This window comes from Loxodonta africana, chromosome 18, assembly GCF_030014295.1.
Source record: "Loxodonta africana isolate mLoxAfr1 chromosome 18, mLoxAfr1.hap2, whole genome shotgun sequence".
Classification (NCBI taxonomy): domain Eukaryota; kingdom Metazoa; phylum Chordata; class Mammalia; order Proboscidea; family Elephantidae; genus Loxodonta; species Loxodonta africana.
In genome coordinates, this window is record NC_087359.1 from 6,558,704 (window position 1) to 6,630,792 (window position 72,089).

Below are 72,089 nucleotides of genomic sequence, written 5' to 3' on the forward strand. Positions count from 1 at the left end.
TGCTTTGCTACTGCAAAACGTAACTTAGCTCAGAAAACTGGGAAGAGTAGACCTCGTTTGCCTGAAGTCTTAAAACAAAATGGTCTTCAAGATGCTTACCCAGGGTTTTTTTTGTTATAGCCGCTGTTCTTAGACAGGAAAAGCTGACATACCCTAAAATTAAGGGCAGGACTTGGGTTAGGAACTTACGCAATGAACACTCCTAGGCCGTGAAAATCTGGTTGCAGGGAGCTGCTTAAGAAATGTCCTCAGGTGTGTGTGAATACCGACAGATCAATTACACATTTTTAGAAACAGCTGTTTACCAACATCATTTCAATGAGACTACCAACTGCACTGGCAACACTCTGAAAGGGTCCTCAAAAAAAAAAAAAGATTAACAGAGAATAAACCAGAAGAAAAACTCTTTCCAAAAATTCTAATATCCTAAAACAAAAAACTTCCAGGTCTTATGTGAGGAGCTAGTACATCTCTCTTATTCTCAAGGACCTTCACTGAGGTAGTAGTATAAACAGACTACCTGCCTGATTTAAAAAAGGATTCAATTTAAAAGTCTCCACTGTGCATTCATAATAAACATTACTCTATATTTCAAGTATGCATCTGCTGAGTAAAAAGCAAGGTTAACCTGTTTACATTTTTTTTAAAGAGAAAACTTGTTCATTAGGAGAAAACCATTTTCATCTGTAATAATGGCAGCTAAAGATAACTCTGGTGGCACAGTGATTAAGAGCTATGGCTGCTAACAAAAAAGGTTGGCAGTTCAAATCCACTAGGTGCTCTTTGGAAACCCTGTGGGGCAGTTCTGCTTGTCCTATAGGGTGCTACAAGTCGGAATCTACTCGACAGCAATGGGTTTGGTCTTTTTTTAAAGATAACAGTATAGAAAGAGATTCCAAAATTTCCCTAATGGATATGATCTCCATTAAGCACTATGCTGTTTTTCCATTTCTAAAGCAGTCAGAATCTGGGAATTTATGTTCTCTGCATAGCAGTGCTCCTTGAAGGGGTATTTCTGCTTCCTGCAAGGTAAAACTGGGTCCTCTAAACAACGACAGCTGAAACAAGCCCAGAGTCAAAATCTTCAGTGTGGAAAGATTTTTACTACTACCTCTTTGGGGAACAGAATGTAGTTGCAATCAAGGCGCTGTGTGTTTTGTTGTTTTAGGCTGTAATTGCCAATATTTGACTGTTTTTGATTATAAAAAAGGGTAGCTTCCCACATATGGCTCAGCGCAATATTTAGGCTTCCCCGTGCAGTTACAGAGACCCTACCATCTCCACTCCCATGCTTGACCAGAAACAAACTCCTCTTTTCTGTGAAATTGATTTCTTTAGAACACCCCTAGGGCTTAGCACAAAGCTGTGACCTTTTGGTTAAGAAATGTTTGTTGGATAAATGTTCAATTAAAGAAAAGTGACAGGAAAACTCAAGCTTTCTATAGCCAGACTGAATTTTTCCTCTCTATGGCAAACCATCAGCGTGAACTTCTAATTTAACGATAACACTATGAAAAAGTCTCTTGGCCCCATTAGGTCTAGGATACAATGAGCAAACTGTGTTTCTAATTAATTTTCTAAATAAAGGGATTACACCTTAAATGAAGGAGCCCTGGTGGTGCAGTGGTTAAGTGCTCAGCTACTAACCAAAAGGTCCACGGTTTGAGCCCATTGGCCGCTTCACAGGAGAAAGATGTAGCAGTCTGCATCCCTAAAGATTTACAGCCTTGGAAACCCCTATGGGAACAGTTCTACTCTGTCCTATGGGGTCACAATGAGTCAGAATTGACTCGATGGCAACGGGATACCTTAAATGAATAAATCCCAAACATACTTTTTCAGAGTATTCTACTTTTGGGCACTGTACTAACCAAAGCATTTTTCTTCTGTAAACGGTCCTTGAAATACTTTATATGCATGAATTTAAAGAAAAGTGTCTGGTGTTAACACTAACATCATCCTAGATTTGCTAGAATGAAACGTGACAACAGTAAGGAAGTGCCAACAGTGGCATCACTATTGGAACCCTTGACCCCTCTCACGGTAGGAGAGCCTCGTAGCAGGAGAACCAAAGGTAAGGGGAGGCTGCTTCCAGCTTCCTTCAAGAGGACTACAGGATACACTGAAAATTATTTCTACAACTGGTTACTGGACAGATTATGAACTGAGTTTTCAGAAATCACATCTCTGTTTCAGAAGCGGAATTACTGTTTAACCGATGGGTTGTAGGTGAAATGATGTGTGTGTGTGCTCGCTGTCTGGGTTCAGATGCCTTGTCAGGGGAGCTTTTAAAAGGATACTTCACAGTACCGACAGTGTTAAAGGGGTGCTGACTGCCACGTTTACCTCACACTATCAAAAGGGACCATCAGTCTATACGTTCCAACAGCCTTTGAGTTCTCCACTCGCCTGGATTAAAGTTTGGATGCATCATCTTTTGACTAACTTCTTTTATTTACAATTTCTATCTTTCCTTTAAAAGTACAAGAGTCTTGAGAGAAACCTAGAACTTTACATTTGTTTCAACAACAAAGTATTGTCCTAGAGCCAGCTATTAGAATCTTATCTTTACCAAATGAGAAAATATTTAAAATCTGAAGTGAAGAAGAAAATGTTATCCCAAATAGAAAATTATTATCTTTTAAAATTTCAGGAAGATCTACATTATCTAAAGCCATTCTATAATTTTATTAATATATTTTGTGGAATTCACATATTTTTTTTCTTACAGCAAACATAACACTGTAGGCCACAAGAAGCTGCAGTACTATCGTTTAATTAGCAGCAAATTAATATTTTATATCTGGGTATCTGGACAATAAATAGCCGGCTCCTTTGGGATGTGAATGGTTAAAATGTAGTATCGCTGCAGCTTCATAATGTGATCGCTATTTTACAGAGCTTATACACACAAAAATATGATCTTTGTCTATATTTTATACAAATACAACAGTAGTTTGTGAATACATTTTAAGTACATGATATACATCATAAGCCACTTGATTTCCCAATATCACAGAATAGCTATTTTAAATGCAATAAAAATATACAAAATTCAGCCTGGAATGCACTGTTTTTTTCTTTTCTATTTTGACTCAAAACTTTATCATTAGAATATTTTTAGAGTACTAGTCCAAACACTTTTTCATTAGCTAAAAATACAATTTCAGCAGTCCAGCTTATGCTCAGGCATGTTGCAATCCGCTTCCTGATGGACTCCCAGTTTTTATTAAATCAAAGGGCTGTTCGTGACACAGAGCATGTTCTTCCCTCCACACCAGCTCATAAAGCCCATTTTTCATTTTCAGTTACAGTCACCTTGTGGACAAAAGCTGGGTTTGTTCTGGTAACATTTGCATGTCCAAGATTTCCTTTTGCAAGTGCACATGAATACATTGTGGTGGTGCAAAAGTTGGTTAATGACAAAATAAGTCACAGTATAAAAATATATTGTACACTTTTACACCTAATGCAGTCCTTTTTCTATGGATTAAAAAAAAACACACACACACACACAACTGAACAAGACAGAGAAGTTTGTAGCACCATGAAGAGTTGTATCCCAAGTTACATTAGCAGCATGATGCAACATAATATTGAAGGAGTGTTTCTGAGAAGATAAACATTCATTCTGGTTCATCTGTACCACTGAAGCTTATACGACAAAGTGTTTTATACATCAGCAATAGTTCTGTGTCATTTCTAGAGCTAGATAACTTATCAAAAGACACTGCCTTCCACCCTGGGAGGACTGAGAATGTAGAAGGGCCGATGGGTAAGCCAAGTGTGCCTTCACCAACGTAGGTAGTAGTATCTTGTTTCAGATGATCAAAAAAGAGCTCTGCATGGATCGCATGTGTAGTGCAAAACCACACAACACAATTTTATGTAGATCTATGTAATCACGACAGATAATCTGTGTTGTGGACATGCTGCCGACGGTGAGAAAAAAACAAGACAAACTCAGCTTTAGGCACTCACCTGTCAGAGACAGCAGTGTGCCATTGCTAATGAGGAATACACAACACTTAAAAGATCTCCTCCAACTTCACACGGACCTCAGTAGGCTAGAAGCAACTTGGGTGAACTGGTATATTTTAACTTACGTACTGGGAAGACAGTGTGTTTCGAGACGCGTAAACCTTGTAAAAAAATAAACCATTGAAAAACCTTATGAAAAGACACACACTGATTCTGTGCAATATAGCAAATTGATAAGAAAACACTGTAAAAATGTACCTGTTTAAAATACCATCTGCCGTTTTTGTACACAAAGCGTTATATATCAAAGGCCTACATATGTATCACCTAATGGCACTTGAAACAAATTATAAATCTTTAAAGGCATAACCTACAAGAAAAGTTTCTGTAAAGGTTTAGATTCATTTTGAAAGTGCTATATCTTGTAATATATGTAATATAGAGTTTGACCAAGCTCTATTAAAAAAAAAATATTGGCCTATAATATGTGTATTGCTCACTAGATGAATGATCCTGAAAATATGTACTCTTTAACATTCATTATTAGCTTAATAAAGCAATCAGCTCTGGCTCATGTTTCAGTCAGTATATGGTTTTTAAAAACCGCTACTGCCCAAATTAACACAATATATCACTATATCCCACAGATGCCTAGGAGTAATAAAGCACAGGCAACAAAAAGGCAAAAAATACACAGCTTGAGAGAAACAGTCAATAAAATTTAAAAGTTGCTCAAAGAGTGGTGCACAATCAGCCAGGTAAACTGAAGTTTAAAAAACTGAACTTGGTAATAGGATTTTAAAATAGAGTTTTAACAGTGACCAGTAACTATGAAGCTATTTGTATACATGAGCTGTTAACGTTGGTTACAGTGCTGACAGCCTCCCACACTCACACTTCCACGTCTGGTGACCTAATGTGGACACACCAGCGGAAGTGCAAACTGAATGAGGTCCAATATCTTGTCTGAGGTCCAAATTCTAAACTATTTTTTATCTAATGATAATCCCTTTTTTACCAAGCTAAGGCACTACCAACAATTTCAAGGATGATGACTCCGGCCACTGGAGCGGGAAAACGGCATTGGCAATAATCGTTTCTAGTCACACCTAGCTGACATAACAACACATGACAAGTTTTTCAGGGGAGGGAGGAGCCAATTCTGTGTTACATCCTTGTTAAAACATTGTGCAATTCAAATAAAATGAGTCTGCCTCATCTTTGATAGAAATTCTTTCAAAAAGTGTTGAGTTTAGTGACCACTAGAGTCAGTTTTAAAAAACAAATTAGCTAAATTCGTTCTTATTTTGAAGTGTTTTTTCAAGGCTGTGGGGCAGCAACAGGCAAAGAGGTGTACGCGTGAAAATTAAAGACTCCACACTTTTAACACTGATACCCTGAAAGATGTGCCTCCAAGTATTTAATTCCATTCAGGGCGAGAATTAGGCTTTAAAAAATTATATATATATACACATACGTGTGTGTGTGTGTGTGTATACATATACACACACACACACACACTACATACATACTTTCTTTTTTTCTTCACCATTCCCCATTTCCAAAATGCTTTATTTAATAAATCCTGGTACTTAAAAAAAAATTAGCAGTGAAATACAGCCTACTAAGGCCAATGTCTCAGTTCATTTATTTGACTTCTGTTTAAGCAAATTTTAGACAGAATAAAGCAGTGCCTTCCACACTTGCTATTTTTTTTATATTTTAAAGTAAGTTTTCTATATATTTGTGCTCTGTCACCAAACTTCTTTTATCTTTTTTTTTTTTTTTAATGGTGATTAAAGCAATATTGAACACTAATCATTCAACTAAAGATTCAGGTAAGCAATCTGTTTCACAGAAACTAAAGGAAGCTGTAATGAAGCAGAGCTAAACGTCTACTTTCAGAGCAAATATTCTCCTAACCAAAAGCTTAGGAGCAGTTTGAAAAATTTAAAAACGCATTTCCTTATTAATATATATAATTTTAATGCCTTTGGAACACGATTTTCATTATAAAATGTAATTTTTCATAATAAAATTTAAATACTTAAGTATAAAAACTACTGCTCCTAGGATTAAAAAAAAAAACAGGAGCATGATAAAGTATCAGGAGCCAAAACTCCTTGAGAGCAATTTTGATTCTATGAAGTGCGATACATATGTGTGTGTATATATATAGTGAAACCCCCATTTACATTATTACAATTTACATTTCTCCACAAATTATACTATCCCCAAATCTTTTAAATAATGTTTTATATTCAGTAATATGCACTCATTTTTAGAAATTCTTGGTAAACATCTCAATCTGCAGTGATAATTGGCCCTATAAAAGGAAAAAAAAAAAAAAAGCTTCCATATAGGGCTAATGAGTGCTCAGAAATATTTTTCTTTCATGTTTTCTTTTTTAAAGAGATATATACTCTTCAATAAACCTCCTCCCCTGCCCACCCCCCGACAGACAAGGTCCTAAAATAAGGTGTTAATAAGTGCTTAATATGTTTCTTAGGTTGATGTACATACTGAAACTTAGAAAGGCTATAATAATTTGACCTTGGAGAAGATTATGGCAGTTGTCTAACATGAGGAAAGCCCATAATAACCATTTTACTCAGTGAACAAAATATTCTTGAGTGTTATTTTTACATTAACTAAGACACTGCATGTTTTACTTCATCTCCCCTCTACAAATTCAACTGATTTGCAACATTCCCACCATTTCCCAGAGATGTGTAAAAGTGGGGTCTTACTGTATGTATTTTTAGTCATTTAAAACTTTGTGGTATTTCCTCAAATAGTCTCCTAATGCATTTCACTTTAAATTTTCCATCCGAAAACTGCAAGGGCAGATGAATTAACACTGAATAAGAAAGATACCCTGCATGTGGCAGGGCTGTTTTTGTTTTCTGCTTTTGGCTGTTAAGGCGACGAAAGCATAGTAGTGGATTCAGCAGGAAGCGATGTAAGCAATGTGCTTTTACTTTTTCTCTAAAGAACCCGGCTTTCAGTCCTACCGACAAGGAGATGTAATTCCTAGCAGGTCTCCAAGTTTAACGGTGGAACTCACATCTATGTTACTGCTCAGGTGTCTATCACATGATACAGGCAGAGACAAACACACCCAAGCCTTGTAGTTCCACCCTGGCTCTCAGATTCCTGACTAACTGTGGACTGACAACCGAATACAAAATTTCTATCCGCACTTGACCAATCCTTTGGCTGTGGAAGGTGGAAACGATTAGAGAGCGCTACACATTGACTCTGAAGACTCCAATGCCATACACTGTTAATCTTATTAAATGGAAAGACAGCAAGTTAGGAAGGTTGAAACATGGCAAAACATACTGTGTACTAATTGAAGGTCAACTATTAGGTAGCATGCAATGCCGTGTCTCCCTTATTAGAAGTCTCATTTTTTTTTTTCCTATAAATACTGATGCTTTGTGTTTAGGTTTGTTTTTTCCTCATGTGCTCGTAATAAGGACAGCAAATATTTTAGCCAGACAATAGCAAGTCTTCAAAATATACTGACCTGAAATTATGATACACCTAGGAAAAGGTGTTATCTCCCAAACTGGATTCTTACTTCACCTGAAACACTTGATTACAAATCAATTTAGAGACTAGTAAAAAATTTTTAAACTCTCTGGTTATTCATATAAATTTTATAAAATTTACATTCTTTGTAAAATCTTTAAATGAGCCAAATGTCAAAAGCTGGAGCCATTGTTCCTGGACAAAAATTAAAATGTTAAGGTCTAAATGTAATCTGAACATGGGATTTATCAAACTTTACTAATAACAATGGCTTTCCTATATGAAAAAAAATAAAATGACTTTAAAATATGACAATTGGCAGTGAATTAGGACAAAATACCCAGGTAAACATAACTGAACACAAATGGTTCTGAAGCTCATTCAAAAAGCTAATTTCTCTTTTATACTGGCTTAATGGAAACCGTGCTATACAAAAGCGGAACCTTTGATGTTGTCTTAAAGTAGGCACTAAAATAAAAACGGTCATCTAAGGCAGGACTGCACGTATACTTCTGAGATAAATCCACATCCAGGATCCTACTGGAAAGCCTGATGGAAACGTGGCAGGGTGGTGCTTGTGCTTAAGCTACTGGTAAAGGCTGCGGACAGAGAGTGCAGAGACCCGAGGCCTATAGTGCTGGCCGGGTCCTGCAGATCCTGTGTCTGTGGGGGCAGCTGAGACACAGAAGAATGTGCTTCTTCCTGGGAATAGCTCATTCCAAGGCTCCCCACTGATATAGGATTATAGGGTGGACCATTTAATGGTATGAAATTAAACAACTGAGAAAAATCCAACGCTGGTGTGTTGAGGGGATCACTAATAGAAATAGAGCTTTTTGACAGGGAGAGCTCCCCTGCGCCATCATCTAGGGGCCCAATTTGAGGATCCAACCCAAGTTTAGATGACGATGCTTGGGAATCCTGGGATGAGGAGGGCACGCCGCCTTGTAACTCCATCAGGTAACTCTCAATTTCCCCCTTTAATGGCTGTTCTTTTTCAGGAATAGAAATTGCATATGAGGTAGAACTGAAGGGATATTTGAAAGAAAGGTGGTGAGAAGGATGAACAGCATCCATGTCTATTGGGCATGTCATTCCTAAAGGTAAAGTTGTGATCATTTGGTGGGCAGATCCTGAACTCTGCATGGACTGAAACGGAGTGTTGTAGAGGTTTAACTGCAAAGTGTTTGCGAATGGCTTTGACAACAGTTCGCTGGAAGGTAAGGACATCACTGGAAGTAGCTCATCTTTTATAGGCACAGAAACATTGCAGGTAAATGGATCCAGAAAATCCACGGGTTCTGTTTTGACTTTCAGAAGTTCTTGATTGTGACTCTTTTTCATATGTCGAGTCAGGTGGTCCTTCCGTCCGAATCTCTGTGCACAGTACTGACAGAGGAAGTCCTTCCTTCCAGTGTGCACTACCATGTGCCGGCGGACATCCTTCCGGGTGTAGAACCGGCGGTCACAATGCTCGCACTGGTGCTTCTTCTCTTTCACCCCTCCAGACGACTTGCCCGCGTGAGACTTAAGGTGCTCCAGAAGCACTCCTGTACTTTCAAAAGTCTGCAAACACACCTTGCAGGTGAGGTCACCACTGGTTGCTGCATGCAAGGCCAAGTGACGCTTAAACCCGAGCTTGGTATTGTAGTTTTTGCCGCATTCTTCACACTTAAACGTCTCTTTGTTAGGGTCATGTGTATGTAGGTGATTCTTCAGATGATCTTTTCGGTGAAACATTTTCTCACAATAATTACACTTGTGCGTTTTCTCAGGAGAATGAGTGGCCATGTGCCTTTAAACACAGATACATTCTGTAAGTAATTATTACGACAAAAATGGCAATGTATGCACTTCTCAAATGGAAGCTAAACTACTATGCTACAACAGAATTCCCTTAACAATGGAAACTTTTTAACTTACAGTACACCACAAGGATGGTTAACATACCTAAACATTGCAAAACCTGAGTCATTTAAGTTGCCACTTTAGTTTTCGCTGGTTTTTATCTATCATTACAAAAGCAAGTGTGCAAGACTGAATATACTCACGCAAATGTCCATAACCACAAATTCTCAGCTCCTACCCTTTCCTTGTAGTCATGTCTTTGTACAAATGGAAATTCTACTCTCATTAAGCATTTTATTTAAAAAAAAATTCAAAGCAACTAACACAGAAAAGCAGGTGGTTTAGAATACTAAACACGAGCCAATGTCTATCTACTTAACATTTCTTCTCTGCAAATCAACTAAAAAATGTGTATACAAATACATACGTTTACAATGGCTTAAAATGGCCAACATAATAGAAAATATAATCTGAAAGACAAATAGAGTTGAATACCTTTGTAATTTGTACTTAGAAACAAAGGCCTTGGTGCAGTCTTGTTGTATGCACTTGTAGGGCCTCTCTCCTGTGTGAGAGTAGGAGTGGACCTTTAATTTCTCAACACTGTTAAAGGCCTTGTCACACAGTTGGCAAGGGAAGTTTTTTCTTGGTTTGGTTTCACCACGCTTACGTTTCCCTGAAGGGACTTTCTGGGTATCTCTCACTTCTGACAAGTCACCAGGAATGACAGTGGCCATCGCAGCCTAAACCAGGCCTTCTTGTTGGACACTTGGGAACTGCCCAACTCCACTAAATGATTTAGCTTTAGGTGGCTTCTCAAGTCTCATGTGGTCGTAAAAGAAAGCAAAAAGGGACTGGAAAAAAAAATAAGAAACAACTAGTTTGTAACTAAACTTAATTTTTAAAAATTTTATTTGCTTTGTGATGCTTTTGAATTAAAAAAGAAACCATAAAACTGATTCAGCTGGTCTAATGTAATATCTGTAGGTTTCTTTAAACTTGTCAAAATACACATAAATGCATTGCTCAGGATGAACAGTTCACACATACCCCAGAATTTCACCTGAAAGGTGTTGTACTTCATGATAGCAGTAGTGACTTAGGCAACACTCAGGAAACATGAAAACTCAACACTAGAAGTGGCATCGTTAAGCTTCAACTTTCACAAGAGATTAGAAAACATGAATCTGACTAAAACCAAAAAATATTTCAGCAAATATCTTAATGTCTAAAATGATTTTAATTAGTGTACATCAGTTCTAGTCATATTCTGCGCCATGGGAAAATACAGATAACTGACAACTCTTTTAGGCACCTTGTGGACTGACGAGCCCAAGGAAGGAGTTCTTAACGCACTGACACGAGAGGCCTGAAAGAGTTGAACACACCACCCAGAGTGAAAATTTACCCTTTATACAGCATCACCACACCCAGAGGGCCCTGTGAATGCAAGTGTAGAAAGGGTTTATCTTCCTAAGAGATATGCACCCTTGAATGGCAAAACCTTCTGATGTTTTATTAGGTGAGGATCATGGCTCCTTGTCATGCTGAGGGAGGGATTTGCTTGAAGTAATTTTCTTCAGCATTTTTCATGTTACAGAAGACCATTATGTTCACCAGGCATGCTAAGGTTACTTGATAAACCAGAGAGAGCCTTGAGGCCTCCCCAAGAGCTGCGGGGGTCGGGGTTCTGACACACCTGCAACGCCCATGCTGCACTCGAGGTGGGAGTTTTGGCTTAAAGCACAATATCTAGGCAAGAACACAATACTACAGAGGTGTTTCGGATTGGTCAAAAGGGTTTTAATTCATTATCAGTGTTTGTGAGAAAGAATGAACTGTACAGTAAATGGAATGCTTTTTTAAACAAAAATTTTAAGGTCAAATTGAACCCTCTGAAAATTCTTAGACAAGAGATAGTTTTATCGACGTTATTTCTCAGAAGAAGAAAACCAACTCCCCAAAGATCCAACTGAGAGAAGAGTTAAGACTCTTCAAGCCTTGTAAATGTTAGTCCAGTAGTGCACTTCTAAGAGGCCACAGAAATGATAATACCTGCAACCTCTTCAAAAATATCTGATTTTTAAATTGAAAACTACTATAAAATCAATTGGATTTTTCATCATATTACATATTTAGAAAAAAATAAAAACCAACTTCTTTATATCACTTGCGGTTTGCATTAGATTGATACTTGCCTTCACAAGGTAGGTCTGTTATACGGACTTTCTTTCACAGATTCCATTTAAACTTTTGCAGGGGTCTAAAAGTGCTGGGCTACTACCCAAGAGGCTGGCCAATTAAAGCCACCCAGGGCCCTCAGAAGACAGGTCTGGTGATCTGCTTCTTAAAGGTCACAGCCTTGAAAACCCAATGGAGCGGTTCTAGTCTGCACACATGGGGTCGTCCTGAGTCAGAGCTTTCTCGATGGCAACTAACAACAAACCAGCCCTTTAAATTATCCACATTTTTGTAAAATTAAGTGTATATTACAATAAATCCTCCTATAGTGTTTTGATGCAGAGGTTGTCACTAAACAGGCAAAAGAGAGCAATTATCTGCTCATTAGACTGAAGTAGTAAATAAGACATATGGATAAGTTAATCAGTATTTATTTCAACTGTGGTTTCTTCCTCAGTAGGCAGATAACGGCATGGCCTTTGTACTGTCAAAATTATCTAAACACTCCCCACTTCTAGTTTAAAAGTGACATTAATACAATTAATCCAACTCCCTGCCTCCCTCAGAAATATCTACACAGCTAGCTATTCTGCTATTGCCTAATGACATTAAACTGGTAGAAAGCATTCTGCCAAGGCAGGAAAAAAAATTAATGTTGATGATTTGATTTCCTAATATGATCCTTTTATTCACCTATTTAGAACATTGTGGGAAACAAGCTGATAAAATTTCTCAATTGCAAAATCAACACAAAACACAGTTTCTAAATTCCTATATATAGGTAATATCTGAAAATATTTCAAAGACTGGTCATATCTGTTATTATTGTGTTACAAGATCCAACCATACTGGGCAGAGAATTCCAGTTGAAAAAAATGATGATTTCTAAGTTACTGAAAAAGATGTACTAAAAGCGCACCATGAAACAATATGCAAACACCTGATTACATTAAACTTGATGACACTCAATATGAAGTAACAAATGAATTCTGTTACCTTTGGATGTACATACTGAGCAATGAAGAACGGCACTGATTTCAAATATTACACTTTTCTGAGACCAGCTGAAATTTTTTCATGGCTAATGATATGTCTTTATCTTTACATATTACAAAACTCAAATTAGTTATCATAGGTGCTTTTAAAACTGTAGGATAAACATAAGGTTGAGAGTTCAACATCTAATAAGAGACTACATTCATAATATGTATATCCCTCAAACACTTTAAAGGCATACACACAGAACAGCAGTGATTTCTCTTCAATGCATACCTGATGGCAGGTGGAAAAAGTCTCAGACTTTGATCTTAGCCAGTCCCACTGACTCTTTGTGGAAGAGAGCAGAATCCAGTCCTTCCCATTTTGGCCAATCTGGGAAACAAAAAATAAGAATGGACTATACTCTAAATGGAACCAGTGTGTAAACGATGGAAAATAAAGGATAAAAGAATTGCAATTTCATGGCACATGCTTACATTCCAGATTCTGCTGATGAGTCATGCATTAATTTTCACCAACTGCATATTCTTATTAGTTCTAAGCACATTTATATGACCAAACAAATGCAGAAATAAAAAGTAAAATAGTATTACCTAGATTAATGGCAATCTGTGATGCTGAATGACTCCCCACTTCTTTCCCAAATTTTATTTATTCATTTTTTTTAAATCTAACTTGCCTACTATGAGAAATGAGTGTTAGGATTACTGCTTGTAAACCTCATCAAAACATCATTTAGCTGAATAATGTTAAGGAAGAGACACAGAAAGTTCTCTGAGAGTTCATCTGAAAGCTCACCAGAAAACAACAGAGTCCTGATGGAAGTACTCACTCCCACACTGCACATGCTTGTGCAACTCGGGCTCCTCTGAGCCTCACTTTTGTTACCTGCAATACCTGCCAATTTACTTTTCAGAATGCTGCAAGGACTGTTGAGATGTAGCAACAACTCAGTACTCTTCTGGTTTCAAAAACATGCAAGGGAAGTTAAGTATAGGTTTGTGATAGGAGAAGGGGGTGTTATTAGGAAGAAACCATCACTTGGTTTAAGAGATCACTGTTGCAAAATGTTAAACTACCTTAAAAATGCCTGTTAACAGCATGATCTTTAGTAGACTAAAACACGCATAGAAACAACTTATTAATAATTCTTTTAAAAAATAATTCTTGATTCTAGAAGTAAACATGAAAACAATACTGGTTAAAAGGCAGAACAACCTAGAATTATCTGTTACAGAGATGACAGGGCATGAGAGATAAATAACCTCTGAATATCTTAATGATGAACTATTCAGAAATCATGATTATAAGAACTTGAAATATATATAATTTTAATATGTTGTAATAAGAATCATATACATATACACGTACATTACATGCATACATATATATATCGCAAAGCCACCGAGTCGATTATATCTCAAAGCCACCGAGTCGATTTCAACTCACAGGGCCCCTAAAGGACAGAGTAGAACTGCTCCACAGGATTTCCACGGCTGTAAATCTTTAGGGAAGCAGACTGCCACATCTTTCTCCTGTGGAGAGGCTGGAAGTTGGTGGATTGGAACTACTGCCCTTTCAGTTAGCAGCTAAGCAGTAACTTAACCACTGCACCACTAGGGCTCTTACGTGTACACACACACACCCCGAATAGTTAAAATAACAAAAGAATTAAAAATGACGGTTAAATAAAAATAATTTTAAAGTTCTAAACAGAAATCTAATAACTTCCCCTGAAATCTAATCTTCACATACTTTAAGAATTTGATGATGCATAAATATTTAATAGAGGACATTCAAGCATCATTAAAAAATACTAATGGGTATATTTGAAAGCAGCAGCATTATTCTCGTATTTCAAAGGAGAAGAAAAATGAAAATTTAGAGCAATAAAAGATACTTAAAAAGTTACAGCCAAAGCTCTATTCTTCTGTAAAGCACAGGGCATGCATAAAAATGGAAGAACTGGATTCTGCACATTAAAGTTGCAAAACAATAAAATTAACTTGGTAAATACTTACTTGCCCAGGGCACATAATGAGTTTTGGGTAGGGTTAATTAAGAATGGGAAGTTTGTGTATTATGTTATTTTAATCACATAAATACCTGACAAATGTAGAGTGTTTTCATCGCTATTTCCTCCCTGGAAGTCAAGGAGCCCGAGAGGTGGAGGGCAGTTACCATCATTGCCATTTTAGAGGTGAGAAGTTCGGGGAAGCTGAACAACTTGACAGCACATATGATACAGTCAAGAAAAAGCCTATGCCTGAATGCTCCTACTTCACTCCTTCGTCTACCATACTCTGTGAGAAGTGCAGGTTAGCCAACCAGCTTGCAAGGGGATGAATTTTTATTATACTTAAAAGACAAGACTAGTGGACAGTGGCTATTTTCTCTATTAGAGCTGCAATCCCCCAAAAGGAAACAAATATAAGACTTCTTAAAAAGTTTCTTCTACTCAGTTTATAAAACAGATTTTAAATAATTCAAATAATAGTTAAAATAATAACTAGTATGTCTGCGTGAATAATTAGAAAAAAAAATCTAAAACCAAACTTGACTAATAATAAATTGATATTTTTTCTTTCTTACTGACAAATATAAATACATAAATATAAATTTTACTGCATCTCAAATATATTCACAAAATTTCTCTTTGTTTACTGTTAAATGGCATTTTATAATAAAATACTTTAGAGTCTAGGTATTTCAATGTAGTTTAAAATTGCGTATCTTGCTTTGAGATAGCCCAATAATCTACAAATTACCCCTGCTATATATTTTATTTTACAGCCTGAAATAAGATAATAAATAAAACCATCCTTTTCATTCATTTTACCAAAAACCTAATTCCAAAGTCATGGTGACTTTTCCCTAAACGCAACCTAGTGATTGTGAGTTCTGATGAGTTAACGAATATTTTAAAGGACTGCTAATTTTTTACCAAAACAAAGGAAACCAGGGGATGGTTAGAGTTAATTATTATTTGGCTTAATATAATACACACAGAAAAACATGCAGAGTTTTTATTTATGTAATCCTAACTAAAATGTTAAAATTATTTGTATACTCTTTTATAGGATTAAGGAAAAACTTTTTAAAAGTACCAAGACTACTATTCTGAAAAGTTTGCAGCACACCTTTTTTCTTAAATAATTTATCAAGGATTGATTACTATGCTTTTCAAGTGATGAAAGTTCTTCTTTGCCTTGGTCTGCAGAATTGTGAAGCAAGATAACAAATGTACATATACCCATTTCAAATCACTCTAAGAAGAAACAGCACTTCAGAAGACTCCTCCAGTTTTTCTGGTACCAAAACAAGCATTTTTTTCCAGGGCAACTTTGCATGCACAGAAACAAAGGGAATGTTGTGCGTGTGTGCACACATATGGGTTTATCTCTCTCTGTTTTACATTCTAAAACAGTGACCCACACATTAAAACAAGAAAAAGGAATCATACACATCAGAGGGTCTAACAGGCCTGCACTGAGACTGTTCATCTATTTTAAATTCCATAGTTCTGATATTCATTTCTGCAAACAGGTATACATTTTTTATAACACTTACCTGCATCGATAATTCTTTCGTATTTAAATTAAAAGTCAAATATATACTTTTCTAATTCAGAGCAAGTGATATTGATAATCACATCTTTATTCTTTTACGTTAATCATAAAACACCATTAGTAAAAAATTCAGAAAATGTCAACATTTGCTTAAAACAGGCTCTTCATATGTAGCAAATAAGGTGGGTTGCTAAAGGAAATTTACCAGTAGTTAATACTTTAATGTGTATAAAGCACAATAAAACAAAAGAAAACAAAAAACTATTGCCATTGAGTCGATTCTGTTTCATAACAACCCTACAGGACAGAGGAGAGCTGCCCCCATAGGGTTTCCAAGGCTGTAACCTTTACAGAAGCAAATTATCACATCTTTCTCCCTAGGAATGGCTGGTGGGTTCGAACTGCTGAGCTTTAGGTTAGCAGCCAAGCACTTAACCACTGCGCCACCAGGGTTCTTTTATAAAACATAATCAAAGCCCACTGCCTCGAGTTGATTCTGACTCATAGAGACCCTACAGGACAGAGGAGAACTGCCCCATCAGGTTTCCAGGGTTGTAAATCTTTGTGGAAGCAGACTGCCACATCTTTCTCTCCTGGAGCAGGTGGGGGGTTTGAACCTCCATCCCTTCAGTTAGCAGTCAAATGCCCCAACCACTGCACCACCAGGGCTCCACAAAGCACAACAGAGCTTTGAATAACGTGAAGATGGTCAATCCTGAGGCAAGGGCAACCACACATTTAAGAACACTTTTTTAAACAACATCAATGATTCTGAATGATAATTTGGAAATTTTTACAGCACTCGATCTCCATAAAAAAAATCACTGACTAGAGAAGAATTAAAAAAAACTCTTGAAACTATTAAAACTTGAGAGGATTAAAAACAGACGGCAGGCAGCACAGGGCAGGGGCCCTGTCAGGCTTACTCACTGCTGTTTCCCACAAAAGGCAGTGAACTAATTGTTGAGCAAATGAAAAAAAAAATTAGAAAAAACCCCGCAACTGTTTACCAGCACCACAATGAACTCAAGGCCTGCTCAGTCACTCAGGTGGACATGCGGCAGAATATAAACAATCCATATTCAAGTCAAAACCAATGCAGGTGGATGCGATTTGGCCCAATAATCGAAATACGCCAATAGGTATTTTTTGAATCCTAACAGCTATCTGTAAAGTCTTCAGTTAAAACAACAGCGATTATAATAAAAAAAGATGTCTAAAATACTTGTTTTGCCTCAGAAAACAAGCATTCTTTGACTGACATAGTACAACGTCGGTGGTATCAATCAGCCCCCATTCCTGGTGCCTGTACTCCAGGGGGCACGGAGCAGGAAGGATGGCCAGATGGTCAGAGGGTTAAATGGGCTGCTGATCCCCAGAACAGAAAGGCCACCTGCTCAGAAGCAGGAGGCAGGCCAAGAGCCACCTGTCCAAGCAGGCACTCAGAGAACTTACTCTATACCCAGAATAATGAAAATTACAACATTTATTTTCCTATGTTAGATGTCATGGCTAACTAAAATAAGTAAAAAATAAGGATAGATTTTTTTAAGTTAGCATACTTGGTATTTTCAACTTATTTTGAGCAAGCCATTATAATGTAATTCTAGGATAACCCTTTTGAAACTTACCATAGAAATTAGCCTTACTGATATTTACAAATGTCTTATATTCAATATATAAAAGTTAGAGAAATGAAGGGAAAGAGCAGACCTATTTGTTTTTAAGAATACAAACAAACCAAAGCTTCCAAAATGGAACCAACAAATTCCAACATCAGTTCTTTTATCTGTCCAATTAAAACCAGCTGCCATCTAGTCAGTTCCGACGCACGGTGATCTCGCGTGTGTCAGAGGAGAACTGTGCTCTACAGGGTTTTCGGTGGCTTATTTTTCAGGCCTTTCTTCTGAAGCACCTCTGGGTAGACATGAACTTCCAGTCTTCCAGTTAGCCACTGACTGCACCAACCATTTGCACCACCCAGGGACTCCCTTTATACAATCAGAATGTCCTTTTTGGCTACCTTGAACCTGGGTCTAGCTACTTAAGTTTTCTAGCATACCCAGAGAGGGAATGAGTAGATAAGCTGATGAAAATGGAATAGTAAAGCAAATTTTATCTTTCAATCCTGAAATATTTTCCTTGGTTAATTAATTTTATTGAGCAAAAATGTCATGTTAGGATAAAAAAATTTTCTTCTCTTTTAATGATCTGTAACTTAGAAGCTAGAATTCCATTTTATCCACCATGTGGGGGATGTTTTCCCTATGACTATAAATTCTTCACAAAATAAATGAAAAATACAGATCAGCGGTACACCAGGGTATTTTTTCCCTTTACACAAGGTAATTAAAATAGGAAATGAGACAGGAATTGTGCAAAAGGGAAGGAGTGATGCCTGAGAGGGAGCAAAGAACCGCCAACTGTATCTGAATACGAGGTAAGACTGCTTAATCAACATTTTAACTATTTTTAGAGATTTTCTTTGGCTTTTTTTTTGTATACAGCATTTCCAAAATACTGGTACTCTGGCTAGGGTCATAAAGTAGGTAGCTCACAGGTCAGCTCAATCTGAAAATCACATACATCCTAAATTGTGATGAGTTCTTTGTTTTTATCACCACTAACCACTCAAATTTCTGGGGGTACAACAAAAATGTTTGACACCAGCTATACACTGAAGGACCCTACACATTTGGAGGACAGATTATGATTAGCTGCCCAAAAAGTGCTTTTAAAATCATGAGTACAGGGTAACCCAGGTTTCATGTCTGAACTTGCCAGTGCCGAAACTGAATTTGTCTATAAATCAAAAGGAAAGACAGAAATCAGCACACGTGATAATGGAAGTGATAAGAAAGTTAGTTATAAAAGCTCACGCAGAGAATTAGTTTTAAGCCATCTGAAAGTAAAGTACACTTTAGATATGGGCTTGTACTATGATATAAACCAAACAAACGCTCTGCCACTGAGTCAATTCGGACCCAAAGTGGCCCCACAGGATTTCTGTAAATCTCTACAGGAGCAGGGTGCCCCATCTTTCTCCTGAGGAGCCACTGGTAGTTTCGAACTGCCGACCTTCTGGAAAGCAGTCCAGCACTTTAACCACTGCGCCACCAGGACTCCTTTGTACTACTATGGTATACAACCTGATATAAATGTTCTCAAGTCTGGGTGCTGATTCTTGAGCAGCACTAAAAAATGTAGTGAAAACAGAATCCACATCCAGTCAAGGGTCCACGTGTACTATCAATCTGTCCTCCCTAAGAGAAACCCATGTGGTTGTCCAGGATACAACTGCTCTGGAAACAACCACTTCTATTAGAGTTGAAGATCAATAGGATCATTTCTAAACAAAACTGTCAAGTCAGAGATGCCGTTCCCTCCATCCATCTCCTGAGGTCCCCTGTGCTCCCAGCCTTCACGATCAGAAGAGATTTGATATTTATATTACTTGGCTGATTCTACTTGAGTGAGAATGAACTTCAAAGCCTGACCACTAAAGCCTTTCATCCCTAATGTGAACTGGGAAGCTCTTCTTGAAATAATCTGCCTGCCCTGTCTTTCCCTCCGGACTATAAAGCCATCTCTGGAGAGACTATTACTCACCTGTATACCTCCAGCATCTTACAGTGCCCTGGCAAAGAGGAGGCGTGTCAGAAATATTTGTTGAATGGAACTTTAGTCCCTTTAAAGGAATTTCATGAATCACAACAAGTAGGAAAACATGTTTTGGGGTTCTTGAAATCTCAAGTCGGTTACAAAGCAAGCTCAGAAGACAAGCCCCATAGAACTAAATCGTTAGTCAGTCTTAGGGGAGGGGAAGTCTGGAGGTCAGGGAGCAACACAACCATCTGGGAGTCCTACTGTTTCTGAGTCCCAGGGAGGGTCTCCGGAAGCTAGGTGGACTCGGGGCCCGCAGGTGACATGCAAACGTGAGACAAGCCTGGATGGCACTCAGTTGGCCTGAGGTTCAGAACATTTCTGCTTTCAAATATACTATTCCACAGCTCCGTTGATCTGTACTGATTATGATTTATCATTTAGAAATAGCCCATGAAGTTTTATGGAAAAGAGAAAGGAAAAAGTAAAATTCAGAATCTTAAAGTGAAAGTTCTTCATGGGAAATTAAAATGTGAGGATGAGGATGGAAATCGGAGAAAATCTGACTGATTACAGGTACAGGAGATTCAACAATAAGAAAGCCTGTATAGACAGTTTGGCTTAGTAAAAGTAATTAAATACTTTTTTCCTTTTCTAGCTGGTATAAAAAGTAGCTTCATTTAAAAAGTTTAAAAATGACAATGAAATAGAAAAAGAAAAAATCCATAATCCATGACACTAAAAAACTATTAACGACTTTATATTTCAAAAACTACTCATAATATATAAATGGCTAAAAATTCATGCTAACTTGATTTTAATGCCTAACCAACATAGAACATTTGCTTATTAGAAAATTGACTTATTTATCTTTTATTTGGTTATAAAGCCTGTTCATGCACACTGGGAGGCCCCTCTTGGTTCTCAGGCTACATTCCCCTTTCCAGGGGCTCGGGGCTTGTCTGCCATCTTCCCCTGGTCCTCGAAGCCACCTGTGCTGCCCACCAGGCTCTGACCCTTCCAGGCTGGGCTTTGGCCTCACTTCTTGATAACCTGTCTGGTTCTGAGATTCTAAGGGGCAGGGGGCCCTGCTGACAGACTTACCTCGTACCAAATCCATGTGTGCCTGGATTTCCAAGTATCCCCACACCTAGATTCTGCATCACTGAGCTGCATCTATGAGTTGGGGTATCTGGATGCCTGTGTTGTGTCCTTTTCCAACAATGCTAACCGCTGTCTCCCCCTCTGGGTTCCTTGTCCAGCATCTGCCTCACCCCAGCGAGTCATGCTAACTTCACCCCAGCCCACAGTTAACCAGATACTTCTCAGCAGATAGAAAAAGATAGTGACAGCATGGGATACTCTGCCACTCTGAGCAGATTCAGAGAAGGAAGAGTTTAAGAGATCATCTTTGGAGTATGTGGGGAATATGAGTGAACCAGCGTTTTACAGCAGCCAAGCATTTTGTGCGCAGGTTAAGAAAGACTGCCCTTTGCCATTATCCTAAGCCTTCTATTAGACCATCACTATCAGTGAAGTCCTGCTCAACACAGTACGTATTTATTGACCCCCAAACAGTAAGTGGCATGCTTATTATGTGGCATGCTTTTCAAAGCTTTGAAGAGTATATTTTAGATCACTTAGAAACTGGAATAACTGAAACTTTGAAAGCCATGCCATATAATGATAAAAGCCACCTACCTGCTCCAAATTCTAGCAAGGTACCCTTATTAACAGACCATCACAGAATGAAGCATTCTGGGTGCCAAAAACGCCAAGGCAGCACCAAGAGGCAACCTAAAAAGAAAAGAAGAGTTAGTTGAAATTCCAAAACTCAGACCCAATCTGGTTAATGGTATATGAGCCATATTGGTTTTTATCCACTATTACTTATTCATATTCATTGGACTTTATTGAAAAATCTACCTCAAATCCTGTTAGAAACAAAATGTAAAACAAATAAAACATTTACAGCACATTCACGTGCTGCATGATGTCCATTCAGGCAATGTACGACCGCATACACGTTCACGGTCCCGTAAGGTTAAAACAGAGGTCAGAAATCCCAATTGGAGAACAGGACGCAGCAGACGTTAAGTGATGTAGCGAACGCGATGGCTTCCCACACAAAACATGGGTATCTCATGTCCCTTGTATACAAAGCAGCTGTGCTGCCGGCCTATAATAGTACCGTACATATGTAACCTATAACACTTATGTCCTGATCGTCATAATGAACACCTGTTACTGGCTTATGCATGCACTGTATCGTACTTTCTATCATTATTTTAAGGTGAACTTCCCTACTTACAAATAAAAAGTTTACCATGTATCAGTGTGTGCTTCGACTCCTAGGCAGCAGCATCCGATCTTCTGTATCACGTGTCTTGAGAGTTGTACTGTTCTCTCTCTGTTTAATTTTCTTTCGAAAATATTACCATGCAGTGCATCATGGCTCCCAAACACAGCAAAGCCAGCGCTAGGGACAGCAGCAGCATCCCACAGAGCTTCACTGAGTATATAATACGGTGTGCACACAAGGTCCAAATCACATAACGTCCTATTTCACAGAATGTATTGTGGATGCTAAGTGACGCATGACTGTATGTTAAAAAATGAAACGTAAGCACATCAAGGTCCTTAGATTTGTATATTTTCCCCTGAGAATCACAATTAGATTATGTACATTATTCGTATTTTTATCTGGTAAAACATTATTCCAAGCTGACTGTCATTTCTCAAATACGCTAACTTCCTTTTATGTATTCTAAACACATTCACTATTTTCACTGTAATAGTTTTTAGAAAAACCTCTTGAGGTATGTATCTTATTCTAAAAACAGCTCACAGAGAAATTCTACCCAGATTAGTGTTTCTCATCGGTTAGAGACCAGGTCATGCATTCACAGGGAAGGATGCAAACCACGAAGAACTCAAGGCCAGAGGCAGAGACAGAAGGAGACGGGACAATTTCTCAGCTCCCAGTTACTTTGTTTTTGTAATGATGTGACTATTATTGTTTTGAAGCGACTATCCCGAGGCAAGTCCGGCTTCAACAAGGAAAACCAAGATGTATTCTGAAGTAATCAATGCTTTGGATTATCCTCAGGCTTCCTCTGTGGGGGCGGACAATGAAGACCTGCCTATACGGGCACTAACCAAGAGAGCTGCCAGTTATATACGGTTACCACTCTAGTATGATTGAATAAGTGTTACTGACACCCAGTACATACGGTGTTCATTTGAATTACTGAGAATACAGAATACACAATCCCTGTTCTCTAGGAGTGTACTGGCCAGTTGTGACCGTTTGATACTTTATTTCTAGTTAAGTAATACAACTGCTAAATAAAACTTGTCATAAGACAGTGTTAGAAAGTGACAAATGACAGTAAAAACAATATTATATGGTATTAGACTAGTACCATAGAGAGGCCAGAAAATGAAAATAATGCAGTGCTATAGATTTCTAGTGATTTTCATCTTGAAAAATGCATAATTGAGAAGTAAAAAAAAGGTGGGGAAGCCAGTAGTTAGCCTGAACTCTGTGTGCGCAAGGACTCAGGTTGCAGTGCAGACTGTTACAGAGTCTGGCTGTAGTGTGATCCAGTTTATAGAAGCTGTAAGGATTCAAAGCAGAAAAGTACACTGAAGCCCACATGGCTAGGGCATCTTATACCTGTGAACCAGTATGAAGAAGTGAGGCAACTAACAACAAACTCGTCATCAAGTGGATTCTGACTCATAGCGACCCTATAGGACAGACAACTGCCCCATAGGGTTTCCAAGGAGTGACTGGTGGATTTGAACTGCCGACCTTTTGGTTAGCAGCTGAGCTCTTAACCACTGTGCCACTAGGGTTCCAAATAAAAACAGGGATGCATCAAAAGCACTGGGGGAGAGGAAGGGAAAGGGAGAGGTGGGGGGCAGGGATGGCCAGGGAAGAGGAGGAGGGAGGGAAAGAGGAGGACAGGAGGGGATGGAAGAGGACAGGGATTACTTATAGGAGTGAAATACAGAAGACAGGTGCTAGAGTAGTACAAAACAGAGAGCTGAGAAACAGCAAAAACCAGCATTTCCTATGAGAGAGGCCACTTATGTGCCTGGCAATATTAACAAAGGAGATTAAGAAGAGGGAGACAGTTGTAAGGCCTACTCTTGTATGTTGTTTGCTGCCTTTGAGTGGCCCCGACTAATGGCAGCCCCAATCTGCAACGGAACTAAATGCTGCCTGGTCGTGCACCATCTCCATGATGGGTTGCAGATCAGACCACTGTGATCCATAGGGTTTTCAATGGCTGATTTTTGGAAGTAGATTGCCAGGTCTTTCTTCCTAGTCTGTCTTAGTCTGGAAGCTCTGCTGAAACCTGTGCAGCATCAGAGCAACACACAAGCCTTCAGTGACATGGGTGCTGGTTGCGCGTGAGGTGCACTGGCCAGGAATTGAACTGGGTTCCATGCGTGGTAGGTAAGAATTCTACCACTGTCCAGCACTGCCCGTACTGTCATACAGGCAGATTTGAACCAAATTACTGGTTAATTCGTGTCGGAGCCTAAAGCCCACCACTGTGAGACCAAACTATGTAACTTAAATGGGGAGGGGGAGTAGAGGAGGAGCCTCAAAGAGGAGGAAAAAGGTAGCAAAAACCACAAAAAGATAAAGCTGCTAAGAGCTACTCCACAATTCTTACAGTGTTCACCATTCAGGCATGAAGACAAAAACTTCAACAAGAAAGCTTGTACAGTGAGGTGGGGTGGGCGGAGTGACAGAATGAGAGGAGGAGGAGGAAGAGAACCATCTAAAAGGTTATAGCTAGCTGAGTGACAGAAATGACTTACAGTAAGAGGATGCTGTTTTTCAGAGCTTAACACCAGAAGAGAATAAAGTAGGGTGGTAGCTAAAGGAGAAGCAGGACCCTGAGGGGGAGAGACTACAGAACCTTCATGTTTGAAGCTAAAGAGTCAGTGAAGAAAATGGACCATTCTTAAGGAGACGGGGCAGAATGGGGCTGACAGAGAGAGAGGTTTTCGTCTCGGATAAGAAAACGGGCTTCTTTACTGACCTAGGAGGGATGTATGTTCATCCTGGTAAGGTTTTTTGGTAGAAGAGGCCAGGGCAGAAGGACTGTCTATTTGCTGAAGAGGAGGGAGGGGCCTGGTGCTTGGCCTGGGGACAGCAGGAAGGTTGGACTAGCCACTGTGGTGAAGAGGAGAAGGGTGTTCTTGAAGATTGTACAAAAACTGACATCAAACAAAACTTGCCACGAAGAAAGAAATCTCACAGATACTGCTGGTGGGAACGTAAATTGTTGAAACTTTTCTGGAACATATTGTGGAAATACGTAATTAAAGCCTTTAGAAAGTTCATACACGCTGACCTGATAAATCTATTTCTAAAAATTTAAGCAAAAACAAAAGACAAAAAAACAAAATTTAAGTCTGAGATGTTCAAAGTATATTTTAAGAATAAAATTGGTGATGTCTGATAAAAGGGGATAAAGTATGTCTATATGAAAGAAGGAAATCCTGGTGGCATAGTGGTTAAGTGCTACGGCTGTAACCAAAAGGTCTGCAGTTCAAATCCACCAGGTGCTCCTTGGAAACTCTATGGGGCAGTTCTACTCTGTCCTATTGGGTCACTTTGAGTCGGAATTGACTCGATGGCAACGGGTTTGGTTTTTAGTTTTTATATGACACAATACTAAGCAACTGCTAAAAACCAGGCATTTAAAGAACATTAAATCAAATGGGAAAATACCGATATTATGTCAAACTTTTTAAACGTGTGACAGAGTAAGTATATATACATGATGACTCCAATTTTGTAAAGTACACAATTAAAATTACCCCCCAGTAACACCCTTAAATATCTTACATTTGTAATTAGAAAAATTTATTTCAGCAAAAAAGGATGGCAATTTTTCTTGTTGAAAAAAACTTAAAATTAATAAGAGAAACAAATCTTCACATGAATTTACTGAAGTATATAAAAACAAAACCTTTCTGTGAACTGACAAACTGAAATTGTTCTGGCTCTGTAAGGGCAATGACTCAAAACGACTAAAATCTCTCGTTGCCCTCCCGTCCAGGGGGGGCAGGGAGAGGACGGAAGAGCTGTACTCAGTCCTTAGGGCATCTTGGTGGTTGGGTGGGGGAGAGTGGGGGAGTTTACAGCCACATTCTCAGCTGTCACACTGGAGGAAGCCAGGGCAGCTCACCTGTTGTCTCACAGACTGGTACTTCTCACTCCATGATTTAAGGCTCCCGGAATACAGCCTAACTAGAACTAAGGCCTATAGATATTAACAGTCTGGGATCAGTTCCATTTATCTAATGCCAAAGGAAGTACCCACTGGGGCATTTCAGTTCAGTCTCTGTACAGACCTTTTACATTGGTTTCATTAGTGGTAGCCTTGAGAAGAAATGCCATGCTAGTTGGTATTGCTAATTGGTTTGAAGCAACGTGCAAGCCAAGATAACAAAAGAACGTGTATTCCAGGTAGAGGGCATCAGAATCTGTGATGGGTCTGGGTATCTTCAGGCAATTCACTGTGTTTAGAGCAAAGAGCCAGAGAGAGAAACTGGAGTTATGGGACCAGAAGTAGGCAGAGAAGCCTTGCATAAGTCATGTTACCAGGGCCTTACAGTTTTTAAACTATTCTGACAATTTACAAATTATTCTAAACATAGGTTCCTATACAATTTGCTTCCCCCACTCTCACCCCTGGCTGCATGTTTATTTAGAAAACCACCAATCCTTGTTGCTTTCTCAGGGAATTCAGGAGGTGATTCTCCTCTGAATTTTTATTCAGGTTGGTATTTTCTAAAAGAAATCTGACCTTCATAAATTAAAAACTAACTTAGGTCTCTGCACTGTCTTCTGACAGGTAATTAACAGACAGAGGTTCAAACCTGGCAATGTGAGGCCTCAGGGTCCTTTCTTGAAGCCCTGGAGGGAGAACTCAAGGACTGGGTGCCCCCTTCTCCACAGCAGGACAGGCCCTGGCTTGCTCCCATGCCCCTGGTCCTCTTCCCTACTTTGATATGGCAACACACAGCTCAAGAGCAGTACAGTAGCCAAGGCACCACGGGAGAGTAAATTTATACTAGGTCCACTTTGTCAAACGGTTACTGTTAGCACTGACACAGGGCATGTCAAATTTATCTATAGTTGCCCGCCACAGTACTGGACTTTGTGTCCTTTTTTCTTTTAAAAATTTAACCAGCGTTGGTTGTAATGGGATGAACGATACGTATGTATTTTTCATGTATTTACCACTGTGGCAGTGCCATGGATTGAACTGTGTCCCCCCCCAAAATACGTGTCAATTTGGCCAGGCCATGATTCTCAGTATCGTGCGGCTGTCCTCCATTCTGTGATGGTAATTTCCCATTAGGAGGATTAGGGTTGGATTGTACCACCACATTTACTCAGGTCGCCAACTTCATCCCATGTAAAGGGAGTTTCTCTGGGGTGTGGCCTGCACCACCTTTTATCTCTCAAGAGATAAAAGGAAAGGGAAGCAACCAGAGAGTGGGGGACCTCATACCACCAAGAAAGCAGCACCAGGAGCAGAGCACATCCTTTGGACCCAGGGTCCCAGTGCCTGAGAAGCTCCTCGACTAGGGGAAAATTGAGGACAAGGACCTTCTTCCAGAGCTGACAGAAAGCGAAAGCCTTTCCCTGGAGCTGACGCCTTGAATTTGGACTTTTAGCTAACTTTACCGTGAGGAAATAAATTTCTCTTTGTTAAAGCCGTCTACTTGTATTTCTGTTATGGCAGCACGAGATGACTAAGACAGACAGTGTACATAATTTCTGACTTTTCTGAACCTCAGTATCTTTAACTGTAAAACTGGAACACAGTCAATTCTTGAGTAACTGGGGTACCTGGGAAGTAGGATAACTTACTGATGTAGTCATAGGTAATCATGGGAGTGCTTCATGTGAGAAGACTACGCATGCACATAGAACGAGAGATCTATAACTAAAAGTGACATTCGGCAAAGTATACTTCTGATCTTATTATCTCTATGACCTAGCCCACAGGTCATCATGGCTAAAACAAAATTAGTCACTGCAATACAATGACTGGTGGTCCTTCTGCTTGTTGAACAGAAACCTCTTTGGAAAATATAAAACTATGGATCAACGCATGCTAGGGGAGAGGGAAAAGGTGACTTCAGGAGCAACAAAAGGGAACAAGGAAACTCAGGGTTATGCCTCCAATACCTCCAGAGGGGCCCAAGTGAAGGCAGCAGAATGTAAGCTCCACCAGAGCAGGCACTGTGCCCTTTATTGTTCATTTCTGTACCCCCAGTGCCTAGAACAGTGCATGCATATAGGATACACTCAAATATTTGTTGAGCAGCAGGAAGAAGAGAAGGGAAGGAGGGAGGCTTTTCATCTGCTGGTCAATTGGATCTGTGCAAGAAATCTGTTCAACCTTTGTGAATGACTGGGAATTGACTGAAGGCTTTAAATTTGAAAATTCTCTTGGATTTCTCCTGAGTACACAGCAATCAAGAAGACATTGTTCTTTCTTGACTTGGCCCACCCTCAACAGATGCCAGAACGCTGCAGTCACTGTGCCACCTTGTGGTCATGTCTAGAAAGTCCACCTTCCTTAATATTCCAACACAGCCCCCCTACCTGAACAGAAACTCTCAGAATGGGGTTTAAGAACAAACTTACAGGGCAAATTCATCTCCATTATTTAATTTAAATATCAAGCTATCGTTTAGAACACAAAGATTAATCAGTCACCATTTCTATCATCATGAAGCTAGCAGGGGAGGTACTCCCAAATGGTATTTATAATTTGTAATTATTGATAATATAAAACACAAGATAGAGAATGCCATAAAATAAATATAGATTAAGTACAGTGGGAATTTATGGAAAGAAAAGGTTCTTTCAAGATCTGGAGATCAGGATTTTGGGAAGGTAGAGTCAACTGAAGTGAGACCTGAGAGAAGTTTGACCAGGACCTGACCACTTGAGGCTGTAAAGAGTAGGGACGACCCAGAGGGAAGAGGCAGCGTGATCACGCCAGGGCCCGAGGGTGTGCAGACAATGGATTAACGGCTATCCCCTTGTTTTCATGGGCATGATATTGTATTAAGGAAAGGAATAGGAAATGAGGTGGTTGAAAGGCAAGGCTAGGAGCAGATAAGGAGGCCACGACAGCCTAGACAGCCACTGCTTCCGAAAGCATGAGAGTAGAGGGAACGTCTATTTTGTGGGGTAGGTTAGACTTGGTTGTGTTTGTGGAAAGCGGTCTTGTCTGATGATCAAGGGCAGAATGGATTAGCTCTGTGGCCTTGGGTAAATTACTTACCTTTTTTCAGCTTCAAGTTTCCTCAGCTGTCAAGTGAGAGCATTAAGCCCTATAGGGTTGCTGTAAAGAGTAAATGACACTGTGTATAAAGGACGTATTACCGTGAGCAGCAGTCAAGAAGAGATTAACCAATGTTAACGAATAGCTAATACTATGAAGTCCTGGAATGCCACCTTACTTAGCTTACTTTTCAATGGAAAATGAACTACAGCTTTAAAAAGCAGAATCGTGAGGGCACTTGACTCCAAAAAAATTTATCTGGTTGCAGGATGCAGAAAGGACAGGAGGGGAAGATGGCCTGTGGCTGGGGTTCAGGACAGAAGGCACTGACAGCACCACGGACGCTGTGGAGAAGGAGTGTGAAGATGAGGAGAGGAGGGCCTCCACCATTTACAGAGAGAGGAGGACGGCCAGCAAAAGGGATGAGGAGGAAGGAACACAGCTGAAAAGGCGGAAAAACCAGGATGCTGTGCTGTCACAGAGGCAAAAAGGAGAGAATGTTTTATGGAGGCAGTGGTCAAGATAAGGACTAAACCCTACTCCTTCCTGATACAGTGGCATGTAGGTTCTTAGTAATCTTAGAAAGGACTATTTCAGGGAAGGGGGAACCAGAGGGAATGCTGAGTTTAAGGAAAGAGTGCCGACGTGAGCAATCTCAGGCACTGTGTTGTGTCGGCTGGAGAGGAAGCTAGGTCTGACAGAGTTAAATGCTGAGAGGAGGGATCTGGTGGAGAAGGAAAGGCTGAGTAAGGACAATGGACTAGAGGGGATGGACCCAGAGCACAAGAAGAGATCCACAAGAGGGTGTGTGCAGATGCTGAACCAAAATTCACACAAGGAAGAGGCGGGAGCCAGAGAAAAGAGTAATTAGCTTTGCTTCAGAGGAGGAAACCCTGGTGGTGTAGTGGTTAAGTGCTACGGCTGCTAACCAAAAGGCTGGCAGTTCGAATCCCCCAGGTGCTCCTTGGAAACTCTATGGGGCAGTTCTACTCCGTCCTGTAGGGTCACTATGAGTTGGAATTGACTTGACGGCAGTGGGTGGATTCAGAGAGGAAGTGGCATCTGAGTATTGTTTTCAAGGATGAACAGGTGTTGGGTAGATGTTAAGGGGGCAGGAACATCCCAGCTGCGGAAATGGCATAAGCAAAGACAGGCATATGAAAACCGGACTGATGTTTGAGAAATTTAAGTAGTCGGTGCTATGGGGTATAAAGTCGAAGGAGGGGAAGTTCCAGAGGCAGCACTGGAGGGGAACCTGGGACCCATCACAACAGGCCTGGGACTCTAGCTATCATCTCACGTACTCCATGCCAGGCACTTGACACATGCTACTTCCAAACTACCCAGGAACATGACTTTCCTTAGTCTCCTGCAAGTCTAGGAAAAGAAAACCCAAGGGGTTAAGGGTCTTACCAGGGCTGGGGCATAGTAAGGCAGGTACAGAGGGCAGTCATACACAGTGGGGGCAGGGAGCACGTAAGACCAGATGGGAACTGACAGGGCAAGAGAAAAGGTGGTGTTGGAAGCAGAATTTACGCTAAGGAAAACGGGTTCTGGAGGAGCATGGGAATCGTGGAGTCTGAGGCTGTGTGTGGTCAGCAAGGGCCATTTCAGGGTTCAGGTTAACAGAGGGGGAGCGGTTCTAAGCGATGATGACACATGCAAAGCATTATGCAATGTATTTTAAATATGTACATTAATTTCAGAGAATTTTGATTATGACACTTGAATATTCTAATACTTTAGATTTCTCAACTGACATCCCTCAGGCATTTAATATTAAAGGTATCAAAAAAAATACCTATTTGAATCCTAATTAAAAAAAAAAAGGAATTATAGGGTAACGTGAACAGTTACTCCCTTAAATTTATCTGCTTAGCAAATTTACATGAATTCAGAGTCTAGCAGCTAAGCCGTTCCCCGCAACCCACTCTGCCTTCTCCCCCTGGCCACCTTCTTCCTCCTGCAGGCCTTCATGTCTTCACTTTGTTTCCCAAACCCCAACATCCTGTGCTTCTGGCCCACCACTCCGCCCAAGCAGCTCCGGCACAGGTCACAGCGGCACGCACACGCGCACACACGCATGCAGTTAGCAATGTTTTATCCTTTTCTTTTTCTTGCTTCAGAAAACGTTTGGAGCATCCTCAGACTTACCATCATGCAAACAAATATAAATTTAACTCTGCTTGGTGAAGTACATATGTCAGGCTTATCCTTTCGTGTAAATTGCTTTACTTTTTTAAGAAAAAATGTTTAAGACAGGTATTCCTCAACAGTAATTTAGCACATATCCTATATATCTAAATCTACCGACGCACTCTGGAGATGGCTGTGATGAACACGCACATTACACTCTGAGAAACACCTGTGTGAACGTATAACTACACTGCATACTTTGAGCATTTTAATTAGGCAAATGCAGTAAGGCATGGACTTCTGTTTGGAGATCTGTCAGGTATGTTTAAAATAACTTCGGCTGCCAAAAGTTAGCTTCTGTGTATAAATTGCCTACGGAAAATGTTTTCCAAAATCCAGTGGAGGCATCTGAACGTGACTTCCAGGACTAAAAAGCACCATGAGCCACTGGTCACTGGTATGGAAGTGCTGATACCAAACGTATGCATGAAGGATGTGTGTGTGTTTGTTACCCCTGGCAATGTGCAGGGGTCTCCCCACTGTGTGTCTCCTCACTGTCCCCTGTGTGGTACCTGCCCTTCCCTTCTTCCACATCTCTCCCCCTTTTGTGTGTCTATCTCTTTCCATCTCCTGGTATGTGTACAAGGGCCCCTGTAGAAAGTTGGCAGTTTGAACCCACCTAATGGCACTCACTGCAAAGGAATGATCTGGCAACCTGCTTCTGAAAGATTACATTCCAGAAAACCCTCTGGAACAGTTCTACTCTCTAACACAGTGGGGAGCCATGAGTCAGGACTGACCTGGGGCAATGGGACTGGTGTTTTGGTTTGGTGTATGTAAATAAAGGGGCATCTTCCCCTGTGGATACCTGTATATCTCCTTCCCTCCTCAGTTCTCTGTGAGTATGTGCACACTCATGTTCCAAACCCCCTTCTGGACTTCAGTCTGTTGTCTCACTCCCCGTCCTCACGTGTGTGTGCCCGCTCCTCTTTCCCTCTGGTACGTGTGTCTTGTGCATCTCCTAGTCCCCACTACCCTAGATAGGTATTCTACGACTGTGTGTGTGTCTTACTTACCTCTCTGGGCGTCTGCCTGGATGTCTCTCTCTTCTCCTCTGGGAATTTGTGTCTCTCCCTGAAGTGTCTCTGTTTCACTCTCCTGTGCATCCCCTCTACCTCCACCCTGGGAGGGGGGTACCTTTCCTCACATCCTGGTGTGACTCTCCCATTTTCTGCAGGTGTGTGTGTCTCTTCCTGTTTCCCCCAGATGAGGGTTTCTCCCCAATCCTGTTATGTCTCCCCCTACCCTTGCCTCCACCTTCTGGGTGCGTGTGTAGCCCCCATCATCCTGGAGACTGCCTGCCTGCATATGCCTCTCCCACCTGTCACCTTCTAGATGTGCGTCACTTCCTCCCCTCAGCCAGGTGTCAGTGTCCCACCCCATGCTGTGTGTATGCATGTGTTTCTCCCCTCACCCCTCTCCTGGGGCTCCCCCACCCCAGGTAGCGGACAGACACACAGGGTTGTTTGTGCATCTCTCTTTCCCTCTGAGTAGGAGCTAGGTGTATTTTTCTCTCTCCTCTCTCTGTGTATGTCTTTCTTCTGCTGCCTCTCTTTCTCCTGAAATATAAATACAAACATTAATTTATACACACATACATACACAGAGATATAGTCTCCCCAAGCATACGGGTCTCCCCATCCCCAAAGTGTGTTTAGGGGTATGTGCATGTGACTCTGAGTTTCCGCATCTCCCCAGCTCTGGGTGCTCTGAGTATGTGCACCCCGTATGTATGTGTGTTTGTGCCTGTCTTTTGGTGTATGTGGACTTGCTCCTGCAGCCTCCATACAAGCTTGATGGCGGTGGGGGCTGGCCTGCCTGTGGGAGGGGGTCTATTTACCTATGTGTCAGGGAAAGCAGGTGGCCACACAGGCTCATGAAGGCAGAGGGCCTGGGTGGGTGGGGAGCAGCAAAGACAAGCAGGTCATCTCCCTGCCTCCCAACCCTGCTGTCTGGGCACCAGGAAGACAGTGATGTACTTCTCAACTCACAGGAGGTGTGATGTGACTCAACAGCCAAATCCAGGCCTCTCCTTCCTTGTGCTCTCGGTAGGGGCTGTCTTCCACCCACCACTCCTCCTTGATTCTCTCCTGTGACACCCTCTTGGACGACTCTGCTGCTCACAGCGGATTCTTACAGCTGCCTCCAGACCTCCTCTAGCCTCTCTCACTACACCAACCCTCCAGTCTGCCCCTTAAAGTAAAGAATTCCCTCCCCAGACATGTACCGTGCCTCAGGCTCTCAGAGAAAGCAAGCGGAAGTAAGTGTGCATCTGGCCCTGAAGGATGTAATCCAATGGGGAAGTTGAATACATATGGGGTGGGACCCATGAGACAGGGTAGGTATGAATGGAGACCCCGTGGAAGCACCAAGGACACGGCAACGACAGAGCAGAAAGCACTTTAACCGATGGAGATGTCCCTGAAAAATGTGTGCGAGTCCCAGAGGAGCAGGAGAGAGACGAAGCAAGGAGGGTGAAGCAGGGAGGCCGTTCTAGTCTCAGGGAGCTGCAAAGGGTGCAGAGTCCTCCATGTCGGGGAGGGGTTCCACCGAGGCCGGGAGGTGACAGGCGGGCTACCCAGTGGCCCATGCTGTGCTCAGGAGTGGTAACCACACTCTGGGGCACCAAAGGTCCAGCAGGGCTGCTTCGTCTCCTGTCTGGCTTCTCTGCCTCGCTGGGCTCACCGCAGGGCCCTCCTTGCTTCCTGGGTTGAGCTGCTTCTCCTTCTTCAGGACCTTCTGTATGGAAGAGCCCGAACTGTTCTGCTTCCTCCCTCTCCTTACTCAGGTCTCAAGCAAAAGTTCCTTTATCAAGAGGGCTTCTCTGATCGCTGTTTCTAAAAGCATCCCTTCACCCCTGCCCTCCCAAAACTCTTCATCCGTGTGTGCCATCCTATTTTCTTCATGGCATTAGCCACACCCCGAGGGGAATGTTTGCTAGCTGTCTCCTCCTAGTGGGAGGGGAGGATCTGGCTGACTCCTGCTCTGTCCCAAGTTGGCACAGAACCCGGGGGATGACAGGCCCCTGGTAGTTTGCTGAACGGATGGGTGGCAGGAGGAAAGGTGTCATGTACAGATGTGGACATGCCGCCATGAACAGTTAGAAAACCACGCCTAGAGGCCCAGGAGACAGGTAAAGACGGAGGCTTCATAGCACAAACTGCCAGCCCCCGACTGCAGGAGTGGACCCGCACACAGGGAGGAGACCCAAGCCATGGCAGAACCTGGGAAATGCTAAATGTTGAAGATTAGGGGCAGGTGGAAGAAGAAGTACCATCAGCAGACGTGCAAAGAAGCACTAGGGAAGCAGCGGCAGAAGCAGAAAGGCAGGAGAGGTTAGAGTTTTCAGAAATGTGCCGAATACTGCAGAAAGGCCAAATGAAATAGGGAGCTAGGGTGTATGTCCTCTTCAAGGGCAGACACAGAATGGGGGTGGGGGGGAGATGGGCTGAGAGTAAGGGGAAGTGAAAGGGACAGGCTGGACAAGACCACTCTTTCAGGAAGTTGGGCACCGATGGGAACATATGTGAGGGGGTGGCGGGATGAAGGCAAAGGTCTCTTGCTTGGTTTTGTTTTTTGATGGCGAAGATTTGAGCATCCTTTGCAGGTATAGAGGAAGAGATGGAAGATACCCGGATGGGGGTGGTGGTGAGTGATAATCTACAGACGCAGGGTCCAGCCTGCCCTACAAGTCAGACTCTCCCTGAGCTGACCAGAGCCTTGCCTCCCATCCGACTGGAGGGCTAGCATTATTACAGGACAATCAAGGTGTCAAGAGAGGCCAAAGGTGGGGCCTGCACTGCCACCTCAGTCTTCTCTGTGGACAGGCAGCCATCTGGGGAAAGGGTGAGGGAGGGGGTTTCAGGACAATGCTAAGTGCTGAGAATAGGTGAGGAATGGAACGAGCAAAGTGATCTGAGTGGGAAACAGGTAAAAAAGTGGCTTTACATCATTAGAGACCCAGCTTTGGGTCTCAGAAACCCTCGCTGGGTCCCTCTACCAACAATAGAAATCCTTCAGTGTGGCATTCAAGATCTGCTACATCCTGGCCCCAATCTCTCTTTCTAGCCTCATCTACCATGACCCTGCGCACCCTGTGCTGAGCATCTGAATGCTCATCCTCCCCGGGGTCCCGCAGCCCCCACGCCCTGTTCCAGGGCCTCCTCTTGAGTCTAATTCGCCTAGTTGGGATTAACTATCTCTTCCCTCTACGCACCTCCTTTGTTTATGCCTGCACAGAAGAATTAAGCCAACAATCTAAGTTCCAACTGAATGTAGAAAGGTGGTTTCATGACTAGGGTCCTGAAAAAATGGTAGGACCATTCATAAGATAGCTGAAGTCTGAATTGCTAGTTTAGGGATGCTGAAAGTTTGAGACCCCAATTGTCCATTCAGGTGTCTATGTTAATAAAGAGGTGCTTGGAAAAGTACATCCAGAGCCTAATAGTGAGGATGGACCTAGTAATAAAGAGGAGCCATGTGCACAGCCGCGGACTACCACTCAAGTCTGGACTAAGTCAACATTTCTGTAACCCTAGTCTCTCTACCCGTCACGTCCACAGGCTCAATTTAGTTTGTATTTTGAATTAACAATTTTTTTTAACTCATTGACTTTTGCTCAAAAAGCTATGTCTTCTATGGCACAGCTGCAAATCCCTTAGCCTGGCAGTCAAGGTTTTTCACAGTCAGGTCTCCACATACCTGCCTAGTCTTACCTTGCACTATTTCCAGCTGACCATCCACTCTAGTCAGATTAGTCTTCTTGGTGGCCGTGGACCTCCAAACCTCTGCTCCAACCACTCTTTTCACCTGAATGTCCTTCTCCCTTCTTTCTGCCTATTCCAAATTCACACCTTTTTCAAAGCCCATCTCAACTTCCAACGGCCCCTCCCTTGTATAGTTTTTACTGTCTGGACCATTCATTTGACCATTTACTATACTGCTTTGTGGTTTCTTTCATACATCACCCATCATCCAAAAGGTATAAAAGACAAGGAAAAGCAGAAGGCAAACATAAGTGCCCTACAAGTGGCTCGAAGTACCCTCCTCCCTCCCGCCTCCCACTTGAAGTAAAAATAAGGAAACTGTTCAAGAAGATGGGTTTGTGATGGGACTTAAAGAACAGGTAAGATATGGATAGGTATGTGAGAAAAACGTTGTAGGAAGACTGGACATAGACCAAGACACGGCCACCGTCAAATCTGGGGTGTGTCTGAGGAAGGGCAAGGAGTCTGACTGGCCAGAAGGTAGGTTTCTGGTAGTGGAAGGCATGCTGAGAAGGGCGGTCAGTGATATCTCAGGGACAGCGTACCAAGAGATTAAACTTAATTTGGTGGACAAAAAAACAAAACCAAAGCAAACCTGTTGCCATCGAGTCAATTCTGACTCACAGCGACCCTACAGGACAGAGGAGAACTGCCTCACAGCGTTTCCAAGAAGCAGCTGGTGGATTTGAACTGCTGACTTTTTTGGTTACCGGCCAAACTCTTGAACCACTGGCCACGATAGGGGCTCATTATTGCTTTACAGCAGTGGATTAGCATAATCCTAATTAAGCCTCAAGATATTTAAGTGGAGAGAGACCAGACACCAGGTTATCATCATAGCCCATTCTGAATTGAGATGGAAAGGAGGAACCTTTAATGAACAGCATAAAAAGTAAAAACAAACCACTGTCTCATCGTAGAAGATATTACTACCTAACAAAATACTAAGTAGCAGCATGGTTCTACGGAGTTCGGTGTGAGCAAGAAACTTTGGGGCTGCAATGTTATTTTTAAATCAATCAAATAATTTATCTTGTGGTTTTAGACAAGTCATCAAAACTCTCATATTGCTTTATTTATCAAAATAAGTTTATCAGAACCAGTTTTATCTTAAAGTTGCTATAAAGAATTCAATGTAACAGAGGATTCTCAAGGTTATAATGCTTCACTGTTGAGTCAAAATTTAATTACATTTCCCATATTATTTAAAGTGATTTTTTAAAAAAAATTTTAAAGTCGTATTTATGTGTGTGTTATAGGGAGACACAAGGGGAAGAAATTCCTAAACCTATAGGGGTAATTACAATAACAAAGCGGAGACTTTGTAGTTAACCTGGAATTTTAAAGTATTGGGACAATATCATACATTGTATTAAATTCTTTCAACTTTCCTGAGAAATAAGATCATCAGTGACATTTCTATCCTGGAAGCCTAATATCTAAAATTAACCAAACTAAGCAATATTTTCAATTGTTACCATTCAGAATTAGACAGCTTATTCAACTAAGACTATTAAAAAATTCAGACAGAGAGGCGGGTTCATTATTCTGAAACCAGATGATTTTGCTATATGCATTTGTTTTAAAGGAAAAATTAGTAAAGCTGTACCTACCTAAGATCCTTAAATACTGTAAAATAAAGTTTAAGTTTATATCTTTAACTTAGTAAATTTATAATTGTCCCCAATTCCTTACATATACAGCTGAAAAGTAAGCAGATATGCAGCATTTTCTAACTAAGGTTACTCAGTGTCGCCTTTATGTTTGAAAATTTCATTTTCGTAACAAATTCGTTTTTTTGTTAATATATTAACTTCAATATGAATATAAGTTAGGTTTACACTAGAGAATTAATTTATAACAATTAGCTTTTATGGCTTTTCCATTTTAAAGACTAACTTCTAAAAAGTAACAAAATTCCAATTTCTGAGATCATTCCTGCCCTTTGTATACACACCATGACGGCACTCCCTCTCCCGCAAGGGCCAAACAAGATAATACAGGTAAAGCAAAGACTGCTGTCTAAACAAAGTATTTTATGGCTGATGTATAACAACAGTATTCAAAACATTTTGGGTGTATAATTTAAATACATTTACTAGTGATTCAAGGAATAATTTAGTCAATAAAGTCTTTTTTTTCTTTTCACAGGAACAGTCTGGGTTTTGTCCGTGTGTGCACGAGTTTATTTCTTGTTTTATTTTTAATAGGAAGAACTTTTAACTAAAAGCTGGGTTATTATAAAAATATTTATAACATCTCTCATCTTTAAAGGATCAAAAATTCTCCTTTCTTATTTAATGAACTTTAAACTAGATTTAAAATATTAGTTCAAGTCCACCTTATGTCAATGACGTGATAGATGAAACACATAAAGGTATTTACCTTTAAAGTTTTCCAAATTTCATTTTTGGCAGTTGAATACCATACTTCTGAACTGTATAACTTTTGAAAATCTAGATTTAGTATAGCATCAGACATAGAAGCAGTGTGCACTTTTTAAATTAATTTTACTATGCATGCTTGTTTTTCAGAAGTGGTTTCAGATGTGACCACTTGATACTAAAACAGAGAAAATGAGTGTGTGCAGTTGAGAGGCACCACCATACACAGGGGGGCAGCACTGAGAACAAAACACTGAGCATGAAAACAGCAAGCACACTTGGAATGGCCAAGGCACCAGTGTGCCTGAGATCTGACCAGGAAAAAACTTCTCAGACACAGGGGCATTTTGGTTCTAATTATGAAATTCCTTTTAATTCTGGCAGAGGTACGTGCACGTTAGAAAAGCTACTGTGAGTCATCGTCTGAATGGGATCAGCTGCAGTTCTATCCCAGCAAACTGCTGATGAATAAAAGGTGAACCGAGTATGCATAAATTCAAGCCCCACATCAGACCCAATGTTTAAGTAGAGCAATTATATTTATAGTATGTATTTAAAAAGATAACCCAAGCTGTAATTCAACGTGCTTCAGAAGAGGAACTTTTTATTACACGATTCTTGGGAACAGAAATGCTTTTTTTAAATAAAAGCAGTTGCAGAGTTAAAGTTTTCAAATAACTGTATTCATCAGGTTATCATGTCCAAAAAGAAAGACATTTAAGGAAAACATGTGTAACACTACTTAAAAAACTAAAATATCATTACAAGTATTAAATGCTTAACAAGTAAAGTTTTCAAATAGACACTCAACTGATCTAGATAAAAACAGTACTGACCCACTCATCGCCACTTCCCTTTAAAAAAATTGCTAATAGAATATACCATGATCTTGGAAGCAATTTTGGCCATGTACTTGAAAAATATCTTTTCCTTAACTATCATAGGTTAGAGATTTAGGAATGTCTGCAAACTGCCGGGCTTTTATATGTATTCACTTTGTTTACAAATTTCTAGGCTAAAAAAAAGATTCAGATAAAAAACTTAACTCTTCCCATTAAAATTCTCAGTATTTCAGCAGGAGATCAAGTTATCCAGTTAAGTATTGAATATTTTACTCTGTCTAATTAAATCTATTGGTTGATAGTTTATTCTTTTGGATTTGTATAAACAATTATGATAATGTATTTTACCTATAGTATCTTTTAAAATATGATATATGCTAAATTACTGCTAAGGAATACCTGTCTTATACCCATTTTCTTAAAAGCAAAGCAAATTACATGAAAGGATGAGCCTGACATATGTACATCACACTGAGAAGAGTTAAATTTTTATTTGTTTGTATGACAGTAAGTCTGAGGATACTCAAAACGTTTTCTGAAGCAAGAAAAAGAAAAGGATTTCATTACTAACTCCTGTGAGGTGTGTCCCTATACCCAGAGGCGCTTTCCTTTTTTGAAACATTTAAAACTTTTCCAAATAAGAACTACTTAGACTGCTTCCATCATACTTGGTGTAATTAACCTACTTATTCTATGATATGTCTAATTCTATTTTAATGCCAAAACTCAAAGAATTCGAATAGCAATCTTCAAATAAAATACTATTAATATTAGGAAATAAACACAGCTGAGGTTGAAATTTTACCCAGCTAAAATTACCTTAATAAATACCAAATTAGAAAAACACATGAAAAACATTCGCATAGATTTATTTAGAAAACAATTTTAGAAGTATACAGAAAGCAGATTCCTGTTTGAAATGTACCTTCTAATCAAATATACTTGTCATGTTAATATTTAAGGTTATAATAAATTTTATCCAAATACATAAAGTGACAACTCTCCACAAACTGCAAATTTATAACAAATTTATTTTTAAATTAATGGAGATACTTTCTTGTCTTTGGAATGGAATACTCACATTATATTTAAGAAATGCTAAAAGTGTTTAAGAAAGGGAATATATTCTTATATAAAACAGTGTTTTCACTTCATTGCCTGAAGTTGATAAAAATAAGCCCTACTTTAACTCTTGTAGGCTGTGATGAAAAGTGGTACAGGCTCTATGCAATCCAGCACTAAAATAATTAGGAAAATAAAACCGAGTCACTGATGACATCTAACAGGTGAAAGCTCACCTGCTGTCTGTTCTGAACTTGTGCCTCTGAATGACCGCACGCCTTGCCTTCACAGCCACTTTCCTAAAATTCTCCTGATAAGAACAATTCAGTCGACTTTTACTATTGTACCACCAAGTGAAAAAATTTGATCACAACGTTATCTAATTTTGCCTTTTAGCCAAAGGAGCTAAATTCCTCATTTTTCTAACCTATTTTTAGTTTCATAGTCTCAAAAAATGTACATTAAAATTAATGGCTCTAATGTCTAGATAATGTGATTAAAGAAATACAATTTTTTAAAGTCAGATCGCACCCCTTTAAGTCTAGCACTTAATCTGCAAAATAATACTCCCATATGTAGAAACTAAAATATAGGAAATTATAAGTACTCAGTAGGCACATGTGCAACTCCTGTATTCGTTTGAGATGATAATTTCAATATTTAATAATTCAAAAGTCTAAAATGAGTCTCCCACTCTCAAAAAAAGTAGAGTTCCCAACTCTTCAATGGCTGGTCATTCACAACCTGTAGAGATTCTGTTGCCCTTTAAGAAGAGATGCCTCCGCTAGCCCTGAAAATACTTTCTAATATTAAAGAAAACTTCTGCTTTTGAACAGAACACCGATAGATCTAGATTATCCTCCAGAAATTCAATTGCTAATTCATTAATGGGAAGAAAAATTCCTTTAATGAGCAGCATATACCTAAAAACATTCCAGACATTAATAACTTTGTTAGTGAAATGGTCTTATCTTTACCTGGTGAAAAGCTTTTTAAATGTCATTAAGTCTATAAGAAATTATTTAAATTGGCCTAAAAAAATCCATGAAACAAACTGTTCTCAGACTGAGTTTTAAAAATTTATTTCATTAACTGAATGAACTTTCTGATACACAACGAAGAAAATCATTTTCAGCAGTTTCTAAGGTTCTCAGCATACTTCACTTAGGCACACATTTAAAATAATCTTTAAAATCTTTTTTAAAAATAGCAGAAGATGATTTTTCCTTATTTTTCTTAAAAGAATTCCAAATAACCACTACAAATTAATTCTTAGAATTTAATTCAGTTCAAATTTAAAAAGATATGGAAGAAAGGCTTTGGGGAATCTATTTCTAAAAGATGATTATAAAACCAGCAATTTGCATTAAAAATATCCCCTTATAGAGCTTAGGCTCATTTTTTTCCGTAAATATACAATTTTTGCCTTGTAGTTGGTTATTCTTTATTCACACAAGTCCAATTTTAAATTTACAATAATTGTTATTTTATTATGAAATTCTTATCTACCTAATTCTTTCTCATCAATTTTGGGCATTTCAGTCCACACTTGTGTTCTTGTTATACACTTTCATTATTTAAAACTTTCAGTTTTACAAGGGATAAACAAAAGAACATTTTTACTTTCTAACACCCTTGCATTTCTAAGATTTTCTCTGTTTTTAGATTAGGAAAAGTCTCAAGTTAAAAAAAATGCAGGGAAACATTTCAAGCAAATTGCTTATCCTATTAACTTAGGACACACTTGCATAAATTCACTCATTTGATATGGGCACAGACATTTCTTAGGTATTTCTTAGGTAGTTATCTCAAATTCCTAATATACACTGTGGTTAATTTTAATGCTATGATCTTTCAGTAACTCTGTTTATAAGACATCCAGGGACTTTTAAATACTAACAATTTGAATGCAGGATCACACTTCACTTTTAAAAAATGAGATATTATTTCTCTTATTAAAAAAAGTTTTTTTTTGTTGTTTTCTGATAAGGATAAAAAAAAAAAAAGCAAACACTTGAACAGCAACAAACACCAATGCATACACAAAGTCAGAAAGCAAAAATACCAAAGTCTCCTTGGTAGCTCCACACATCACATCCTTGTCAATAGCACCCTGGAAAGAAGAGGCAGGCACAGGTGTACTCATTAAGCAGAATGCAAACCATTGGGCAGCAGGCCAATCGACTTAAAAGTAAGAAACAATTCATGCCTCTGTAATAATTTCTGCTAGCCACTCACACATGTATCTCTCTTATAACTGCAAATGTTAATAACTACACACCAGTACTTTTGTAAAATACTATAATCTAAAAAAATTTCTCAAATTCAAACATTAAACTTTGCAAATGGGATATAAAAGTTGCCCTATTATAAATTAAAAGTACCAACTAAGTGAATGTCAGTTTTGTGTATTATCAAAAAATCCAGGCAATGAAGTAAACACAAAAAGTAAAACTTAGTTACTTCAAAAAAGTTCTCTTACTGTAAAATAGAAAAGAAGCCCCATGTATGAATTGTCAAATCATAGCTTTACAGCTCATCAGTCCGATGCACCCTGCCCCTCACACTTCACTTTACCAAGGCTACCCAACCACTTACAAACTGGTTAAATATGCTGCCTACATTAATTCCTGTGAAGATTAAAGAAATTAAAGGTCCACTTTTGTTTTTTTTCAGCAACTGATATGCTTTCCAAGTCCTCAACATCTCAGAAAAGGTGTTTATCAGGATCTTAAGACATTTACAAAATTGCCCAAGGGATGATTTATAGCTCTTTTAACATATTCACTATCTTGAATTCCGTTGGACAGATTCAGTTGTTTTCTTCACTTTCTGAAACTCATCCCTTACTCAAATAACTAAAGAATCTAAGTTATTAACAATATAAGAAGAAAAATTTTATATTTATTTCTTATACACTTGGAAACACATTAAAAAGAACATGTGTTCCAGGCAGTGTAAGTAAAGCTAGTCAATAAAACTTTTTTTTTTTTTTTGAGGGAGGGAGACAGGTAAATTTTCATATACCTTAATTTTCAAAGAACAGGATTCTAAATGAAAAATATTAAAATGTTGCCAGGAAGTACAATCATTTTGATTACACTGCTCAACAAGCAAATGATTGTTGTAATAAAACTTCAAAGACAGTTGTAGCTATATGTTTTAGTTATCTGGCTTTTCAAATCTCAGCTAAAGATAAAAGCATTACATTTAATTTAGCAAACAACAATTTATCCTTAAAAAGACAAGTTTCCAGAGTTCCAAACCAAAACATACACAGTAATAACCAGGATTATGTTAAAAATGGAGAAAAAATCTCCACCTTTATGTATTAAAACAAAGTATCCTTAAAATTTTAATGATATTGATAAAAGCAAAGTCATTAATTTATTTAGCTGTAAGGTGTCTGTTTATTAAAATATTTTGGTTATAATAAATATATATTTTATTAGTATTAATCATCTTCCATAGCAGTTAAATTCTTCATAGATTTCTAATAACAAAATTAGGCATATAAATTTCAAATAAGAACCTATGAGGCTTCCCCAATTAAAGGTTTTGAGTATGTAATATACTTATTTCTGTAAACTGGAATAATTTAATAGTAGCTTCAGAGAAAGGATGTTCAGCAGGTAGTATTTCCCAGGCACCAAAAAAGCTTAATACAACCAATTCCAGTCAGATACTGTGCTGTGCCTTAAGTAAGAAAACTAAGGATTTAACAGATTCTACACTTGTACACACTGAGTGCATTTTCCAATTTAGACAAGTAGCTAGTTGAGTAAAACCCAAACACACAGAAATCTCATACTATCTTTTGTGAAATAGGAAAAAAAAAAAAAAAAACCTCCACAATACCAGCACTTTTACTTAGGTTGACAATAAACTAGTCATAACTTGAAATGTCCGAATAACTGCAAAATAAACTTTTCCTTCACTTTTAAATAACTTTAATTTCTTGATACTATTATCTGGTTTGTCAAAGTGGCAACTATTCAAGACCTGAAAGTCTCATTTGTTTTAAATGCATAGCATAATTCTGACTACTTATATTCAATGTAACTGTCTTGAGCCAAAATACAATGAAAAGTAAGATAAATTTCTAAAGCTTTGTAAATATTAATAGCATTCTGAAACCTCTGGAAAGATGATGATTTGTGGGGGTGGGGAGGGCTCCTCTTTTCCATGGATAGCTCAATCACTTTTCAATCAACTTTGATTTAATAGTGGTTCATGAGATTAGTTTTTTAATGACTTCTTAGAAAGTTGCAATTGCTTCCAAAATCTGAAACCACAAGATAATAGGCTGGAACACCCCACCAACGTAAGGTTGTCATAGAGATAGTCACACAAAGGGTGCAGATAAGAGCTCAGCTGTTAACATAAATTAACACACAATGGACTATAAAGTAATAATTTGTACAGTATGGCAAGAAACAATAATCTGTATAAAAAGCCTAAAAACTCAGCTTTAACTTTAGCCCACTTCTATAAGCCATAAAAACAAAGGAAAATAGGGATTTCTTTTAGAAACTCCATACACCTGTGGAAAATACAACACAAGTAATTTCTATTCAAGATTGGCCTTAATCTCAAATAAAGTACAGCTAATATCGTACACATTTAAAATTTAAATATGTTAGAAATCTGAAACATTACAGCTGATAATAATTTATGATCAGCAAACATTTCCTGTTAAATAACACAATAAAATTAAACTTAAAAGATGCAGAGTGATAGGTTTCAGAATTTTAAAATCTCTTCATTTCCAAGGCGCAGAGTTACAGTACTTGTATAGGATGGGCTTTAAAAATGGATATACATGTGAACTTCTCCATGGCGTCTGTATGTGCGCTCTTTCCCCCAAAGAAATGCCTACTGCTTACATGTTAAAGAATCTCCACCACTCTGTCTGCATTTCTCAACCACAAGTCCTCAATGTACCTTAAGCCAAAGTGAATATTATGTATTTTACAGCTTTTACAAAATGGCTGTAAAATCACATTATGGGCATACATGGCTCTTTGATCTCACTGCACAGAGTTCATAACTGTTCAATAATGCTATACCATTACGCCACACACCTTAAACTATTTTGATTTTTCCACAATTCCTTCCAAAATCAGCTTTCAAAGCAAAGCAGCTTGACATAAAAAAGTTCCTAGGAGGGCTTGTCACACAAAAGAACAACTTGGATACAAACTCATCTACACACATATCCATCTTCTGTTGGGCTTGTTTATTCCTCCTTCCCTTCATCCCTCCTAAGGGTGGGTGCACTTGAGTCACGGAAAGGCAGGGCTCTTCCATCACCACACCCTCCTAGCACCTCTGCTTTTGGTCCTCAGACAGTGATTCTGTGTAGGTGAGGAAAACCGTAAGAAAAGAGAGGCTGTCCCTTTAAAATACCCTGCTCTGTCCCATATCCCACGTGGAACCAACATCAGCAGCACTTTCCCATTAACTTCAATGTGATGCAAGAGGCACCATCATTTTCTATATAGAAAACCAGAAAACCTCAGCTTACACTGCCTACTGGGGATGAACAGGTGAAGCAGACTTGTCAGGGAGGGAGAAACCCAGCAGCTCCCCACCCCTCCCCAAAAGGTGCTCTGGGCTTGCACCCCAGTGTCTGTGCACCATCACCTCTCTCGCCCTCCTCTGTAGAGCCAAGTTAAAGAAAGGAGGGAGCCACTCACAAACCTGAAGCGTAAATGCGACGAAAAGGCAATCTAAAGCCGGCAAGGTTTATTCTTCCAATCACACATATTAACTCTATTAAGAAAATGGCATCACTTTTTTTCCACCCCCCCAAAAAAACAAACAAAAAAACCACCCCGCAAAGATCATTAAAAAGGAGTCATAAAATAGCAAATATAGTGTTTATCTTATCTCAGATCAGTCCACATTACCAATAAGTTGAGCAGTTTCTGCACTACCACCTCCCCCATCGCTCCCCCTCCTCCTCTTGCATCGGATTTTCACGTTTTCTCATTGTCGGTTGAGTTATAAAAGGCTTTTGCCCTTCGAAAGTTTTAAAAAATAAATAAATATTAACTCCTTGGTCCCTGCAAAGTCAAAATGGACTTCAGGGGAAAGGCGGTTCGTACTTTTACCTTTAGCGAGAAAAGGGGGAGCATCCCGGATTTTTAGGGATTTTTTGCGATTTTTTAAAAATTTTTATTTGGTTATATGCCTGAGTTCTCCCTCCATTTTGGTTGTTTATGATACTGACAACAAGCTGTCCCTGCCCTGTGCAGATCTCCTGCTTTCATTTAGCACCCCCGGCCCCCCTCGCGGCCACTCGGCCCGGCTCACACCTCCCCGCAGACCCCGCGGCCGACCCCGACTCGCCCACCTGGGGAAAGAGCGAAAACAAAATGCATTTCTGCAAAAAGAAAAACCTCTTTTTGAAAAAGGGGCACAGTTACCCCAAGTCACTCCCAGTGCCCCCCAAATATTGCCGACCGCGGGTCTCCGACAGGCCCTTTGGGAAGAGACCGTCCCCCGAGATGTTTTGGTGAAAAATGCGGAAAGTTTACTCTCAAAACTGAATTTATATTAATTTTTCCCTTATTTTTCGGGTCTCTAATGTCTTCCGCTCTCGCTGCTGCCGCTGCCGCTGTCACAATATTCACAGCACCAGAGGAGGAGGAGGAGGAGGAGGAGGAGGAAAACTTTTCAAACTTTCCAGACCCTGAATAAAGGGGCTTTTTTTTCCCACCGCCCTCACCTTCGGGTCCCCAGCCGCTTCGCCCCCTGCCCTGTCAGAGGCGACTCGGGGAGTCCTCACACCCCCGCGCAATGATTTTATTTTATTTTTTCTTATTATTTTCCTCTCTGGGGTCCCGAGCAGGGGTTGAGAGCAGCACAAACTTTTCCTCCTCCTGCCGCCGCCGCGGCTCCTCTGCCCCCTCAGCGAGTCCCATAATTTAAATAACCCTGATATTTCTCCCGCTAAAAGCCTCTCCGCCGCCCCGGACCCCGGCAGGACTCACCGCGGGGCTTCACCATCCTCCCTCCGGCCCGTCCGCCGCCTTTACACCACACGCGGAATTTCTAATAATTTTTTTCTCATATTTCGGGCTGGACGCGGCGGGCCTGGAAATTGTTTCCTTACGCCTCTTTCCAGCAGCCATTGTAGTGTATGCGCTGCCCCTGCAGCCCAACTTGCAGCTGCCGCCGCCGCCGCCGCCGCCGCCACAGCCGCCGCCGACGTCGCGCCCACCGCCGCCTCCCCCGGCCCTGCGCGGCCGCTGCCCCCGCCCCCTGCCGGCCCGCCCCCGGCCCCCGCCCGCCGCTCCGCCCGCCCCCTGAGCGCGCTCCGCCCCGCGGCCGGCCACTCAGGGCCGTCGCCGCGGAGGCTGCGCGCGCCCGTTGGCTAGGGGCGCCGCCCATCAAGCCGAAGTGTTAAGAGGCGGGCCGCGGTGCGGGGGGCGCGGCGGGGCGGGGGAGGGGGCGGGACCGCGCGCCCCACTCTGCCCGCCCCCTTCAGCCCTCCCCCCGCGGGCCGGGGGCGGGGCCGGGTGAGCCCGCCCCTGCCGTCCAGGGCTCTGTGCGGCTGTCAGTCTAACGGCGGCCCGCGCCGATTGGTCGAACTCTCGCCGGGAGCGGGGACAGCACGTTGGGATGCGCGCTATTTAAGGCTCTGCTGCGTGAGCCATTGACGTGTTTGGAGCTGAAGACTGCCTGGGCCGTGGCGGAGCTGCGTCTGAGGTGAGTGGTCCCCCACCCCTCCCTTAGCGGGGGCTGCGGGGACCGGGGAGACAGGGACGCACCTGACCCGATGCTAGGCCCGAGTCCGCGTCTGCGGAGCCAAGTCGCCCCGCTAGGCCTCGCCGCCGCTGGCCGCCTTCCCGTCGCTGCTCTTCCCCCCTCCGCCCCCGAGATAGGTCAGTTCGAGCTACGGGAGGGCAGGGTGACCCCTGCCCTTCCGGGCACCGCAAGCTCTTACATGGACCTCCTTGGCTCCAGCCTGTTAGGCAGAATTGCCTCCCCTGCCCCCACCCCAAGTCTTCTGCCGGCTTCCCTTGTCCCTGCTCATCCCTCCACCGTCTAAGCCCGAAGCAAGGTGTGTAGTTCACCTGTGTCCTCCATCCACGACTTAGGCGCGGACGGGCAGTATCGCGGAGACCAGCGAGACCTCAGATTCGTGTCTGTCCAGCCTCTCCAGCCGACCTCCTCTACCCCTCCGGTATGGCACCTCTTCTCGCACCCTGCCTCTCCGCCCAGCAGTAGGTTAGGGGCTTTAGGTTCTCGCAGGATGTGTGTCAGCTTCCCGATAGGTGCAGCTGCGTTATATCAGCCACGGACCCTGCCTGGGCTCTGACCAGCTTGTGGGCATGAATGTGTTCAGTAACGGTCCCTCCCTCTTCCCTTTCAAAGCTCCTTGGAGAGTGGAGAAGTGAACAGTTGAATGGGGAAATCAAGAAATACTCTTTTCAGCAGTTTGCCCTTTCGAATGGGTTCTAGAGTTATTCCCCAGATGTGCTGTGGTTTTGCGGCCCCTCTCTCCAATTTTTGTTTGGCTTCCTTTCTCGTTACTCTCTGCAAGCAAATCCTTGTAACATTTGTTTAGTACTTTCAAGAAAACTTAGTAGATAAGGCCTCTTTATCAGAACACTCTTTATCTTGCTCTTCAGACTGCTCCTCACTCTAAATCGACATTTCCTCTTTGTTTCCAGTTAATACATGAGGAATTCTTGCAACGGGGTGACACTCAGAAATCCAAACTCAGATTGACTTGTATTTAGAATCCGGAAGGAAAAGGAAATGAAATGTGAATAAACTCATGCTGCAAATCTGATCCAGGTATATGTGATGTTTTTAGGTGTTATTTTAAAAGAATTTCTGACTGGTGATGATGATAAAATGCAGAATGGAACACTTTCTTATAAGGCATGCAACCTGAGTTTTGTCTGTGTCTGATTGTTATTGAGATCATATCCAGAAATACGAACAGCAGCTAAGCAGAGTTGTGTTCTTCCCGCATTAGGGGAGAGATGTAAAAAGAATGCTGTGAATTTACTTAGTATCATCATCTCTCTTAGGAGGAAGTCAAGCCTGTAAAAAAATTGTGTTTGGAAAAGGAAGAACCTTCTAGATGTAATTGAATAGCATTTGGAGTTTCCTTTTTGCCAAGATATTTTTTGTTAGCTAGGCTGCTAACCAAAGGGTCAGCAGTTCGAATCCGCCAGGCGCTCCTGGGAAGCTCTATGGCGGGCAGTTCTACTCTGTCCTATGGGGTTGCTGTGATTCGGAATCGACTCGACGGCACTGGGTTTGGGTTTTTTTCTTTTTCAGGCATTTTCATGTAGTGTTCAAAGAAAATCATAAAATAAAATGATTGCTTAGCGTGTACTAAAAATGAAAGGATCCCAGAATGACCCAACTCTTTTCCATCCTTCTTTGCAAAGGTTGGTTTTCTTTAGCCGGAGTCTTCCCCTAATAGGAGAAACTGGACTAGGTGACTGTTGACTGAGAATACCTCCACAATTCAGGAACTTCTGGCGTTTGATTGCATTTCCTGAATACACTTTTTTTGTTAGCATGACATTTTTTAGATGGTCTCATCTTGGACATGGCATGTAAAAACCATTTCATACAAAAGTTCCTACCTCTGTCTGATTACTAATACCATCCAATGCATTCGATATTCAGTGGAGTTCTGTAAGTTGTACTACATTATTTGCTGGGTTCTCCTTCTGTCTTTAGGAGGGAGATTGATTAAGCTAGAACAGGATTCAGGAGTCCAGGTTAAATCAGCTCCTTAAGCTTAGTGCAGAGCATGTTAAAATGTTTGTAGGCGGTTGGTTCATCAATAGTATAAAAAAAAAAATAGTATGCCAATGTATTAAAACAAAAAAATCACTTTGAAATAATTTATTTCTATGACTTTAAAGAAAATGTTGCTGATAGGTGCTGTTGAGTCGGTTGCGACTCATAGCAACCCTGTGCACAACAGAGGAAAACACTGCCCAATCCTGCACCATCCTCAGAGTCTTAGCTGTGCTTGAACCCATCATTTACATAGGCATACCAATTTCAATTGACTCCATTATATAAAATAGTTGTCCTGGGATGTAGTTGACATGCCTATTACATGACTTGACGTGGTATAACTAACTGGTGTAGTGAACTGCGATCATCTTTAATCAATAAAGACATTTGCAGAGCTGTATCTCTAAGGCTTCATTTGGAAGATTACTGAGCCGCAGTAGCATTCCCCGACTTCCCTTAGCCCACAGACGTATCTGGTACACAGAAGGTAGAAGATGCCCCTGGCAGTAAAGTTCTCTCTTTTTTTTTTTTTTAAACACATTATGGCTTTTCGAAAGGTCAGCTAAGCAATTACTTGGCTTTTTGGTAGATTGTTCATCCGCATTCTGGTCACAGGGTAGGTACTCAGGCACTTTACGTGATACATGTCTTTGCCAAAGCTGGATTGTACTAAGTTACTCCATCCTTATTTTGTTTGCTGTTTAGCGTGTTAAAAAAAAAAAAAGGGCCATTGCCATTGAATCGATTGGCTCATAGCAAATAAGGGAGTAATCGCTAGAGTGTATACTTAGATTTTGTTAGTGCATTGCTTAAACTTTAGAAATAAGCATAAACTACAATGTTTTTACTGAACATTCTAATCAAACTTCAGTAGATGCATTTAAATATGGTTTTGTATTGAGGTACCATGTGCAATACAAATGAAAAACACACCCAAGTCTCTATTCTCAAAAGATAGAGAGTACAAGAAATTAATCACTAGATAATCATTATGCTATAATGAATTTTTCAGGTACTTGCAGGGCTAATGAGATCTGTTTTCTCTCATCCACTGTGTAACTCTTCTTCCTGACCTCTGCCTGCAGATCAGAAGACTGCTAGCATGCCCCTGGTAACACGGAAGCTGAGAGATCCTGACATAAACCCTTGCTTGTCGGTAGGGTGGCTTTTAATTTTCCTAAGTGTTAGGTTGAAAGAACAACCTTCTAATTTTTGCACATTTGTTTTTTGTAGTTGTTAAATAAAGTTATTTCTGTATAAAAAAATATTCCCAGCCAGCATATCCTATTTCACTAGAGCATTTTTTGACTAAGTTTCTTAGATCTATGAAAGCAAATTACCCACCCCTGTAGCAAAAGCTTTACGTTAGATGGTCTCTCAGAATCATGCCTTTCACTTTGAAGTTTGTTGTCCAGTCTACGTCCAGTTCAGACAGCTTAAATTTAATTCCCAGACGGCTGCTGCCCTCCTTTGAACTCACAGCTCTTGTTGCTTACTTTGATTTTGAAGTGATTTTAATGATATCTATAGAATTGCTGACATAATAGTTTGCTTACTTGCCGGATGGACTGAATGATAGCCAAAATGCACTGAGATGGAGGGTGTACATTGAGGTTGCCTTCATGTAGACCAGTTACTAGTGACTCACCTGGAATCTCCAAACCAGCACTAGATCAGACATTCAGGTCAGGGTGGGAACTTGAAAAGCAGGAGAGCTGTGAACTGGCTGGCTTCTCATTCAGGTATGCCGCAGTGATTTTGAACATATTGTGCCTTGCCTCAGTTTCTTTGTTAAATGGTTGCTACGTTAAATGATCTCAGTTGGAGCCTTGGCTCAAATTCCTATGATTAGATATTCAGGAAACTGACTCAGAAGATTTCTGCCCTGAGCAGAATGAGGGCTGGGAGATATTTCAATTTTCATTAGTGTACAAACAGAAAGGAACTATTTCATATTACCTGCTTTCAGGAGAAAGGAGGGAAGCAGCTTCAGAATTTTTTTTTTTAAGATCTCATTCCAACTCTTAAATGATGCCTATCTTACATATTAAAGGAATCCGATGCTTCTACCAGATGTATGGATGAAAATAACTATGACCGGGAAAGGTGTTCCACTTACTTCTTGAAGTACAAAAGCTGTCGGAAATTCTGGGTAAGCCTAGCTTGCTTAGCTTTGAGTTAAAACCCCATCTCTTAGGCTTGAAACTGAGACCTGAAATTAATATCCATGGTACTTTCCTGTTGAATGGCTAGAGGGAAACGTTAATTTTTTAAACTTTTTCCTTTAGCCCTAAAGGATCCTTGAGAGATGTTTTTAGCTGCCTAATTCTACTCCAAGGTATAAGGATGTGGTTCTAACATAGGTGGGTCTTTTTAGGTATAGAAGTATCCTGTAGCCCTAAAACAATTACCTTATTATTATTTTAGTTTTCCTGGAGATGAACAAAACATATAACTTTCCCTGCTATAACACATCACCTTCGGCTTCCATTTCTGCCTCTTCCCCTTCCACCGCCATCAATGGTAGTTAATGGTCCCATTATTCCTGAGACATTGGTACACAATTACTGTCTCTCTGCCCACTGGATCCAGCTGCTTCCATTCCTTTTGCTAAACTGATTGTTGGTTTTATTTAGCATTTCTTTTCTTGTGTGCTTGTGGTTACCCAGTATACCTCCATCCTAATCACTGTTAACATACTTCTATGGAAATAATCACTTCTGTTTACTTGTTAATAGTTTGAAAACATTTACCTGGAGTCCCGGAATTAGTTTTTTTATTTTGTTTTTTAACTTGGTTTAGAATTTCATTTTTGAGATAGCAATAGAAAATTATTGGTAAGTGATTGATGCTTAATACATGACTGATTTTGGTTTCTGTCTTTTTTCTTTTTTAATGCCTACATGCAGAATTCTGTCATGATCTGGAGAAGACAGAATGGAGTGATGCCATCTATGCCTACAGCAGCAGAAAGAGATGAAATCTTGGGAGCATTGGGGAAAATGCCCTATTGAATGTTTGCATTAAAAATGTTTACATGACTTAGAAACACATGAATTTTTAAATAAGTGATTACTATAATCTTTTAGGATCTCACAGGCCTTACCCAGATAACGCTTAAATTCTATAAGGGGAGACAAAGTGTGGGCACTGTGTCCTCTGCGTTTGCTCTCAGTACTGTGGGGATGTTATGCTGCTGTTGGCTGTTTCGTGGCCCTGGGTTTACATTGCTTCCTGAAGGTACCTTAGTGTTAGGAAAGGTGACATGAGGAGTTGAGCTTGTCCACTGAGTCTTGAAAGAAAAGTAAGATTTGGACAAAGACTTGATGAGGGCAGTGTTTACAACGAAGAGAATAATGTGAGCAACAACACGATGGAAGGAAAGCTTGAACCAAGTTTAGTAAAGAGTCTGTAGACAATTCACCCTTAGAGACTGAGGTGAGTAGAAGAGTGATGGAAAAGAAGACAGGAAAGGTAAGTTGGAGGGAGAGCGTGGTCGGCCTCGAATCCCAGGCTCATTCCGAAACCTCAGCCTTCAGAGAACTGATTGTCACTTATCTTTGTTTAAATAAGGTTAGTGTATTGGCTGGGGAGGGAAGCAAGGGGACAGGAAAGTTGTTTTAAATAAATGGCATGCAAGACTGGTTTCTTTCTTTTCTTTCTTTAAGGAAAAGCTTAAAGGATTCCATAACTAAAATTTATGAAACATTGTGTAATTTTCTGAACCTGCAGCTTCAATTCCTGAACCATGGTAATGGGGAAAAAAAAATGAATTTGCTAAAAGTAGGATTTCTGTTTTCAGGATGAAGTGGGGCATGAAAGGAAGGGTGTGAGGATCATCAGGTGGACTCAACACTAGGAGGAGAGCAGAGCTTACTGTTTGCTGGTATACACAAAACCCAGAATATTCAGCGTGGGGACTGGAGTGGATATCCTAGCAGTTCCCCTTAGACTCACCACTTTTTTTATTCAGTTTGCTTCATTTACAGAATAATTTTGTAAAGAATTTATTTAATAAATTTTAACATACTAGATTATCAATGAAAGCAAGTTGCTCTTGGTATCCCTTCTCAGATGAGAAGTTCTTGCTGCTCTTGGAACAAGCACGTTTTAACAGCTGCTGACAATGAACTAGCCATCTTGTTGGTCTGAGTCCAAACCCAGCTTAGATGTCTTAAAGCATATGATGGTTAAATGTAATTCATATACTATATAAATTACCTACTTAAAGCGTACAATTTAATATTTTTTTGTGTATTCACAAAATACAACCATCACCACAGTCAATTTTAGAACGTTTCATCACCCCCAAAAAACTACCCATTAGCAGTCACACCCCATTTTTCCCTAATAACCCCCATTTCTTAGGCAACCACCGATCTACCTAGTCTGGTCATTTATGTAAATGGGATTGTACAATATGTAGTCTTTATGACTGACTTGTTTCACTTAGTGTAATCTTTTCAAGATTGATCCATGTTTCAAGATTGATCAGTACTTTCCTTTTTATTGTTGAATAACATTCCATTGTATGAATATACCACATTTCCTTTATTGGTTGATAGACATTTGAGTTGTTTTATGGTAACTATGTTTAACTTTTTGAGGAACTGCCAGACTTTTCCAAAGTGACTGTACCATTTTATAATCCCACCAGCAGTGTATGGAGATATTCCAGTTTGTCCACATGCTTACCAACACTTGTTATTGTCTGTCTTGAATTATAGCCATCCAGGTGGGTATGGTGTGAGCTGGTGTTGTTATGGTTTTGGTTTGCATTTCCCTCATGTCTGATGAGCATCTTTTCGTGTGCACATTGGCCATTCCTGTATCATCTTTAGAGAGATGTCTGTTTAGATCCTTTGCCCATTTTTTCAAATGGATTATTTGTCTTTTTGAGTTGTAAGAGTTCTTAGTACATATACACTAGATACATATCCTTTATTATATGATTTGCTAATTTTTTCTCCCATTACATCGATTGTATTTTCACTTTTATTATTATTGTACTTTAGATGAAGGTTTAAAGAACAAACTAGTTTCTTGTTAAACAGTACACATATTTAAAAAAAAAGTACACATATTGTTTTATGACAATGGTTAACAACCCCACGACATGTCAGCACTCTCCGTCCTTGACCTTGGGTTCCCTGTTACCAGCTTTCCTATCTGCTTCTGCCTTCTAGTCCTTGCTGCTGGGCTGGTGTGCCCCTTTAGTCTCCTTTTATAGGCCTGTCTAATCTTTGGATGGAAACCCTAGTGATGTAGTGGTAAGAGCTACCGCTGCAGATTCAGCAGTTCGAATCCACCAGACACTCGGAAATCCTATGGGGCTGTTGTACTCTGTTCTATAGGGTCTCTATGAGTCAGAATCGACACAATGGCAGTGGGATTTAATCTTTGAGTGAAGGGTGAACCTCAGAAGTGACTTCATTACCGAGCTAAAAGGGTGTTCAGGGGCCATGCTCTGTGGTTTCTCCAGTCTCTGTCAGGCAAGTAAGTCTGGTCTTTTTTTGTGAATTAGAATTTTGTTCAATGTTTTTCCCCAGCTCTGTTCAGGACCCTCTACTGTGATCCCATCAGAGCAGTCAGTGGTGGTAGCCAGGCACCATCTAGTTGTACTGGCCTCAGTCAGGTGGAGGCCGTGGTAGTTGTGGTCCATTAGGTGTTTTCGCTTGACAGTGTCTTTTGAAGCAAAAAGTGTTAACTTGGTGAAGTCCAATTCATCTACATTTTCTTTTGTTGCTTTTGGTGTTGCACAGTTAGGGACAGCATGAATCCAATCCCCAAAATGTGGAGATTGACCCAGTCCTCACGTTCCCACTTCTCTATTCTCTTCACCAGCTACACCCATGTCACTGATCCTAGCCACCCAAAGCTAGGTCAGAAAGAACATCATCCCTCAGACTGCCAAATAGATGCCAGCCACAAGTTTGGGGAGTCCGCATGACATCTTGACATTCTTACCTGCTGGTCACAAATTTGGGGCTGGTTTCCCACTCCCAGTTCAGGATGCCAGCCCCAAGCTGGAGAGTACACATGACACCGTTACCTTCTAACCTGCTGGCTCCTTCTGGCCCTTTTGGTTCAGTCTTTCACTGAAATGATCAGAGTTTGTGCTTACGACTATGGCCAGGAAAGATACACACCAAGAGACGCACACACAGGGCAAGGTCTGGGAGAGTTCCCAGGGCCAAGCTTCCATGTTCTAAGGGATGTGTTACCTCCCAGAGAGCAGATGTTCTTTTCAATCAGGAAGCCTTAGTGCTCAGGGTTTTTATCGTCCAGTCCTGCATGATAGGTTAAACCATGCCTCCTGAGTCTAGTTGATATCAGCTTCCCAGGTGAGTATTTTCTGGTCTGACCAGCTAGCCTGCATAAATTCTCAGGTGTGGCCTGAAAGCCCCAGACCAAGGCTCCAAGGACAATGACCACCTTTTTAATGATAAAACTAGGTTCTTTACCTGACAGTTACCATATCTAAGACACCGTTGCCTAATCCAAGGTCATGAAGATTTACACCTGTTTTATTCTTGGAGTTGAATAGTTCTTACATTTAGGTCTTTGCTCCATTTTGAGTTAATTTTTATATATAGTGTGAGATAAGAGTCCAACTTCGTTCTTTTGCATATGGCTATCCAGTTGTCCTAGCATCATTGTTGAAAAAAAAAACAAAAAACTGTTCTTTCTCCATTGAATTGCTTTGGCACCCTTGTTGCAAGTCAGTTGACTATAAATGTGAGAGTATTTCTGTCTGAATTCTGTTCCATTGATCTACATCCTGTCCTTATGCCAGTACCGTGCTGTCTTGATTACTATAGCTTTGTAGTAATGGCATAACTCCTTGAGTGTTTTCTATAAACATGTTTTCTGTGAAGTGCCTTTGATAACTAATTAATTGTTTGGGATTTTTGATCAACAAACCTTTAACATATGTTTTTATCTAATCATATACGGCTCTACCCAGGCAAAATTGCTCAATTCCAAATGTGTCTTCACTAATTCCCTAAGTTGTTTGCTTCTTTATGCCTACTCTGAAAATTTCAGTACACTCTTGTAACCTGCTTGTTCAAGATCTCACAGCACCACTCTTGAGGGACAGAAGACCTGCCTTAGTTATCTAGTGCAGCTATAATAGAAATACCACACGTGGATGGCTATAACAAAGAGAAATTCGTTTGTTTCAGGGCTAAAAGTCCAAATTCAGGGTGTCAGCTCCAGGGGAAGGCTTTCTGTCTCTGTAGGCCTTCCCATCAATCTTCTCCCAGACTAAGATTCTCCACACAGGGACCCTGGGTCCAAAGAACACACTCTGCTCCCGGCACTGCTTTCTTGGTGGTATGAGGTCTCCCCTTCTCTGCTGACTTCCCTTTCCTTTTATCTCTTGTAAGATAAAAGGTGATGCAGGCCACACTTCAGGGACCTTCCCTTTACATTGGATCAGGAATGTGACCTTGGTAAGGGTGTTAAAATCCCACCCTAATCCTCTTTAACAAAATAACAATTACAAAATGGAGGACAACCACACAATACTGGGAATCATGGCCCAATCAAATTGATACACAGATTTTGGGGGGGACATAATTCAATCCATGACAAGAGCCCAGGGGTTTTCCTCACTATCGCTGTTAAATTTGCCACTATTGTATTTCTCTCCGCAAGATTCTAGTTTGGGAAACGTGAAGCTAGTAACTCTATAAATTAATCGTGTTAGGATGGTAGTGGTTGCCATGAGAAATTTTGGAGTCAGGCAACCCTTTGGTATCAACCCTCAACTGACCAGCTGTGTAGAAGGTGACCATTTTGTTGTGTTCCTATGCGGCACACTCTTGTAGGAAGCATCTTGTTACAGAGGGATCTCGTCTCAACTGGATGGGGAAGGGTGGTGCAGTGCATCTATAACAAGTAAAAGCAACCCATTTGAGAATCATTTTACCTGTTTGTAAGCTCCTGGAGAACGTGCAATGTTATTCATGGTTATATCCACAATGCCTGGTATGCTTCTAGTGTGTAATAAATGACCAACCATTGTGTGTGTTTGGGGAAGGAATGGTTTTTAAAATTGAACACATTAAAAACATGCAGGTTCAAACAGTGCAAAGGGATATATAATGTACAACAAAGTTGCCCCTAGAAGCAGCAGATGTAGGGTTTTCAAAGCTTTCTGTCCGTATACAGCTGTATTTGTGTGTGTTTCTTTTGCACAAAAGAAACATCATAGTAAAGGAGTTTTAGGGTTCCCTGCTGTTTTCACTTAATGATACAGTTTGGGATAATCCCCTATCGGCAATCGTAGATTTACTCCATTTTGTCAGTGGCTGTAATTTAACCCGTCTCCTGTTGATGGGTATGCTATTATAACCACGGTTGTCATAAGTATCTTGGTACACAGGTCTTCACCCATAGGTATTTTTATCTATATGATAAAGAATTTCTAGGTTCAAGGTTTCTTCATTTTAAATGTTATTTACTGAGAAATCACCCTCCAAAGTGGAGCTCACCAATATATGCTCCCCTAAACAAAGACTTAAACAAAGACTGAGCGTTTCCTTCCTCACACCCTCAGTCCCACTGTGAACTTTAAACCTCGTTCATTCTCACCAGTCTGATGAGTGAAAAATGGAACAGGTGTATTCATCTCCTTTGCAGGTTTTTTTTTTTTTTTATGGGTCTTAATGATTTGAGGGACTATTTGTATATTAAGAAAATTACCTCTTTATCATATATGTTCTGTATATTTTTCCAAGTTTGTCTTTCAACTTTTTTTTTCCTCCTGTGCAGTTTTACATTGAATGTAATTAAAATAGATCATCTCTTATTTATGTTTTCTGGTGCTAAGTAAATATTAAAAAACCAGTGCTGTCGAGTCGATTCCGACTCATAGCGACCCTGTAGGACAGAGTAGAACTGCCCCATAGAGTTTCCAAGGAGCGCCTCATGGATTCAAACTGCCAACCCTTCAGTTAGCAGCCATAGCACTTAACCACTACACCACCAGGGTTTCCAAGTAAATATTAAATGAACTCAAATACTGCTATTACAACTCCAATTATGTTCAACAAATATTTGCCAAGTGCCTAGAGTGTGCAAAGTGCTAGGCTTAACAGTGTGGAGGCACATGGATGAGTCATCAGTTGATGCTGAGTCCCTCAAGGAACTTCACGAGGGAGCAGGAAATAAGCTTGATAGAAATCAGATCAAATGTCAAAGAGGGTAAGCAGCATTGATAGCCGTGAGGGAGCTCGTATGCACAGCATGTGTGGGAGCATTCCTTACTGACTGAAGTCAGGGCTTGTGAAGGAGATAGCAGGAGAGAGAAACCTAGAAAGTTTGAATGGCTTCGGATTAGCAAGGGCCTTGAATACTGTGCTGGTACTTCAGACTCTTCTGTACATAAGGGAAAGCTGTGAAGGGTTTTGAGATGGTAAGTGTCAAGTCCAGTTTGTGTCTAGAAAAACCATTTGGGAGGCATTGAATCAGAGAGGTTGTTACAACGAACTTGGATCATGACAACTGTTTCTTAACTGTTTTCTCCACATTGATACCTGCCCTACTCCAGTTCTTTCTCTATATTGCAGCCAGGCTGATAATTTCCAAAATGCACATATGATAATTTCCTTGCTTAAAATTCCCAATACCTGCTGGTTGTCCCTGGATAATGTCCAAATTCTTTACCGTGGCTTACACAGTCCTCTAAGATGATGGGAAATTTCCAAAGGGCGCAGGCTTGAGGAAGTGAAGGAGTTTATTTCTGGGACATTTAAAACCCAGCCCTGTCCTGTCCTCAAGGATTTTGGATTTCGGTGGGTGAGACAGACATGAAAATATGTCTTTTTCACACACAGCATTTCCTGCCACACTCACCATTCTCTGAGCACATCCTATGGTCGCCCATTAACTTCTCCATATGCAACCTGGCCAAGAAGTTCACTGAAGCCTTTCTAGAAGTCTGGTCAGAGCTCACCTCCTTTTCACTCCCCTCCTATCTCTAGTGTGGCCTTCAACTCTGTGTACACTGGGAGCTAGGTGCATAGTCAAAAGTGGTAAAACTAGGTAAATACAGTTACCTTAAGTGCACTCCAATTTTTCACCTTCTGTTCTTATTTTGAAAAAGAAGAAGGAAGAGGAGCAGGAGGAGGAGGGGAAAGGAGAGAGGAAGGGGGGTGAGAAGGAGAAGAGAAATGGACCTTAAATGTTCAATGCTTTATTTTGAAAAGGAGCCTAAAAGGGGTCGACTGGTTTTGCTTTTCAATTATAAGCAAAAGAAGAACAATTTTCACTGACAGCTCTGATACTACGAGTGTTTCTGTGGTTGTCACCGTGTCAGCGACAGCGCTTGGCTGCCTGGAGTCTCTTCCTTGAAGAAAGTCTTTGTGTGATCTGGACTCCAGAAACTGCTGGATTTCGCTCGGGTTTTCTCTGACAACTGGATGGTGCTACTGCACAATAAAATACAAAATCTGTTGCGGACCGCCTGCCTGCTTCTAGGAAGACTCTTAAACCACGCTGAAAAATCCGTTCACCTGCAAAATCTTTCATCCCATCTACAAAAGCTACCTAGTTCTTTGCATTTGAGTCTTCTGCTTCTTTTATGCCTGTGTTTAGCGACCAGAGATAAATAGGCCTGGTCTCCACTCAGATTCCTTCCCCCAGTCCTGGCAGTCCTATGAAAGAAATGAAAAGAAATTGTGGATCCTTTCAAAGCAGTGCGGGGAAGAGGGCCATTTACAAGGAAGAGCGGGCAAGGGGAGGGAAGGAAAGAGGACAGGGCCTACCTGGGAATGCAGTTTGGCTGGGGGTGCAGCAAGCACCTAGAATAAAAGGCCATTCGCGATGAACGTGAAAGTTTCAAGGCCAGGATCCAAGACAGAAGAGCTTGCTTCCTACAGAGAAGCAGCACACAGTATGATGTGAAGAGAGCACTGCCTTTACGGTCAACACACCTGGGCTTGAGTTTGGGCTCTGACATGAATTCCCTGTATGGTCTTGAATAAATTTTTTAATCTCTTAGAGTCTTTCCTTCAAAATGTGTATTTAAAATAGTGTCTTAACTATCCTGTAGGCTGTTTTGAAATGCAAAAATATGTTGCATTTTCACATATGTTGTGCAAGTTGATGTTACTCACGTGTGAAATGCACCAACATAAATTGATGCTGGTCTTACTTGTAATAAGTGAAAACCTCAGCTAGTTCTTGGTCAACTCTGGTAAAGTAATACTATTAACCACTATAACCTTTTCAATTGACCACCTTCAAGCCTCCCCACTAAGAAAGCTCACTCCCTCTGCTTAGAGAGGTCACAAAAAGCCTAATCGATTTTTTTTTTTAATTTCACTCCTTCACTGTTAGAGTTTTAACATATGATTTGGTCTAGAATGTTTTCTCCTTATGATTTCCTTCTTGCTCGCTCTGTACCACTGTTGATGTTAGCGCCATCAAGTCAGCTCCCGACTCATGGTGGCCCCATGCACAATGAAGTGAAATGATCCCCAGTCCTGTGCCATCCCCATGATCAGTTGCGGACTGTGATTCACAGGGTTTTCATTTGGGTAATTTTTGGAAGTAGATCGCCTAGTCTTAGTCTGGAAGCTCCAGTGAAATCTGTTGAATATCGTAAAAGCACACAAGCCTCCGCTGTCAGATGGGTGGTGGCTGTGCTTGAGGTGCCTCGGCCAGGAATTGAACATGGGCCTCCTGCATGGAAGATGAGAATTCCACCAAGGAGCTACCAATGCCTCATCAAAGCAGTTGCTATTGAATTGATTCTGACTTATGACAACCCCATCCTGGTTCCTCCATATATACCTGAAGTCTTACAATAAACAAGGACAACAACAACAAAAAGATTCTTTTTTAGTGTGGGAGGGGATAGGGTAGCTTATTTACCAAGTCCCTCAGAAGAAAATGAACGGTATCCATCGATGTTCAGGGCATCACATACATACATAAAACTGACAGTTGGCTGGATTGCCCGTCCACCGCCAAGCAGGAGCCCTCTCCTTTTTCTTCTCTTCGAAAGTTGACATTCGTTTCCTTCAGAAAATGCCTCAAATCTCCTCTGATCCCCTCTGGAAACTCACTCTATTCCTTTCCTAAAGGACATTGTCCACCTTTCATCAGCTTCCTCTCTTTCCACCTTCCCTGGGCTTTAGCGCTAATACACACAGCTCTAGTTGGCTATGCACATGATTATACGTTTGTGCCTGTCATTTTGCCTCTGTGTTGTTTTCCTCATGTCTGCCACTAAATTGCCAGTGCGGAGTTTACAAAGTATTTTTATAAATATCATCGTATTTAAAACTCAGTACAACCCTGTGAAGTCAGTATTATTTCTGGTTTGCAGATGAGAAACTGGACTCATCTCACGCAGTTTAAATAACCTACCAGTTGAACATTGTTGCCTCATGTGACTATTAGTCAGATTACTGTTCATTTCATTATTCAGCATACACTGAGTTTGTACACAGATGAAAGTCTTCTGTAGGGGATGTAAAAATGAATAAGAGAAGTTATAGTCTAGGAGAAAATTTACAAAGTAACCAACACTATTGACTGGACAACCGATTCTTTAATAGACCTTTTCATCAAATCTAAAAAGTCCTTCAAAATGCTTGATTTTGGGTGCCCCGTTGAGCCCTGTCCTGTCCCCTGCTGTGAAGTAATAGTGAGAAGTGACGTTGGTGAGTACGACAGTGCTCTTTGTCACAACACAGAAAGGAAGAAATAGGCAAGGAACCTGGATGACCTGCAAAGTGGATTTATTCTAGGTGAGTAGGTTGTTTTCGTCATTTTGTTGTGTTGAAGAGTTCCCTGCCGCATAACAGGCTCATTAAAGACTCAGGGAATCGTGAATTGGGTGGGAGTGTTTGCAGTTTATAGTAGTCCGTGCACTTGGCAACCAGGATTTCTTCTCCTCTCCCTGCTTCTTTCCTTTCAAATGTATATGTCACCCTGTAGAACAGCATTCCAAACCCTTGACAGCTTCTGTATATAATTTCCACTTTTGAAGAATGTCTTTCACAACTCTAATAGACTACATTTCTCTATCTCTTTGGAAAACAAAACCCAATAACAACAACAAAAAAATCCAGACTCTGATTAGTACTTCTGTGGACAACTCCAGCCCTTCACAGCCTTATGACCTCCGTGACTAGTACGAGAATGTTGAGAGTAGTGTTTGAGTCAGTTACTTATCTCTCTCTCTTTTTTTTTTTTCTTACCCCATTTTATCTATTTCTGTATATATTAGTTATTTCTTTTTAGTGTGTGTGGACGGGAGAGAAGACGTGCGGGCTGTTGTTGCACTCGCTGGATTTGTAACCCCGCTCTACTTCCTGTGTGGCTTTGGATAAATTCCTTAGACTTCAGTGTCTCAAGTTCTACAACTGTTAAGTGCTAACCTTAGGTTAGGGTTGTGGACATGGAGCAAGGCAATGTCCATAAAAAGCTTGGCACAGTGACTGGACCATCAGAAGCAGTAATAAATGTTGCCATTGTTGTTAGCTGCCATCAAGCCCACGCACAACCAAATGAAACACTGCCCGGTCCTGTACCACTCCCATGATCAGTTGTGGATTGGACCATAGTGATCCCTAAGGTTTTTACTGGCCGATTTTCAGAAATAAATCGCCAGGTCTTTTTTCCTAGTCTGTCTTAGTCTGGAAGCTGTGCTGTTCAGCATCACAGCAACATGCAAGCCCCCACCAGCAGATGAGTGGTGGCTGCACATAAGGTGCATTAGCCGGGAATCAAACCCAGGTCTCCTGCATGGAAAGCGAGATCTACCACTAGCTGTTGTAATTCTCTATTCCTATCTTTTGAGGAGAAGAAGTAAAAAAGACACCCGGGAAACTTCAATCCAACTACTAAAACTAAACCCGTTGCTGTCAAGTCACTTCTGACTCATAGTGACCCTATAGGACAGAGTAGAACTGTCCTATAGGATTTTCAAGGCTGTAGTCTTCAGAAGCAGATTGGCACATCTTTGTCTCATGAAACGGCTGGTGGGTTCAAAATGGCAGCTTTCAGTCAGCAGCTGAGCACTAACCATTCCACCACCAGGGCTCCTTCATTCCACCTGACTGGGTCCAAAAGTTTGAAAATCAGGGATCTTATCCTTTCCTTTTTATAGATCAATATTGCCTGCCTTCATGTTGTTGAACCCCTCGTACTCTCAAAATAGCATCTTACTCTTGAATAAGATTTCTTTGGTGCTAAGTGATTATAAGGTTAATTATAATTATTTCACTATCTAGTATCTCTAAGGGAGAAGGCCGGTGGATAAGATTGGATGATTTGGCAACTCAAAAATTTTCAAGAAGACAGCAGCATATTTACTAAGATAATCTGAGCATTATGTTAGTTAATTTGAACCTTAGACACCTTTCTGTATGTTTAAGGCTCTGAGGTTCTGAATACTTCTCTACCATAAAATGAATGATGGAATGGATTTGCTTAGAAGTGAGTAGCCAAGGCAGAAAGTGGCATGTATTGAAGCATGGGGCTTGTTATGGATTGAATCATGTCCCCCCAAAATATGTGTTGTAAATCCTAACCCCTCTATCTGTGGTTATAATTACATTTGGGAATGGATTTTCTTTGTTATGTTACTGAGGCAGTAATAGTGTAGAGCGTGTCTTAAATCAATCTCTTGAGATATAAAAGAGCAGATTAAGCAAGCAAGCAAGTACAGAGGGGAAGGTACATGCCACATGCTCTCCAAGGAACAAGGGCCTTCCCCCAGAGTTGACACAGAGAGAGAAAGTCTTCCCCTAGAGCTGGAGCCCAGAATTTAGACTTGGAGCCTCCTAAACTGTGAAAAAGGAGCCATGGTGGCTCAGTGGTTAAAAGCTTGGCTGGTAACTGAAAGATCAGTGGTTTGAACCCATCAGCTATGGAAGAAAGATGTAGCAGTCTGCGTCTGTAAAGATTATACAGCCTTGGAAACCCTAAGGGGCAGTTCTACTCTGTCCTACAGGGTCATTGTGAGTCTGAATCAACTCAAGGGTAACAGGAAGGGGAAGCTGTGAGAAAATTAATTTCTGTTCATAAAAACCACCTACTTGTGGTATTTCTGATATAGCACAGTAGATAACTAAGATAGGGCTCTTTCAAGAATATGGGCCCTGTTGGCCAAAGAAATGGTGTGTTTAGATTAAATAAAAATTCTGGGCAACAGGGAACGTCAGAGGAAGGTAAAGAAAGAGTAAGAGAAAGCCACGGATGAAGATTTATTTAAAATCATGCCAAGGTTTGCACCTAGAGGTGAGGAAAGCAAGCAGAAAAAGATTACAGGTCAGCAGAGTATGCTTAGTGACCTGAGCATCAGAGAAGTACTTATCTTTTAGCACTTCATTCATTTGTACAGCAAATATTTATTGAGCACATACTCTGTGCCCTGGAGTCCCTGAGTGGGGCAAACAGTTAACATACTCCGCTACTAACAAAAGGTTGGAGTTTCAAGTCCACTGAGAGGTGCCTAGAAAAAAAAAACCTGGCGATCTATAGTCATGTGTCGCTTAACATTCACAATATGTTCTGTGAAATAGGACATTACATGATTTGGATGTTATTTGAACATCAAAGGCAGGATCTTGTAATTGGGGTAAAATGCTTAGATTTTATTTCAAAGGCAATGGAAAATTTTGGACGGTGTTGGGGGTGGGGTGGGGGAGGGAAGGGAGGATGGCATGTTCCGGTTTGATTTTTTTGAGAAGCTTTCTGTCTGAGGTGTGAAGGGACTCTCGGGGCAGTGGGAGGCCTGGGAGGTGGTTGCTGGAATAATCCTGGAGAATGATGATGGCTGACTGGACTAGGGCGGCAGCAGAGAAGACAAGCAGAAAGACTTGGGTTGTATTTCAGAGGAAATTTTACAGGGTTTGTTTTTACAAGAGACATGAGATACACATGTTGCGTATGCGAGGCTGTTGGACTTCTGTAGATCTGCTTATGTCTGCTATGTTCTGTTCTCTGACTGGGATTTCTGAACTCTATTGTAAGCTTATAGGTATATGCAATCATTCATTGCCTGAACAGATATCACATGGCACATGACCATTCTCCCAAAAACCAGCCATTGAAAACCCTATGGAGCACAGTTCTACTGTGACACACATGGGGGTGCCGTGAGTGGGCGTCAGCTCGAGGGCAACTGGTGACTGTGTGTTGCACTGTCCTAGGAGTTTGTGATTCCTCACTGAATGAAATAGTCAAAGATCCCTGCCCTCATGGAGTTTATAAGATTGGGGGAGAGACAGTCAACAGTGAACATGATAAATAAAATAGGATAGCCTATTAGAAATGATAAGTGTTGTAAGCAAGAGAAACCATAAAGCAAGGTAAGGTGTTGGGTGGGTACTTCGGGGGCTGGGGAATGGGCAGTAAAGGGGTGCAGGGGAGGGAAGGGATGCTGATGCTTTAAGTATGGCAAGACTTGGGGGCCACAAAGCTTGGTCTGCTTTGGCACAGTTGGGGGCCATGACCCAAATAAGGGATTTTGCTTCTTGCTATCCTATCTGACTTTATTTTCTAATGAACGTCTCCTGAGTTTCAGAATGTGGATGTAAAAGAGGTCACTGAGTGTGACTCTGAGAATGGGAGCAGGCGTTTGAAGAACTTGGAAAACACGTTTACTGAGATAATGAAAATGCACCACTGAAGAACGGTGTCAGAGCTTTCCAGGGCTCAGGCAGCAAAGGGCAACAGGGAAGTCAGAACGATGAATACGTGCAATCAACTTTAAAACTGTCTGCATTCAGGGGTCAGTCAGTGCTATTTTCACACTCGGGGAACAAACAGAAGGCTATGATTGAAGGATTTAGACTTAAAAACCCTTTCAATTTTGAAACCAATTCAGATCTAACCTTTATGAAAGAAAGCTACATCTATAGAATGCTAAAACATCTTTGAAGAAAAATTCGCTCCCCCAGGGGAATCTTAGTCTATGAGTAAGAAATTCAGTGAGTTTTCTGCTGATATGAGGCCAAGCACCTAGAAGACTACCTCAGTTTCTCACTTTTCACCAGGATATTACACCATATACTGATAGTCTAGCTTTGAGCTGTGATCAGGGCTGATAGAACATGATCAGGGTACTAATTTGAGATTAATGACATCTCAGGTAGAAGGAAGAAACACATCTCCCACCTGTAGGAAACATGCAGTCAGTTGGTCTGGCTGCTGAAGGCCACACTCCAAACTGTAGACTAAAAGGGTAGGCTATGCAGGATCACACAGTCTTTAGTTCTGTTATACAGAAGGTCACCAACTTGATATCAGAGTCAACTTGACGGCAACTAGCAGCTATAACAGCAATGCTAAACTCAGTGGCGAGTGGACCTTCACTTGGGACCCAGGGAAGCAAATCTAATGAATCCATGTCTCATGATTCCTCTAGGCCATAGGGATTTGTCCACCTTTGATTGGCTGCTATAAATTTATGCCATAGTTGGGGGTTTGCTGTTAGTTGCCAGCAAGCCACTCCTGACTCCTGGTGACCCCGTGTGCAACAGAAAGAAACACTGCCTTGTTCTGTGCCATCTTCACAATTGCTGGTATGCTTGAGTCCATTGTTGCAGCCGCTGTGTATTTTGAGTGACTTCCAACCTAGGGGGCTCATCTTCCATCACTATATCAAACAAATTCTATTGTGATTCATAGGATTCTCATTGGCTAATTTTCAGAAGTAGGTTACCAGGTCTTTCTTCTTAGTCTTAGTCTGGCAGCTTTGCTGAAACCTGTCTACATGGGTGACTCTACTGATATTTGATACACTGCTGGCATAGTTTCCAGCATCACAGCAACATACAAGCCACCACCATTATAACAAACTGACAGATGAGTGTTATAGAGTTGGGTTAAACCAAAAAACCAAAGCCATTGTCGTCGAGTTGATTTCGACTCATAGACACCATATAGGACAGGGTAGAACTGCCCCATAGGGTTTCCAAGGAGCACCTGGTGGATTCGAACTGCTGACCTTTCGCTTAGCAGCCCTAGCTCTTAACTACTACACCACCAGGGTTTCCTGATAGTTGGGTTACTGCTCTCCAGTTCCCCCCTGGAGCAGAAAACCACTTTGGGAGAAGGGAAGAACAAGGTCCCTGGGGTTTATTCCGGGCCTTCCCCAGGACCAGCCCCAGCGTGATCTCAGCATTTCATCTGAAGGCCTTGCAGAGGGTACACTGGAGGACATGCTGTTGGACAAGAGTCCTCTGAACTACCTGTCTCCTTAAACAGGGTTTCTCCCTCTGAGGCTCCAAATTGGTGCTTGAAGTCTTGCAAAACAGTAAAATAATACATCGCTGCTCAGAATATGCTGGGAGTAGTGATGTCTCCCTGGCTGAATGGAATGAATGAGACAAAACCTCCTCCTCCTCCAGAGCGTGAAGTTTGCTCTAGATAGCCCACCCACACCCACAGTTGCTCAAGTCAACATATTTCACAATCTCCCTCCCCACAAATTAAACCCATGGAGCCAGCTGGTAAGGGTAATGGGAACTGTGCGTAACTAAAGGAAAAGAGAAGAGGGTCTGGACACTACTCCTACCTAACATTGACAGGCAAGCAAGGAATAAATAAGTGAAAGATAGGTCCCTTGCTTGTTTGGCAATTTTTTTTGGTTTTTGTGTTTGAGCGATTCTTTGGGGCAGATTTTCTGGGCAACAGGAAGGAGGTTCTGGGAGGCATACAGACGAGTGCAAGACAGAAGGAAGCAGACCCAGCCAGGAGTACAGAAAACATATTTGATTTTAATTTGAATCTAAACATTTTTGCAGAGACCGCCGGAGTTTCTTGGCTTGGCTATCTAACTCAGGTGCACGTTGCTATTGTGCTGTATTGTGGAAGTGAGGACAGTATCAGAAAACGATGATTTTACCCCTTTATTTTTCCTTGCTTCGGTGTTTTTTTTTTGTTTTTGTTGTTAAAAAAGCTTATTCTAAACAAATTTGTTTTAGCATCTAGGTAACGTTGCTTCATCGACCAACTTGAGTACTTATTTTTAAAGTGTGTTTTTGACTTTAAACACTTAAATCCGTTGCGATTGATGATACATTTTGGCCTGCGCACAGCTCTGAGAAGGCCTGCTCAGACTTCTCCAGGGACCTGGTGAGACGAATGTCCTGAATTGGATTGCTTCTTCTCTGGACAAATTACCGACCAAACAGGACATTGTTTTTTAGTTAGTACAAACAAAATCCAAGAAATAGTGTTTGAGTAAGTGAGCTCTCATTTTGAAATAAGGACAACTCACCTTTGCATAATGATTTAAATTGTAATTCACTCTAAGTTTTTCTCATCTCATCTCCAAGGCAGGCCAGCTCCTATTTTCACAGGTGGGGAGACTGAGACCAAAAAAATACTCAGCAATGGCTGCAAACCAAAACCAGTTGGCATGCAGTTAACCCTGACTCAGGGCGACTCGATGTTTGTCAGAGTAGAACTGTACCCTACAGGGTTTTCAGTGCTGGCTTTTTAAATGTATGTCACCAGGCCTTTTTTCCGAAGTACCTCTGAGTAGAATCAAACCTCGAATCTTTTGGTTAGCAGCTGAGTGTGTTAACAGTTTGTACCACCTGGGGACTCCAGGAATGGTCCAAGGCTAAAATAGTCCACCCAAGACAGGAGACACATTTAGCTTGGTTTTGTTTTAACTTCAAATCCAGGGCACATCTATTATATAGCACTACCTCTTGAGAAGAAATTGACTTCAGGTAAATACTTGAAAGTTGGTAGCATTAGGCCAGTGAAAATTTTAAAATTAGACATATTGGCAGGAAGAGTTTTTATTATTACCCAACTATTAAAGTAGTACAGGAAAAAATTTTGATAAACAGAACGGCTCAGGAGGGAAAAATATTTCTTCCTCTAGAATATTACTGGATGCTGTGCACTCCTAGTTCATCCAGACCTTGCACTGTTTAGAGAAGACAGTTAATTATAAGAAGCTCCAGTCAGACATGTTGTTAGCAAAGAATAATGAATCTACCATGGACTGCCAGAAGAACAAACAAATCTGTCTTGGAAGAAGTACAGCCAGAATGCTCCTTAGAAATGAGGATGGCAAGACTTCATCTCACATACTTTGGACATGTTATCAGCAGGGACCAGTCCCTGGAGAAGGATATCATGCTTGGTAAGGGAGAGGGTTAGTGAAAAAGAGGAAAACTCAACGAGATGGATTGACACAGTGGCTGAAACAATGGGCCTCAAACATAGCAATGATTGTGAGGATGGCACGGAACTGGGCGGTGCTTTGTTCTGTTGTACATAGTGTTGCTATGATTCGGAACTGAACTTGAGGGCACCTAACAACAACAACTAGTCAGAGATGGAAACATTAATTCTGCCAAGAACACTTTCCAGAGATGTTTTATAATTAATAGAGCAATATTACTACCACTACTGCTGCTGTGGCAGCTGCTACTACTATTAATAATAACAACAATAACTAATATTTTTGACTGCGTACTGTGCACCAAGCACAGTGCCACACACCCTCTGTGGACACATGGCTTTGCTTTCTCACTTAGTCCCTACAACAACCCTTGTCTTTGTTTTATAGAAGAAGAACTTGCACCATGATGTTAGATAATTTTCCCAGAGTCGTGTAACTAGGATGTGATGGAGCCAGGGTTTTAACTCTGGAAGTATAGTTCCAGAACCCACAAGCCTAATCGTTACGTGGTGTCACATTCCCAGTATGTGTATATATTAATAATAATATCTAAAATGTACGGATTGTTTATTATCAAACTTGCTATCTGACTTGTTTTTACAAATGAACCAAATGAGATTTGGAGAGGTAAGGAACTCACCCAAACTCATCCATCTAGTAAGTTAAAGGATAGGAATTCAAATTCAGGTAGTCTAATCCTCAAAAAGGGAAGGTGAAACCCACGATACCACTTCTCCTTCCCATGAATGATCTCACACAAGTTAAATCATAGACTTAGATTTTCTAGAATGACTTTATGTCCTTCCACATTCAAATTTCTAGGTCACGAATTCTCAGCCTTTGAACTCATGTGAATCCCTTCCATCTGCTGGAATATTATGGATGACAAAAGAGGTTGAGAGAGCTGCAAGCTTAGAGTCACTTTTTAAAAACTTCCAAGAGATTAGGGAAGTTTTTTTGACAGTGTAGTCTTGAGACCTTGAGATTCAAGGAATTACATTCTTGTTTGTCCCTTAAATGATTCATACCTGATAAGAAGCCTCCTATGTGTTTTCATGAGAGAAGAAATTCATGGGGATGCGTGATAGCAGATTCCGGGGCTCTCTCTCTGGATCCCAAGGCTTTGGAGACAGTCGTTCCAGCACAAAGCATGGCGAATGGCAAAAGCCATCTAGATTTGGTGGAGTTTGGAGGGTTAACCCAAGAGATGGTCAAAGTGGCTCACTGCAAGGCTAGCATAAGGCACATGCTCCAGCCACCTGGTAAAATGGAAATTGCCATCACCAGATCCAGTACAAAAGTCTGTCTTTATTATTTCCAAAAGCTACAATGAAGGGAATTATCTTCCATCATTGAGTAACTCTATCTTCTTATCTTCTATCTGGCAAATCCAGAGAAGAAAGAGTATGAGGGACATGCTGTTGAGTATTCATGTAAGTGGATTGGCTTTTCTTCTTTGACTTGTTAGTTTGAATTCAGAACATACACAAAGTGCTATAATATAATAATTTTCTAACTTCGAAATTTCTAGAGGACACTCTGATGGAGATTGGAGTTCCTGGAGGAATATGTAGCACTGTTCTCCTACTACCATTACAAAGGCACAGAGAGAGAGAACATCAAAGAGCTGCTTCTGAAGAGTTGTCTATGATTGTAATCCCTGGGTTCACTTTAGAGAGGAGCCCACATAAGGGAGGCTGGGGTGTCCATCTTGGACCTCATCCCAGAGTGGTGAAATGACTCAAATACTATGAAAGATTTCTCTATACCTGGTCGGTTTGGTCTAACTTAGTTGTCAGACAGTCCCAGAGGAATGGACAGGAA

At 40.8% G+C, this 72,089-nt stretch overlaps 2 protein-coding genes across 5 annotated transcripts; one reads left to right on the forward strand and one right to left on the reverse strand.

Annotated features, from left to right (window-relative positions):
* Positions 1 to 5,744: 5,744 nt before the first annotated feature.
* PLAG1 (PLAG1 zinc finger) lies at positions 5,745 to 47,465 on the reverse strand. Of its 3 annotated transcripts, none has more exons than XM_003420000.4 (4): positions 47,308 to 47,465; positions 12,820 to 12,918; positions 9,862 to 10,220; positions 5,745 to 9,313 (listed from the first exon to the last, which is right to left on the reverse strand). In XM_003420000.4, the coding sequence occupies exons 3-4, from the start codon at positions 10,101 to 10,103 to the stop codon at positions 8,056 to 8,058; spliced, it is 1,500 nt and encodes a 499-aa protein (XP_003420048.1). In that variant the 5' UTR covers positions 10,104 to 10,220; positions 12,820 to 12,918; positions 47,308 to 47,465; the 3' UTR covers positions 5,745 to 8,055. The 3 variants fall into 3 exon arrangements, with proteins under 3 accessions (XP_003420048.1, XP_064126493.1, XP_010597831.1); XM_064270423.1 differs by lacking the exon at positions 47,308 to 47,465 and adding an exon at positions 21,420 to 22,232; XM_010599529.3 differs by lacking the exon at positions 9,862 to 10,220.
* Positions 47,466 to 47,893: 428 nt separating this feature from the next.
* On the forward strand, positions 47,894 to 53,735 carry CHCHD7 (coiled-coil-helix-coiled-coil-helix domain containing 7). 2 transcript variants are annotated; one of them, XM_064270425.1, is made up of 6 exons: positions 47,894 to 48,025; positions 48,418 to 48,503; positions 48,994 to 49,120; positions 51,175 to 51,245; positions 52,143 to 52,241; positions 52,999 to 53,735. In XM_064270425.1, the coding sequence occupies exons 4-6, from the start codon at positions 51,192 to 51,194 to the stop codon at positions 53,101 to 53,103; spliced, it is 258 nt and encodes an 85-aa protein (XP_064126495.1). In that variant the 5' UTR covers positions 47,894 to 48,025; positions 48,418 to 48,503; positions 48,994 to 49,120; positions 51,175 to 51,191; the 3' UTR covers positions 53,104 to 53,735. The 2 variants fall into 2 exon arrangements, with proteins under 2 accessions (XP_064126495.1, XP_064126494.1); XM_064270424.1 differs by having other exon boundaries at positions 48,418 to 49,120.
* The last annotated feature ends 18,354 nt before the right edge of the window (positions 53,736 to 72,089 follow it).

Excerpts from the sequence above, each read along its gene's own strand:
- PLAG1 (XM_003420000.4), bottom strand. The coding sequence starts at position 10,103 with ATGGCCACTGTCATTCCTGGTGACTTGTCAGAAGTGAGAGATACCCAG. Across the intron at positions 9,314-9,861 it reads TCTAAGTACAAATTACAAAG|GCACATGGCCACTCATTCTC; the intron begins GTATTCAACTCT and ends CTGTGTTTAAAG.
- CHCHD7 (XM_064270424.1), top strand. The coding sequence starts at position 51,192 with ATGCCCCTGGTAACACGGAAGCTGAGAGATCCTGACATAAACCCTTGC. Across the intron at positions 51,246-52,142 it reads ACATAAACCCTTGCTTGTCG|GAATCCGATGCTTCTACCAG; the intron begins GTAGGGTGGCTT and ends TACATATTAAAG. Across the intron at positions 52,242-52,998 it reads AAAGCTGTCGGAAATTCTGG|AATTCTGTCATGATCTGGAG; the intron begins GTAAGCCTAGCT and ends GCCTACATGCAG.